Here is a 72,089-nt window from a genome sequence, read left to right as displayed (position 1 = left end):
ATTATTAAAAACATTTTTCCCATGGAGTTTATTGGTACATTTTAGGGATACAGTACAGTTACATTCATCATTGGGATGGTGTACCTTTACATGACAGGTGGTCTTGGTTCTCATTTTTTCCCCTTATCCCTCCCCTCCCTTCAACCCCTCCTCCCTTCCCTATTTACAGATACTTTATTTCCATTTTTTTCACTTCTCATATTTTTTTTCTTTGCCCTTATTTACTTCCCCCACCCTTCCCACTTTCCCTACACCTGTAGCCCTTTTCTCCCTCTCATATTGTCAATTATACCATTAGGATGAATTACATTTAGTGACCATGCTTCTTATTTTGTATCTTGTGGATTCATTTCATCTCTAAATTTTTCTATTCATGAGATTAATTTTAATTTGTATTTCTTTTTTTACTGGTACATTTATAGTGCATAATGATTATATTCGCCATGATAAAGATGTGTTACATATACATTAATATATCTTAATCCTCTATAAATTATGTGCAAAGCTGATTATTCCTTAAAAAGTATATTTATCTTTTTGTGTAAAATATACTGGAAATAGTTTCTTGCAGTGTATAGTTTGCCATTGACATTTGTTCTTGTGTTTTTAATCCTAAGAACATTTTAAGTAATTTGTAATAAAAAAAAACTCTTCATCTTTTTGTGTAAGTTTTTTGCCTTTGGAGCCCTTCCTATTGACATAGGGCGCCAAGTAATCCAAAAATGATATAGGGTAAGTAATTCAAATAAGCAAAAATAATCCAAGCAAAGGAAATATAACTCCCAGTCGTCTAGATTTCTGAAACGCCAGTTCATGTTCTCTAAAATGAAAGATCAAATTCTAGAAACAATGGAAACTAAAGTAGCAAACATTTGAGAGAATGACAGTTTCTGTCTAAGAGAGACAGAAGGGGGATCAGAAAGTGGGACCCACCCAACTTTTTAAAGGTATTTTATAGGGAAAAATCATGAATTGAGGCGGGTACAAAGTGAGACAAAACTCTAAGATCCAATGGAAAATTACAAGGTGGGCATGAGGTGGGACAAATCCATGACCAACCAATAAGATTGTAAGTACAGTCACCCAAATAATATTGATTAAATGGGTATCAAATGAGAAAACAAGTCATGAATAAGGAATTTCTGCAAAGGAAATCTACTAGGGAGATTGATGTCTATTTAGAATATGAATCATTGCTATCCATGTCTAGGGGAAGTAGATAAGTATAGTAACTTTTCTCTTTTTATAATATTAATCAATAATTGTGCCTCAGTTCTTTTTCTATGCTAAGGGCCCAGCTTTGTCTAATGGCTGTATAATAATTTCTGACCAACTTAGCTCTCTGCAATTATTACTAACAGTAATATTTTTATACTAAACTTATTGCAAAGAAATCCCCAAAATTCTCATATTACGCCTAAACATTTGTGTGTGTTGAGAATTTTTTGTTTTGTGTATGTTTTTACAATAAATCAACTTTTTGTACGACAGTTTCCGGTTCTCAGTAAAATTGAGAGAAAGGTGTAGTGATTTCTCAGGTATTGCTTTCCATGTGCATTCTCAGCTTCTCTAATTATCAGCATCCTTTATCAGAGTGGAACATTTGTCAGTAAACCCGCACTGATGCCCCTTCTTCACGCCACGCCCATCGGTTGTATTAGTATTCGTCCTTGGCGGCACACCTTCTGTAGGTTTGGAGAAATACATGAAATGTGCATCAACTATTAAAATAGCATATATAGTTTCATTGCCCTAGAAGCCCTTTGTTCTGTGCTAATTCAAATAGCTTTGCTATTATTTTGGATTAGCTTTATGGTGGCTTAGTTGTAAGTAACTAAAAATAAAAGTACTACCGAGCTGATAGTCTTCCTTTATGTACCTATGAATTACTGATTCATATTATTTTTCTTGTCTCTAAAAGAACTTCTATTATCATTTCTTAGAAGGTAGGTCTGCTGGTAAGAAATTCCTTCCATTTTTGACCAAATTTTTTTTACTTTTGCACTTTAGAAAGATAATTTTATAGGGCACAAAATTTTAGGTTAATGGATGTTTTTCTCTCTGAACACTTTATTTTATGGATTTTTCTTTTTTTTTGGCTTGCTAGGCTCTGGGTAATATGACTTTTGATGGATATATATGGTGAACATTTCAATTTTTAAATTTATTACAGTAAAAAACACATAGCTGTGCATCCTCCTCAAAGTCCCTCTCCTCACTTTGAGCACAATTACCCCCATTCCTGCCACTTTCTAAAGCAGTTCTGAAGTTCTCTTTCGTGAGAGTCTTTACAAGGGATGGTAAAATTGGTGGTAAATTCGGCTGCCTAATGCCATCCAATGGAACAGTAGGCTCCTAAAAGCATTTTGCTGTGTTCTTGTCCACTGTATTCTCCACATCTGGCATCAGGCAACTTGTGGCTCTTTCTCAAAGTCATAATGACCACAAAAGGTGGACATTCTGGAATGGTTCAGGGCATTAAGACAATCATGATAGTGCAGCTAAAGACCCTCACAAATAGGATTTCCAGAACTGCTTCAGAAAGTAGCAAAAATGAGGGAATGAATGAGTGTGTTAGCAAGGGGGAATATTCCAAGGGAGATTAATAGCAAAGTATCTTTTCCTGTAATACATTCTTTAAAAATTAAATATTTGCTGCATTTTTTTTTATCACAGCTCATATGTAATTCTGCCATGTCTGGCTATGATGTCTGCACTGTCTCTGCAAACTGCACATTTGTTTAGTGTGCTGGTAAATTTTCTTAAAAATCAAATTAAACCTTGAGCAGCTTTATATAGTTCTATACTAGATCTCAGTCTTTAGTTGTGACTCTGTATCTCTGGACTCTAACTCTGCAAGTACTTGTCAGCAACTCCTACCTAAACCCCACCTAATCGGTACAACAGGGAGGCTGGATGGGGCCTGAGTTGGGGTTTCTTTTCTCTCTGGTACATTAGACTCCCACCAGCTTATGCTCTGGTAGAACAGCTACTCCTAACAGTGTGCCTCAATATTCTATGTTCTCAGCTTGACCAACTACAGATGAAAGGAAATGTGTAGCCAGGAGTTAAAATAACTAGGGAGGTGACAGTGAGAACTATTATTTTATGTAAAAAACGTACAAAGTTTTTTATTGTAATGATATTGTTATTTTTGAAAAATAAGCTTAGAGTTGCTAGAAGTTCTGTTTGTTCTTTTGAGACAGCATTTTTATCAGAGAAAGAACCCAGGTGATAGTCACTACTTCTTCTTTTTTTTTTGGTACCGGGGATTGAACTCGGGTCCTTGCGCTTGCAAGGCAGGCCACCGAACAGCTGAGCTAAATCCCCGGCCCTGATAGTCACTACTTTCTAAATCCAGGAAAAATTTTAAAACTGCATCTAATATTGTTAGCTTCCGTGGAAAATACAGTGTTTGTCATTTTATCTCATGAACTTTCCCTCCATAATAACTATTTAAATTTAGTAATACATAAAAAGGTAATATATCAAAACAATTTGGAGGGCCAGGGATTTAGCTCAGTGGTGCCACTGGCTGGCTCATAAGTGCAAGGTCCTGAGTTTGATACCCTGTACAAAAAAAGAACAACAAAAAAACCAACAATTTGAGCCTATTCTAAGAAAGAACGTGATTGTTTTAACATCCGAAAAACACTTACAAAAGCATGGGTGAAAATCATATGATAAGTATAAACAATCATTTGTTGAATTTTAATTCCAATTTATGATAATTTACGATTCTTAACAAATTAAGGAAAGAAGTTATCATTTTAATCTGAAAATCATACATACAAAATATCCAACAAAACCACCACTCTTAATACTAAAATTTTTAAAAATTTCCTTTGACAACAATACCAACAGGCCTCCTATTGTGAGTTATATTTAGCATTGTACTGTTGATTATTGCTAGTGAGAAATGAGAAAATACTTTAAAAGTATCAAGTTTGCGAAGTAAAAAATAAAAGCCCCATTATTCACCTTAATGTAATTGTGTAACTATAACATCCAAAAGAAACTTTATACCACTTATTAAATACAAAAGCTAATTTATCAGGTCCATATACAAAAATTATACATATATATATATATGCATAAAATTATATAATAATTTCATACATTTTCCAGCTCTAAATAGGTTGAAAATAGTTTTGAAATTATGTCATGATAATATTAATCATAACCAATAAAATACAGTACAAATTCACAAGAACTGTGTAAGACACAATGGGAAGTCAATATTACACAAATAAATAGAATAAAATGCCATTTTTATGAAATTTCAATGTTGACATGATAGCTGTACTCTCTATACTGACATTTAGGTCAAACAGACAACTTCTAGGAAGCCTTCTTTCTGAAGTTAATGCAGGGTTCTTAAAATTTATATAGAAATGAAAAATACAAACAAAATCATGAAGAGGAAAGAGCAAGGTAGAGACCTGCATTTCCACTTATCACACTTTTCTAAGACTACCATGATGACGAGAGAGTTTAGACAAACCAGGAGACCAGAAGTAGACCCAGGCTATAGTGTCCTGAGAATGGGTGTTTAACAAAGGTGCTATGAAAACGGAATAGAGCTATGACCAAAGAATTCTAATCTTTTTGTCATACCACAAATAAAAAATTTTATATGCACTGCAATGTAAAATTGAAAAGTAAAATACTAAAGATTTTAGAAGAAATCATAAGAAAGAGCTGAAATTTGAATATGGAAAGAGTTTTGAAATTATAAACAAAAAGCATTAAACATAAAGAAAAAATGACACACTGGACTAAAATTGATAAATTATTAAAAATTTGATAATGGGACTAGATCTTAGTACAGCCTTAAATAGTAAAATCATATTCCACAGTGTGAGAAAAATATTTGCAATACTGTTGAAAAATGAATATTCAAAAAGAGGTTATTCTTTAGATTGTTACCTGTCTAAATGCAAAAGACCAGAACTGGAATTTCATAAAGGAGGATACCTAAAGGAACAGTAAACATGAAACAGTGATCTAATTAATTTAGCATGAGAAATGAATATTAAAAATGTACATACATGTACATTCATCTAAAAAATAAAAGATTTTTAAACATTTTATTGTTAATGATACAACAGTCAGAACTGTAGTTTATAGAATTAACAGCATTACTTTGGAAGGCAATTTAAATATTTCTCATATTCAAAGCAATACCTCCATTATAAAACGTTGTCAACAAAGATCTAATTTGGAATCATGAGTGATCAGGGCCTAAGCTAATTCTGGTTTTATTGACTGTTATCCTCGTTTGAATGGTAAATCATATAATAACCCTATATAATAACCCTGTAACTTTTTGAATTTTAGTATGTAATTTTCAATGCATGGTTTTTGTAAGGCATAAAACCTTTGACTTAATATTCTGCCTTCTGTCCTGAATAAATAAAACATAATGCAACACAAAATAAACAAACAAAACTCACCACCACCACAATTAGATATAACTATAATTGTACTAGAATGGATGAAACTAAAAAGCCATGGAAATGATAATTGTTAGTTAATGTATAGAGCAATCAAAGCTCTCATATATTGCTAAATGCAGTCTAAATTGTTGCAGCCATTACGAAAAATGTTTGATAAAATCAAGCATCCCCAAACTGTAACTACGGCAACTTGATCCCCACTGAGAAGCATTATTTGCTGTATGAAAAAGCTGAAAACAATTCACATGTTTATGAACAATGGAAAGAATAAATTGTGCTATATGTTTCTGATATAATGGTAGTCAATAAATTAATCTCACATGGGTAATTCCGAGTGAAAAAAGCCACCAAAAAAAGCAGTGCATAGTACACAAATCTACTTGTATAAAGTGAAAAAAGCATAGGCAAATTGCATTAAAAGTCAAAATTATAATTACTACCTCTGAGGGTGGTCAGGACTGGGAAGGGACAGGGGAGGTCTTCCTGGGTACTAATAACATTATATCTCTTTATTGAAATTCTAGGGTTTTCAGTCATATTTATACGGTGAATATGCATTGAGATACGTGAAATTTCGGTACCTCTCCTTATGTCTTTTAGTCTTCAATAAAAAGTTTTATGTTTTAGAAATATCAGATCTAAGGTAAATTAGTACAAAAAAATCATATCATCATACATGCCTCAAGTCTTAATGTTTACACAGGTATAATAAAAGAAACTTTGAATATTAATTAGCCCCAAATTCTAAATCTCCCAAGATTATAATAAGGAGCAGGAGTATGCAGTGTATGTTTGTGTGCATGGTATGTAGCACGATGGTCCACACACTGGGATGTTCACATGCTGTGGGTGTCAAACACCCAATAACTTAACTATGACATCTCAGAGCCTCCTAGAATAACTGGGTGAGATTCGGGGGTAAAAGAAAGTTCAAAGCCATGCATTGAGGAGCATGCTTAGTAAAATATGTGGTCTGGAAAGGAGGAGAAAAACCCTGAGCCACATTAGATTACGAACTAATCAAGAAGAAATTTTATTTGAAACTACTGGTCAAGTTTAAAGATACTTGAACATACCACCCGTGTTTTGCACTTATTCATAAAGTGATAGAGAGTAAAAGGCAACGGGGTACGTAGGAGGGCACTGGATTACGAGAAATCTCCTTCAGTGGCATGTTTGCTAAAAATAGGTATAAATTACCTATTTGTCAAATGAGCAATTGCCACTTAGATGATGTGAACGCTCCTTCCATGGCTAATGTACTGTGACTGAGAGGCACAGAGACTCCCTCTTCAGCGAGAGACATATGGTTAACAGAAGCTTCTATTTAAGTGCTTACTCTGTGGGAGATAATGCCAAAATAATCTCATTTAACTGATTATAATGTGATAATTACATAAGGAAAAATTCTTTAGCTCACATAAGGTATTACTTTAAAATAAATAAATGAACTTAGAGTAATTTGAATGATAGTTTTAAAGCTAAGAATAATATAATAGCACTGTGATCTATTTTTAGATATAATCTGTTCCTGGTTGCATAGACTTAAAATAGAATACCGTAAGGTAAAATTCCAACTGTGCTTGCACCGTTACTTCATAAACCTACAAAAGGAGCAAAACCTTAGCAGGAATAGGATCAAATCAGGAAATTAAGCATTGCCCAGGCTATTTGTTCTTGCTTTGTTCCAAAAATTACTTAAGGCCTCTATTAGGTGAGGCAAGTATCTTGGACCAAATGTGGATTAGACAAAGTTACTCCTATTGTATCCCAATAGGAGTTTCTTTTCTACCTTCATCTGAAAAAACATCTGATCTATTATAACAACTTTTTCTTCTCTACATTATTAATTTATTCCCTAATGTTTATTGAATATATATTGTATAAAAGTCACTCTTGAATTCTTGGAATAATGAATCAACCAGATAGGAAAAGTTAATGCCTTGGCATTTTTAATATCGAGGGGTATATGAGCATTGAACAATAAGCTTATTGAATAAATAAACCATGTACAATTTAGTGTTATAAGTAGGTGGAAAAATGAGAGGCTGATGAAGGTAGAACGGGAAAACTGGATGACAGCAGAGGGTAGTAAATCTTCAGGTTACAGTTTTGTAGGGTAGTCACTGTAATTATTTGCTCTATTTTGAAGATTTACTTAAAATTTTCAAAGTCAGGTTCAATTATCTGTAATTTACATATAATAAGCTCATTCACTTTAATGTACAAGTTTACAAGCATAAGGTTGTATAAGTACCACAGAAGTCAATACATACCGAACATAAACATCACTCCAAGACTACTTTGCAGTCTACCTGCACCCCATAAAGTGATGGGAACTTCTAGAGTCTATTTTTTTCCACTTTTTTTTTTACTTCAGTAAAATATACACAACATAGAATTTACTAGTGTTTAAGTGTACAGCTTAGAGTTTGTAAGCACATGCACGATGGCGAACTGTCAACTCCACCTCATTCCATAATACATTTTATCTCGAAGAACTACAACTCTGTACCCACAGTAACTCCTTCTTCCTCACTTTTCCATCTCTGAGTGGCCACCGTTCTTTCGGTCTCTATAATTTTAACTATGTCATGTCAGTGGAATCTTACAGCATTTGTCTTTGTATGATAAACTTATTTTAGTATCCGTGCTCTAGAAAGTCGAAATGTCTTTCCTTCTTCAGGCTCACATTCCAGGTGTGTGTGTGTGTGTGTGTGTGTGTGTGTGTGTGTGTGTGTGCGCGCGCGTGCGCATTTGTGGGATATTTTCTTATCCCATAGGCATTTTCAGATTCTAGTAAAAGTGAGAAATACTATGACTAGGAGGATAAGTCTATTTCTTGAAGACCCGGCTATCAATTTCGTTGGTTTTACCTTGCAGTGCAGTTACTGGATCATATGCTATTTTATTGGTAAGTTTTTGGGGAACTGCATATTGTTTTCCACAGCACCTGAACCATTTTACATTGGTATTAAAATGCACAAGTGCTATGATCTCTACATATCTTTGCCAACACTTGTTATTTTTTTTTAATATTAGCCATCCTAACCTGTGTGAGGTTGTATCTAACTGAAGTTTTGATCTACAGTTTCCTAGTGATTAATGATGCTGAGCGACTTGTTATGTGCTTGTTGACCATTTATTTACCTTTGTTTTTATGGAGGGTGAATATCTATTCTAGATCCTTGCCCCTTTGGGAGTAGGTTATTTGGTTTTACGCTTCTGAGTTCAAGGATGTATCTCTGTGCATTTGGGATATCGATCTCTTATTGGATATGTGATTTGCTAATGTTTTCTCCCCATGTGCATTCATTGAATTTTTATTCTGATGATATTTTTTGACGGATACCTTGGATACATTTCCTTTTGTTTATGTCTTCTTTAATTCCTTTCAGTAATATGTTGTACTCTTCATTTTATAAGCATTTACGTATCAGCTAATCCTTACATATTTTTAAAATTTTGATAATGTGGTGCTGTGATTTCCACAGAGAATATCCTTCCTTATACACTCCAAGGCAGGGCTTTTGGAAGGTGATCCAGCAAATGTGTAATGTAGCTGGCATGTTAGATGATTGGCCCTAGGCATAAGAAACAGCCACCACTGGGTGTTTCCCCCTGCCCATGTTCTGATTTCTCTCTCTGCTACCTGACCAGAGTAACAAGAACAGTGTTCCTCCAGGGCAAATCCTTTCACCACACCATTTTTTATTTTGTAGTCTGTTGACCATGGACTGTAAGCATGAACCAAAATAAGTCTTTCTTCCTTTACATTATGTGAATAGAGTACAGACAATCCTCATTTAGCGACTGAGCTCCGTTCCTGGGACAAGGCCGTTAAATGAATGGGTTGCTAACTGATAGAGTTGCAGCTGCTTGCTCTGAGAAGGAACTGCACATTTTGTACTCCCTTCCTTCCATTTCAAAGGGGAAAGACGCTCAGGAAAAATGTTGCCAGCAAAACTGCTGTTCAAACCGCAGAAGGACTCTGCAAAGTGTGTCTGCTTTCTAACATCAACTCGTACTTATCAAAAAGTTTACAGATCTCCAGCCCCTTTCTGGGAGCCCTGGCATCTTAGCAGCTTCCACAAATTCCTCAAGGTTACACTGATCACAGTTGGTATTGCTGGGAGCTGTGTTTTGAATGAGCAAGTCTGGCTTCTTATTGAAGAAGCTTCTGTAGGTCATTGCAAGGGACCAACTAAATTAAAATACTAAGATGTCACAGAACCACAAACCTCCTTGACTCTGTAAAAATCATTGGAAACGCCAAATATCCTTGACAGGGAAACTGATATTAAGGGAGCCACTGCTCTGTCCGCCTCTGCAATAAACACCTTGGAGGACAGAAAGACATACAAAGTGTGCAGTGAAGGATCTTACTAGCCAGGAGTGTAAGACAAAACTTACATACATAATACAAGCAAAGAGCCAAGAATAGCAGTGATAATTAATCGTTCGATTGTTTCCTGTGGTTCAAAAGTATACATATAACCCTTGAGAAAATAGGAGCACCCATATGATATAGGACATTTCTACATGTCAAAAAGTTTCAAAGGTAGCATCACTACTAAAGCGTTTGTTTATATCTGGGAATTTATTTACCTCCAACTATTCAGTTTTATTGTCACCTGAGCAACTGTCAGAAGCACATAGTCCTCAGCAGTGAGCCCAATAGAAAGAGGGCACTGATGCATTCTCCAGGCCCTGTGTCACAGCTGTTCTTCCTGTGTTAGAGGCGATCAACAGATCTCAGAAGACCGTGCTCTGAATCATCCTTTCTGCAGCAAATTAGGCAAACCAGATATTTGAAGGTGGTTGTTTTGCCTCAATATCTGAAAAATATCAGGTAGCTTTTTTTCCCTTTGATCAGACATTATAGAAATAATACATGTTTTGAAGACATTTGTCTTTGCATCAGGGCTGTATTTATTTGCACACCACACTTAGTGAATGTGCCTGAAATACAGTAGGTTGTAGTACGCATTGTTTAACAACCCAGTTCTGTTTCTGAGTCTAAGTCATTAAATTATTTGGTCATGAAATGAGGAATAGTATATAGTACATACGTTACACAATTCAGGACAAAGAAATGACTAAAGGAAACTCCAACTTGATGACTCTGCTTTTATTTCCATAACTCTTAAATGTAGTACTGTAACTATAACAGAATGCAAAACTACATTCTGTACTATACTGTACAGTAAAATCACCAAAATTAAGGTACTGCATAAATAAGGTATACTATATAAAAAAGACCAAAGCTCAATCAACAAGATGTGCAGGATTACACCAGAAAAACACTGCTCATAAGTCTAAGAGACAAGCTCCACACAGTGCACCTCGATCCTAAATTCAAATGGCGGTCTAACAGGTAGGTCGTTACATAGTATCTGTATTACTTCCGAGTCACCAGAAAGTGACTAAGACAGGTATGGAATGGAATTATTTTTAAAATTTCATTTTCAGATTGCTAATTGTTATAGAAATGCAACAGAATTTTGTGTGTTTATTTTGTATCCTCATATTTTGATGAATTCATTTAGTTATAATATTTTTAATAATAGAATCTTGAGGTCTTTGAACAAGTAATATAACCTCCTTTGAAGTCAGAGATCATTTTACTACTCCCTTTCCAATTTGAAGGTCTCTTATTCTATTTATTTTTTTTACACATTGCTATATCTAGAATTTCCAGAACTATGTTGAAAAGGGGCACATTTGTCTTATTCCTGTTCTTAGAGGAAAAACATTGAATCTTTTAATAATAAATTTAATATTCACTATGGAGCTCATATATACCTCTTATTATGTTGAGATAGCTTCTAGTCCTAGATTGTTGGCTGATTTTTATGAAAGTCTGTTAAATTTTGTCAAACGCTTTCTTTTTGTTAATAATCATGATTCTCTTCTTCAATCTGTTAATGTGTGTGTTACACTAATTTTTATATCTTAGATCACCCTTTAACATAAGGGCTCCGTCAAGAGACAATGCAATTTTATCATAGTTTATGATTTTTAATTTGCTGTTGAATTTGATTTGCTAGTATTTTCTTGAAGATTTTTTGCTTCAGTATTTAAAAGGGATATTGGTTTCTAGCTTGCTTGTTCTTCTTTATATGTTTTCTAAAATTCACCAGTGGACCCAACAGGTCCAGCACTTTTCATTATTGGGATATTGATTAAAAATTCAATAGTTTCCCTGGTGTGAATATTCTGCAACAATGCATAAGATTCTGATAAGATTACTGACATTTAGAAATGGGAGGAAAGGAGCTAAAGGTGTAGGGAAGGTGTGATACGTAGGGGAAGAACAAAAAGGGAAAAGAAAAAAATGTGAGAGAATGAAAAGATGAAAATAAACTCTTTACTAGTCATAGCTCTATTTATGTTTTTTAGTTGCTCATAATTTAGTCTTGGTAGGTGCTTTGATTTTAGGAATTTGTTAATTTTAATCTAAGTTATTCAATCTGTTCATGTAAATTGCTAACATAATATTAACTTTTATATAATATTTATTCTTTATTTCTATAGAGTTAGTATTATTGCCTTTATTTTCATAGTAGTCTCTCACTCTCCATGTAAATGAAAGAAAGGCTTGGCAATTTTGTTGCTAATGTTCTCAAAGAAACATGTTTTGACTTCACTGATTTTTTTTCTACTTTTTATGCCCTGTCTTGTTTACCTCTGCTTCAATCCCAATTTTTCTCCTTGATTCTTTACGATTTAGGTTTGGTTTGGCTTGTTGCTGTTGTTTTCCTCCTCTCCCTCCACCTCTACTTTATCTTCCGCCTTTTCCTCTTCTCCTCTTCCTCTACCCCTCCTCTTTGTTCTCCTAAAGTTGTGAAGTTAATATGTTGATTGTTCTTTTCACTTACTTCCTTACCCTCTTTTTCTGATATACTTGTTTAAGACTCTAAATACAAGCTATGATAATTGGTATAATCTCATTTCATATTCCATTAAAATAACCATATCACAATTTTTCAAAAATCATATAATTATCTCCTTTGAAAACTAAAGAATACTGCCATAAATTATTAGAAGTAGTTCTCAGTAACATAGCTAAAGAAAAATTAAGTGCATTGAAAAGAATAAACAGCTAAGTAATTTATGTTAAAAGGTGTTATAAGTACCAAAACATACAAAATGTCTAAAAAGTAAAATAAATGAATAAACAATCAAAACACAGAATATTATGTTAATACTGGAAGTACTTTAAGAATTCATAAATAATATATTTTTATGTTCTTGGAAAAGCAGACAAGTCTTCATGAAGATGTTGATTCTCACCCTGTAGGGATATGTGTGCCTGAAAGGAAATTCACATTCAAATTCTAGTAGCTTTCTTACCCTCTATGACTAGTTAGGGATTCTAAAATTCATATTAAAGAGCAAAATGCTAGTCAAGACCACCTTGAAAAACACAACATGGTAGGGATGTGAACTTTATCATTCAATAATCAAGAGAGTTTATAAAACTGCAATTATTGGGCCTGAGATTTAGCTCAGTGGCTCTGCGCCTGCCTTGCAAGTGCAAGGTCCTGAGTTTGACCCCCGGTACCACAAAAGAAAAGCAGAAAAATTGTAATTATTAAAAGAGAATATTACTGATGAAAGTGAAACAAAACAGAAAATAAGCCAGAAACATGTCCTTGATATAGAATGAAAAATTGTATTATACATCTGTGGAAAATTCTGGTTCTATTTTACAAAAAGCAATAAAGCCATTGCTCACCTTTGGGAAAATATGTTAATGCGTTGATTTTAGATCTTTGTCTTTAACTTTTTAAATATTTTTATTTATTATGTTTTATTTCTAGGATCTTTTTCACATACATCTTCTGAACCCAGTTGGACTGTTCTGGTCATTGTTTTCTGCTCAATTCAATTTAACGCCTTCTAGACAGTTCCCTGGGGTTTAGCTGCCTTGTCTACTTCCGGGAGGTGCTGACCTTTGCTAGAGAAGAACATTGAGATGCAGCACTATCTTCCCCGATCTACAATATTTACCTGCTCAGGCTATTGGGCTTATTGCAGTATTTGTGCCGGGCTCTTCAAGTCATGACCTTGCAGTACCTTGCCTCTAGGCTAGCGTTTCTCTATTGCACCAAACTCCAGGGCCAGGGAGGTTCTTACTGTTAATGTCTTCTGGTCAATTGCCAGGATAGCTCAGGTATGTCTGACTCACATCGGAGAAAATTGCACTAGGGACGTTAGTGGAGACCGCCTGAAGAATTCAGGCACATAATGGGGAGATGTGTAAGAGCTAATGCCTTGTGATAACTTTGACCAGTGAAGGAACAGTATTCGGAAGTCCCCGGAAATACACTCTCCCATTTTCATTCCAAGCAGAACATTATGAAAAAACAGCATTTCCATATTCCCTTACCACAACGCCAGTGTGATGGCACCGCGACCCAGGCTTCCTTTGGAAGCTGCAACCAGCTCTGTAATACTTCATTTTGTATTTGTTCTCCTTTATTGTATTTTTTCTCAATCTTTGTTTCCCTAGGGTTATATGTTCTCAATCATAGCAAGTGTATTTTGCCTCTGGATTTGGGCGACCGGCCCTAAAACACTAATGCATATATTATGAGCATAAGAAGTCACATTTCAAATGCATCTTGAATTTCTATAATTCATATGTTGCAGTTTGAAGCAATTTTACATCTATGAATGAGAACTCTAGGTGATATGGTTTCCTTAAGTAGAAACTATCTTTCTGAAGTGTCACACTTCTGAAAGAAAGTAAGGCGATTTAGACCTAATTTTAACACCATTAATTTTATTCTATTTCTGGACAGGACTTCAACCTTACAGAAGTACGAGTAGTTATTGGGATTAGGTTAAATTTGCAAATATTGATACTAATATAGAAAAGTGATGGTTTTTTATAAACTGTAGTTAATTCCACATTTAATAAAAGAGGTGGTCAAAGTGACTTTCCAGTAGGTTCCATAGAGTATAGAAATACATAGGGAGGAGTATCTCTTATAAGAATTAATGAGCAGAGATAAAAACAATCAGCTAACGTTAGAAAATGAGGTATAAGAGGAATAAAGTTCTTAAAGGAAAGGAAAAAATTAACAAAGAATGTAAAAGAACTTTTATGTCCTGGGATTTAAGATTTTTTAAAGATGTATGGGGAGAGTCATTAGAGCTAGAAATTAGGAATATGCTATGGGCAAATATAGAAAACTGGGTTTGTTGCCTTTGTGTGTTAGATTAGATCCTTCAGAGATGAGTTACATGTATAACCAAGAAGTAGTCTTCCTTACCATTTACATATGTTATCATCAATTTTCAGTTTTCCCCCGTATAAAACATAGCTTCAATTTGCAGTTCTGTTTTCCTCTTATAAATATGTATAGTCAAGATCTTTTTTAATCTCAGACTTATTTTCAGCTTTCCCTCATTTCTCTTTTAAGTTTCTCCTGCCCACTCTGCCTTCATTTCCTGAAGTTACACTGTAGATGTTGGTCTGCAGATTTCCTGTATGAGGTGTAAGAGGAAGGTGTGGTGTGGTTCTGAGAGCACACACCGGCTCCTCAGATTCAGTCTAATGTTATGAATGAGTTATGATGTCATCTGCGAAACAATTTTCGGTCTGCATGTTTCGGGCTTAACTTTACTCATAAGATGTTATGAGACTACAAAAAGCCTCCTTGGGCTTTGAACAAAATATTTTGGCCTTTGTATGAGCCTCCATCAAGCTGACATAGATTATTACCCAGGGATTAAAAGTCACTCTGTAGTCACCATGAAATGCTTTCTTCTTATCATATAAAGTTGGCAACTACCATAGCTAGATGCCCGTAGGGGCCTTCCCCAAAGGCAGAATGTTAGAAATGGATGCTCCAATTGGTTTTATTAGATGAAGAAATTATTGAGCACTTGTGGTTTAATATTTCAAAATGAACTTGAGCCTTTTGGGTCTTTTGTTACTTTAGGCTCAGAATAATGACTTCCTCTTTTTTTCAAGAACAATATTTTAATAGCTTATTAAAAACCTATTTCCAAATCCTATTTCAAAAGCTGTTTGAGTTAGAATCTCAAGCAGCTCCTTTAAAATGTAGTATAATGAATAGAATATAATGCTCAACTAGACTAAATTTTCCTCATAATATTAACAGATTAAAATTTTAGAGTATAAAAAAAGCACAACAACTATTTCAACTCCATCTTTAGAATTGGTATTAAGATTCAGATTATATCCAGAGCATTGTTGGTTTCTGTCTGTAAAATATACATATATATACATATATACATATATATATATATATATGTATATATATATCAAATAAATTCATAGAATATGCTATTCAAATGAGAAATCTACAAGCAGTTGAGACTTGGTAAATAGGGATTTTCTAAATAAAGTACAATGATATTTATTTATTCATTCATTCATTCATTCATTTTTACCAAGTGGCCTGTCAGCTATTCAAATGAACTTAATTTTCTAAGTAAAAGTCTGGTTTTGAAAAAAATTTCTGGGACACAAAAGTGATTTCTGGATTTGGAAAATATGAAGGTAAGTAAGAAGAATTGTTGACAGGGAAATTGCAATGATTATAAAATGCAGAAAAAATAAAATGAAACTGGTTTCTTTCTTTACATTTCTTCTCTCTATATCCTTCAAGCCACATTGCTATTTGGGGTGACATTAGAATCAAGGATGCAATATTTATAGAACGATGTTACTCTACTGATAACATATTACAAAAAGCCTTGGCAACAATCTAAAACACAGCAGGGGAGCTGTAAGTGAGCTATTTTTGTAGTGTTTAAAATTACACTAAATTTTAAAAAAACCCTGCTGGGCCTCAAGCTTTAAATAGCATGTGGTACAACTGATCAATGCAAAGATTCTCATAAAGATTGGAGGATATGTTGACAAATAATATGTATGAAAAGCATTACATTTATTTGTTTATATTTCAACATCAAAAGTAATTTTTCAGTGGATTCTAGTCCAAAATTAGACCACTGTAAAATTTTGAATTCTATATTAAAATGGCAAATTAAAGTACTACACTTTTGGAAAACAATCACTAATCAGAACTAAAATGCACACATACACAAACACACACACACACACACACACACACACACACACACACACAAAATCTCTAGTGCTCTATTCATCCAATCATCTGAAACATTCCTATAACTAGACTGGGATTAGTTTGTTGTTATGTAACTTTCTCATTCATTTTTGAAAGTTGTAACAGCTTAGTGAGATGTATTTCACATGCTATCTAATTTATTTACTTAGAAAGTGCAGCATGATAATTTTCAGAATGTTTGGAGATAGATACAATCATCACAACATTTTATTTTCATTACCTTGGAACTGCCACACCTTATAGTTTTTCTTTTCTATTTCCCATTTCATCTAACACCTTTAAGTAGGTAATAACGTACTTTTCTGTCAGGATATATTTCCTATTCTAAACTCACATTATCAGTGGAATCATATGTGGACTTTTATGCCTGTCTTCTTCCACTTAGAGTAATGCAGTCAAAATAGCCTGTACCATTACTTCATTCCTATTTTTGACCAAATAGTATTCTATTGTATGGATATACCACATTTTGCTTATTCACTCGTCATTAACAAATGTTTAAATTGACTCTAGCATTCGGCTATGATACATAATGATTGCTGTGAATATCAACATACAATTGGTTGGATCTCATTCTTTTTAAAAAAAATTTATTAGTTTTATGAGGAAAGGAGAGTCTTTTATTCTATTTGAAATTTTTGCAGATGAAAATAAAAAAAACAACACTTTTTTATATCAGTGTCCTACTAAGAAACATATCACCATGTAGATATTTAAATTTCATTTGCAAGTTTAAAGACATTTTTTATTTTCATTGCCACCAAAATAGGTATTGTTGGGAATGGGGATTTAGCTCAGTGATTCTGCCACCTGCCTTGCAAGTGTAAGGTACCAAGTTTGATTCCCGATATCCCCCCTAAAAAAAAAATTCCCTTCCAAAATAGGTTTTGCCCAGATTCCCAGTGAAGAGATAAACTTCACTTGGTGCAATCTTTCTCTTTTCTGCTAATGAAATTATCTCTCACTCTAAAGAAATTCTAACAGAATCTCAACACATTGCCAAAAAGAGAAAGTTTTACCAAAATAAAAATTTGCACACTCAGATAGTTTAACTTGGCATAGTAAATCCCTCTTACCATTGAATTTTAGTGTTGAGAAGCTCAATGTAAATATAAAAAGATGTCTATAGAATTTTTTGTTACACTTCATGTTTCTTTCAAATCATACTTAAATATATGCATTTTCCCCTTAATAATCATAATGTTTTATGTATGGAACCTTTCTCATTAAAATTTTTTTAATAAATCTGGGAGATATTCAGGTTTAATTGAAGTAATTATAAATTCTTTGTTCAAATTCAAGGGCAGAATTTAAACCATAGTGTGTAATTACTATTTACTTAACACAGTGGAAGTTATAATTAAAGTGCTTGTTAAAGTGAGTTAATCTGAATTATGATGAGTGACTGGCTACAGTAGCAGAGAAAATTTAAAATAGAGCAAAAAAGAGAGAGAGAGAGAGAGAGAGAAACTTCAAAGAAAGCTTGAACCAGTAGTAAGGTTATATTCTAATTGAGTATAATAAAAGAGGGGGATGTGTGTTTGAAATATTCAGTACTTTCACTAGAATCTTTCACATTTTTCAGAACTGATATTTATATTAATTATTGAAAGCAAGGAATTGGTTTTGTTATAGTTTTCTTATGAACAAAGCAATAATGGTATAAAAATAAAACCACAATTCATAAAATAATAATTTTTAATCTTGGAAAGCAGTAAAAGGAAGATTTTGTAAATTGTAAGTTCAGAATATGAACTTTTTCACTTTCATTTGGTCAATTTTCTAAACAATGATTCTATGTTATATATGATAATTTATAGAATAAAAGGAATAACAGCAGCACATAATTATAGGTAATAATGTATATATGAATATGCTAAACAATATGTCAATTTCCCTCTTTATTTTACGCCCACTTCTCAGCATTGCTTATATTTTTCACTATCAATGGAGAAATGCACAAAGGTGAGCTGGAGAAGTAATGAACATTTTTAGGCTCTTTTACATTGAAAACACTGTAAAACCTGGTGTCTCTTTTGTGAAAAATATTGATTTATTTTGGCAAGACATTGATTGCTGTTATCACATGCATGAAGGCAAATCCATACATACATACAAAATTTTGAACATATCTCAGTGAATACTAAACAGTATTTATAATTTATATGATAGAATGATAGAAAAAGACTAACTCCTAAAAAACAAACTAGTGATTATTTTATAAACTTTTTTTTTTTTTTTGGTACCAGGGATTGAACTCGGGTCCTTGTGCATCAGAGGCAGATGGCAGCACCACTAAGCTAAATTCCTGGCCCGATTATTTTATAAATTCAATGCAGATATGGAAAGGGAAGATTAAACTTTAACTAAGTCTTTCTATATATTGAGTAATATTTATTTACCTACATATATATTTTTATTCATATTTTTCTCCACGCTATTTTCCATTTTACTTGTTTTCATGTGAATTAAAAACTTTCACAGAAAAGTATAAAAATTGAATGTATTATGTTGATTATTCTACCCACTCATTAAAGTATTAAAAATCATTGAATCACTGGAAATGGTGAAAATTATGTTTAAAGTAGACCTCGATTAAGTGTTTTGAAATATTGAAATGGTAGTGATTTTAGTAGTAGCTCACATGAATATCCTGTTTACCATTTTGTATGAACTGGGATAAACACTCTTCATGACTGCATTATTAATTCCTCATATTAATCTGTAAAATAGGAGAAGATCAGACTAGGAAAAGCAATAAGAAAGTTTATGCAAATTTCCCAGTATCACAAAATACTCAGTGCTATAGTAAAGAATGTACATCATCATTAAATGTATGATTGCATACAGTGCATAGAAATTATACCAACTAAGTTATAACATTTTAATTCAGTTTAAAAGACTTTTCCAGTTTGTCTTAATGATATCTTTGAGTAGTAGCTAGTTATACAATGCCTATAGCCATTTTCAACCATCTTTTGGGCATTCTGACATATGACAGAATATTTTCCTTCTTTTAAAAAAGGCACTATGAGCTGGGCATGGTGGTGCATGCCTGTAATCCCAGCACTCGGGAGGCTGAGGTAGGAGGATCGCTGCGAGTTTGAGACCAGCCTGGGCTACACAGTGAGTTCCAGAGCAGTCTGAACTACATAGTGAGACCCTGTCTCAAAAACAAACAAACAAACAAAATCAGGCACTATGAGAAGAGCCAGATGTGATAGTTCACATCTGTAATTCCAGGACTCAGGAGATTAAGGCAAGAGAATGGCTAATTTGAAGTCAATCTGAGCTGCATAGAGAGATTCTGTCTAAAAAAGTATGAATTGATGATGCTGTGAATTGCTGCTGAAAGCATCTTACCTATTATTGTATAATTTGTGTTACTGGTAGAGATGTTTCTACTATTTTTACTGAGTACAAAAGTTATATTATTTCTGTTAAATTATATGTTGAGTGCTCAGGTAATTAAAAAATTTGGGCATTGTTACTTACAGAAAGGTTTAAATAATTTTATTATGTAACAAATCATTTCCTGAAAAACTCTTTGTGGAGTGTGGGCTTTGTCATTCCACCCTTCTGGAAGCAAAAACCAAAAAGGACAAAAGAAAAGAGAAGAAGAAGATAGAGGAAAAAAAATCCAAACACATTACAAAGAACAAAACTTTCATCTTCTCCTCTATAGCCACTGATATATTTTTATGCTATGAAAATATAAAACTGTATTGAAATTACTAATTTACCAGCCAATGAGACACAGGATCCTTATCTGTAAAGCAGGACCTCAAATATTTCTGGAGGATATACTCCTAAGTGAAATAAATAAGTCACACATGTGTAAATATCGAATAGTTTCTCTGGTGTGAACAAACTATAATAGTATATAAGACCCTAATGATATAATTGATCATGCAAAATAGGAAGAAAAGGGCTAAAGGTGTAGGAAAAGTTGGAAGGGTAGGGGAAAGGAATAAGGGAAAGAAAAAAATAGGAGAAAATGAAAAAATTGAAATAAAGTGTTTATAAATGGGGAGGGGAGGAGGGGGTGTAGGGAGGGCAGGGACAAGGGGAAAAAATGAGAACCAAGACCTGTCATTAAAGGTACAAGATCCCAATAATGAATGTAACTGTACTGTATCCCTAAAATGTACCAATAAACTCAATGAGGAAAAAAAATATTTCTGGAGAGTTTGTCATAAGATCGAATGCATAATCCATTGGAAGTGAGGCAGAGAACATGTGTTCATGCTCTTTTTCCTCATCGTGAGGTGGGGGCTCATCTGCCAGTCCCCATTTGCTCACTTATTAAGTAATACACAGTGCCTGAAGGCAAAAGTCTCAGACATTCTTCCTGCTTTCTCTGATATCATATGATCTGAAGTGCCATGAAATTGTGAACTGATGCAAGAAAGGAAGAATCTGAAACAATGTCAACCTTCTGCAGGACAGGTACCCATTTTTCCACCTATAAAGAAGAGGAAATTGTGAGAAAAACACAGTTGAAGAGATGAAACTGGTCTCTGCTCTTGAATAAACATCATGGAACCTTTGGCACGTTATTTGTGTATTTTGACGTCACCTATGTTTACAACTTGGAAGTGTCTGTTTTACTGAGAGAATTGTGAGAGCTCTTTCACTCATTTATTCAACAGACACTTACTGATGATCCAAGGACTAGACTGTGTGTAAAACTTAGGGAATCATTTCACTAATAACAAAGAAACAAATTTTGTGCCTTTAGAAGTTTCTATTACACAGAGAGAAGCTTACAGTATTGCAGCAAATAAATTAATATAGAAGATGCATATGGAATGTGGTAAGTTTCAGGAAGGATGTACCTCTAAAAAAAAAAAAGAGTAGATCAACTTTACATAAACTTGTCAATGTTGGCCTTCAAGTAAAGGTAACATATGGCCCAATCCTGGAAAGATAGCAGTCATACATGATAACTTTTGGAAAAAGTTCTCTAGGCACAAAGACCTGAAAAATTTAGACCCTCGTGGCTGATAAAAGCTGCTTTTTTTTTTTCTTCTTGGTACCAGGGATCAAATTCAGGACCTTGTGCTTGCAAGGCAGGCGGCAGGACCACTGAGCCAAATCCCCAGCCCAAAAGCTGCTTTGGTTGGAGGAAAGAAAAGGTATTTTTGAAGTAGGGAAACCTGAAAACATGTGCTGGCCTGAGGCTCAGAGTTGGCATGAATCGCTGACTACTGCGGGCCTTTTATTCTTCCTTTTCGGTATGCAGTGCAGCTGAGATTATAGTCTTTTTCTGTGGCGCATTGTGGTTGGGTTTGTAGGAGGTAGATGATCTGCTTTTAACTCCACAGATCTGTAGATCAGGAAGAGCCAAGGAGGAAAAAGTATCTAAGGATTCTCATCCACAATCATATCTAACTCAGAAAAAAAAAAAAAAAAACGCTAAATGTTGAGGTTAATGCAACAATTAGGATAAAAGGGACTGGAAACAAATAATTAAAGAATTGAAGGGACAAAGAATTGAGTGTATTTTGCAAGAGAGAAGAATTCAGGTTTCTGGGTCCAAAAGGCAGGTTATTTTTTTAAAGTACTATCACAATTCATTCTCTCTTTATTGGCAATATGAGTTCACCATTCTCATCAAGAGCTAGAGCCTATTTCCTCTCCTCTTGCATTTAAGGTGGTTTGTGACTTGTAAGGAATAAAATGTTAGAAATGACTGAACCTGCTTTTAGTCGATTAAGGACCCAAGGAAAAGAGGATCTGGATGGTGAAAGAAAAGAGACGAAAGAGGACAGAGAAAACCTGCCAAGATCCAGGAATTTCAGAAATCCTACTTGCAGCACAAGTTATAAGTGAAGCCATCTTGCGTATGCTCACAACATTTGAGCTGTCAGGTGATGTTAACTTAGTTACTGATTTCAGAAAAGATGAGTAGAGAAGATTGGCAGTCCATATGAACATGAGAAACAGTGACTTATTTTGGGGAGTCACTAGTTTTACAGTTTGTTACATAGCAAGAGATAACTAAAATAATGAATAGTTACCCACATAAGTGGGGAGCAATACTGACGTACAAATCCAGGTGACAACTGGATTCAGAGAAAAGTCCAAGAAATCATACTTCTACGAAGTTCAGTCAGAGCCATCATTCTTAATTCACAAAGAATTCGTCAGAATTCAAAAATGTCTCAAAACACATTAAAATAATGATTAGGTAAACACTAACTTAGAAGGCTAAAGGGGTCGATTCATTTCTGAGTCATTCAAACAATGAGTTTTCCAACCATTTTATAGAAACTAAGGTGAGAAAAATATTAATGGTTGGAAGGAAAAATGTATTATTTTGCTAAATATTTAGTTACGTAGAACTTGCTTCATGATTGGTCCTGTTCTAAATGTTTTCTATGAATTGATTTATGAAATGTAATCAAACTCTGTAAGGTACATAATTCAGTCCTACTGAAGTCACTGAATAACTGAGAGGCTAAGTGTTTTTCCTAAATTTACCAAGGAATTCATGAGGGAGCCATGCCCTTGAAGCCCACCAAGCTTAATGCCAGAGTCTGGCTCTTACTCTCAGGGCCCCTGGATTTTCTCATTAGCTTTTAGCAAGCACAAAAAATGCTCAGAATAAGAACGAGGTCACTTGGTGTCACTACTCTCACAACAGTCTATCGGTCTGAACTTTGCCTTAAGAGAGGAGAGTAATGTGACATGCACTCTTTTCATACCTTATTTGAAGCTTGTGACAATGACACAGACAATTGCCTTGGCGGGTTGAAAAGAAAGGTTTACTTTGCTGATAGCTTACTTAAATATTTAAAATATAAGATTATTCTGGCCTGGATTAGAATATGAAGAAGAGATTTTGAGGAAGGCATGCTTTGGGATTTCTAGAAGAGAAACAAATAGGAATCGACAACAGAGGCAGTTATAGTTAAGGAGGTCTTCATTTGTTTATGTTGCCTGGGACATTGGGGGAAATTGTGCCCAAGAAGTCCACTAATATTATCAACATTTTTCACTGCTAAAACTTTATTAGACTAGCAGTAGGTCATTGCCAGAATCTAGGTTCTTAAAAAGGAGTGTGCCTTTTGATCAACTCTACCAATTTTACTCTCTTTGGGAATCAGAAAGATTTGTATGATTCAAAACAATGGTTAATTTCTTGATTTTATGATAAAGTGACAACACAGTGCCCATAAAATGCAATTAAGGTGTGTCGATTACTATGCTTCACAAAATATTCGTTTAATAAAATTCATCACGATCAAATTTGCATATGTAATTGGTTGGAGCAATCAAACCTTGGTTGATTCAGTATCAGTCCACTAAGGGGAAAAAGAGCTGAAACCAACCTTAATGTGAATCTATTTGGAGATAGGATTATGGCTCCTAATTTACTACACCTGGAAATTTTTTATTATTAAACATAGAATTTCAACTTTCACTGAGTAAAGCCTTAGAAAATACAAACTATTATGGTGTCAAAGATGACCAGTGAAGGGCCGGGGATTTAGCTCAGTGGTTCAGTGGCCTGCCTTGCAAGTGCAAGGACCTGAGTTCAATCCCGGGTACAAAAAAAAAAGGTGACCGATGAAATGGCCCATTTATTAAATACTTCACCAAATGTGAATGTATGAAAAAATACAGTATTTTTTCTTTTAACTTTAGCATTATATAAAAGATAAAGTCGGGGCACTGAAAAAAATTCGTCTCATTTCATTTGTTTGGTAGATACATGTATTAATACTTTCTGGAGATTTAAAAAAATTAAATTAATCTTATTTTTTAAATGATACTTAAATATTATATTTATGGGGTGCTGCGTGATGCTTTCAAACATGCAAATATGTAATATTTAAGCCAGGTTAAACATTAACTGTTTCTTTGAATGTTTATAGTTAAAAACAATTCAAAATTCTTGCTTTCTCTCAGTAGTGGAATTGCTGTTTTATAGTTGGTTTTATTGTTTGAGGAGCCTCCATAATGTTGCCCATTATGGCTGTGCTGGTTTATTTTCCCATTGACAGTGTACAAGGTTTTCTCCCACACTTTTTGCCAACACTTTTCAGCAGGTTGATGGATAACAAGATCTGGGTGTATAACCAAAGAAAATAAAGTCAATATGGTAAAAAACCATTTGCTCTCTTATTATTTATTGCAGCACTGTTCATAATAAACTAGAAATGCAAACAATGGAAAGCTCTACCAACTAATTGATGAGGAATAAAAAAAAATTGAGATTTTGTAAAGTAAGATATTCAGTGTTGTTTGACTAGTTCATCCACCAGTTATATTTTCCAACTTCTCTCTGCATCTAAAAATCTTTGATCTACCCTAAACAATACTACTTTAGTGTCTATATAGATTTTTCACTAGTATTAATATTTAATCTACAGGTTGTAATTCTTCTCCAGAAGGGAAATAAGTAAATATGTTAATTTTTATCTTTTTGTCCAACATCTAGAATCACCTTCTTAATCTTTTTATACTAAAAAAGAAGCAAAGCAATTATAGGACCTATGGATAGTAAATGTACCATTTCACAACATTATCAATATATAATTTATTTTTATGCTTTTATTCACACATAATAATTGTACATTTTTATGGGGTATATTTTGATGTTTTGCAACATGTATACATTATATACTTATCAAACCAGGGTAATTTACATAGCCATAACCTGAAACATTTATCATGTCTTTGTGGTGAGAATATTTCCAATCTTTTCTAGCTATTTTGAAATATACTGTACATTAGTGTTGACTATAGTTACTCTGTGGTACAAAAAATATCCCCCAGAATTTATTTCTCCTATCTAAATGTAACACTGCACCCATCTCCAACTCTGTCTGTTCACACTCTCCTCTCCCCAGCCATTGGTAACCACTATTCTACACTGAACTTCACATCAATAGAAATTATTGATATTTGTTGAGTGCACAGTCGCTGCTTTTTAAAATACAACAATTATTTCTCGAACACAGAACAGACAACAATTTTGCCAGACAGTGAGATTCACAGAAGCAGAACTCCAACAATTAAGAGGTTCATGATTTACTACCTTTACTTGTATATTGGTATTTTTATGTAAACTTCATTGTAGAAAGAGAAAATCAGTTCTGTAAGTGGATAATTTGTATCTCTGTTATCCCAACTAAATTAGGCAGTTTTATCCTACAAGGGGATAGCTCAATTCTAGGACAGAAATATTATAACTTATTTTCAGATGTCTTATTTCTTTTTGGTAGAATAGGTGTAAAGGCATATTAGATTTGAGATTATTTGCAAAGTAATATTGTTTAAGAGTTTTTGTAATGTGTAGCCAAAGCTAATGATTATCAAGTCAAAACACAGAAAATAGTAAATCCTGTACAATTTAAAATTTTTATTTTATTAGCTAAGAAATTGATTAATTCTTCAGTTTTTAATATACTTAATATATGAAGACCATAAACTAAATGTTTCTTTATATAGCTACAATTTTAGAGGTACTAGTATCAGAACCATTTATTTTTATTATACTGCTAATTATTTCTTTATGCACTTTCTGTTAAGATCAGAAAGTGATACTTAGAAAACTTGTAGTACATATATTCATGAATGGCATTCATAAGGGAACTTGCAGCAGTTAATGCTGTTACACATACTAAAGTGCCAGGTAATTGTTCCCTTGTTAGTCCTTTAAAAATGTAATTTTGAAAATGTGAATTATGATCTTTTAAATAAACCTCATTTTTGTGCTATCAAGCTACAAACTTTTTAAAAGATGTATTTTTCTTTTTACTTCCCCTGGTAGTAAGTTATGCCTAAGAATAAAGTAGACAACTACGTTGGACAACAAACAATCTAACTGCCTCTCAACTTTTCTTTGCAAACTGTTTCTTGGCACTTATTTCTTGTTGCTTTCATGGCCCAATTTCCTCCTGCTATAGCTAACCAATCAGTTCTGGGGGACTGTAGAACCTGAGTAGGGGTTAAGAAGCACCCTTCTCTAGATGGTCCTTGGGATGGACAAAGATCAGATTCTCTTTAGAAAGCAGAGATGATCACAAATGCACCAAAGCACTCATAACAGACATGCTTCTTACTTACCACCTGGGTCAGATAGTAGAGAAAGTGTACCTGCAGAGAGAAAGAATGAAAGGGTTCAATCAGACAGGAGCAGGGTTAGGAGACTGAGAATCTCGATGATCAAGTCTCTGGTTCCAAAGTTGTCTTGCATTCCTGTCCCTGTGTTTCATGAAGCATTATTTTATTCTAACAATGAATCCCTCTTCAGCTCCTTACTTGAGATTTTGATATCACCAAAACAATTCTTCCCCTACCACATTCTGTAAATATTTATGGTGTCATTTTTCTTGTTTGTTTTGATTTCCAATCTGGAGAAGGATGTTTATATCTATTTAATCAAAATATGGCAATGTTTTAATAATTGTTATAGTCTACAAATCTTTGAAGATAGACCTAATGTAGGATGTCACCCAAGAAAGCAATATATTTATTCTGATGTTGCAAGTTAATTGCTCAAAATATTTATGGAATTACCTTTTTTTTTACCTTTTAAAAGTTTACTTTTGAGACAAAGGAACTATTTCCTTTCTGAGCTTTTTTTTTTTTTAACAAAAATAGTGTTTTTCTGCTTCTTTGTTAACATTTGTTCCCAATGATTTGGTTGCAGCCTGTCTCTAGTTGAGTGAATAAGATAACCTGCTGTGTTAGTAACAATGTCTCTCACTGCTGACACCTAAAGATGAAGGGGGAGGTTTGTATTTGGCTCACAGTTTCTAGAGGTTTCAGTTCATAATTGGCTGGATCCAAGGTAGGATGACTGGCAGACAGGCCTTGCAAAGGAAAAACAATGCATGGTGGCCAGAAGGTAGCAAAAGCAACAAGACAGCAAGGGAGGGGCCCTCAAAGTCTTTCTGACTCTTTTATCCCATCCAGAGTACTGGGATTGGGGCAGTGCCCAAACAATCACTCAGGTGTAATGGTTTAGCAATCACATGCCCTTATACCCAGCGTCACACACTCCAGACCCAGCCACCTCTGAAAAAGAAAGCCCCACTTTATCTGCATAAGGATTTTGGGGTACATCCAAACAAAAGCCACAACACCTCCCTTGGAATGTTTTGTTTTGTTGTTTAGTTTTTAGTTTTTTGTTAGAACGTGTTTGCAGTAGTTAATGGTTACGTTCCTTGTGGAGAGTTGGTACGTGTATATAACATCTCAAGTCTTTTCTCAACTCCTTCCCCTTTCTTCCCTCTCCTCTCCTATCTCTTGGTCCCCTTCCCTTTTGCAAAAGATCTATCTCCTTATTTCCTATTACCTCCTTTTTATTTTGCTCTTTATTTATGTTGTGAATTTCTCATACAAGAGTACCTATGTGATATTTAAGGTATGCCTGATTTGTTTTGCTTAATATTATGGTCTCAAGGTGGATCCATTTTCCAACAAAAGACTCAATTTTGTACTTCTTTATGGAAGAATACTGCTCCACTGTGCAATACTGAATTTTTAAAATCTGTCTATGTATTGTTTGACATATAGGCCACTTCCAAGATTTAGCTCTCATGAATTGTTCTGCTGTAAACATGAGTATGCATATGTCATTGTAATGTGAAAGCTTCAGCTCTTTTTGGGAAGATACCTAAAAGGGAAGTAGCTTAATCAAATGGAATTTCTATGTTTAGTTTTTTGAGGAAACTTTTTACTGATTTCCGTAACGGTTGTATTAGCTTAGATTCCCATCAACAATACAGAATGATTCCTTTCCTCCTTAAGTCTCATCAGCATTTGTCATTATCTGATCTCTTGATGACTGCCATTCTTTCTGGAGTAAGATGGAATCTCATTTTTTAAAAATATATTTGCAATTCTATAATTGCCAGAGATGTTGAAATTTTTTCCATTTGTATTTATTGACCATTTGTATTTCTTCTGAGAAGTATCTATTCAATTCACTGGCCTATTTTTTACTAGAATTTTTACTTTTGGGGCATATATCTTTTTGAGTTCTTTCTATGTTATAGATATTAGCCCTCTGCCCAAAGAATAGGGGCCAAATTTTCATAAGAGACCTACAAATAAAAGCAACCCTTGGCCACAAAAAGAAAGCAGAAGACTTCCCAATCCTGGACTTCAAGTTATATTACAAAGCTACAGTGATAAAAACAGCATGGTACAGCACAAAAACAAACATATGGATCATTGGAATAGAATAGAGGATGCAGAAACAACTCCAGCATAGTCAGCTGTCCAATCTTGAGCAATGGGCCCAAACTCTATGCTGGTGGAAAGATAGTCTGTCCAATAAGTGATGCTGGGAAAACTGGTTGTCCACATGCAGAAGATTAAAGCTGGACCCATATGTCTCACCGTGTATTAAACTAAAGTCAGAATGGATCAAGAATCTAATGTCAAAACAGAAACACTCAATTTGCTAAAAGATAAAATGGACATAACTCTTGAAGACATAGGTAAGGACTTTCTGAGCAGAACTCCAATCGCACAAAAATGATATCAGGAATCAACAAGTGGGATCATAGTAAATTAAAATGCTTCTATACAGCACAAGAAAAATAACCAACAAAGTGAGGAATGTACTTTCAGGTAGATTTTCTCTCACTTTTTTGACCATATGATTAACAATAATTTTTAAATTTCTGCTTTTAATGATTCCCTAAGAAGCTTTTGATTTCTTATGTAAGGGAAGCCTCTTTACATAGAATTTGGTTAGGCATGGGGGTAAAGAACAGTGATTTATATTCTAAATAAGTATCAATCACTGGGGGGAGGCCAAGGTCTTAGCCCAGCCTTTCTAGGAAATATCCCTGAACTCCACCCTTATGGAAAATCTTTGTATGCTTGCTACATGACTTGCTCCCCCATTTGACCCCTACTTAATCTTGTAATTTTCCATTGTGTCTTATAGTTTTGTCCCACTTTGTACCTGCTTCCCCACATGGCTTTACTTTCTCCAAGATGAAACATCTTGGAGAAGTACAGCGAGTGGGCAACCCTCTTTCCAGTCCCCCTTCTGTCTCTCTTAGACAGAAGCTTTCCTTCCCTCAATAAATTTTTCATAGTCTTAAAAATAAAAGAATTTTGCTAGGCAAACAGCTCTTATACCCCATTAGCTGAATTGCACTAGAACTCTGTATTGTTCCTAGGGGCAGAGACGACTTTCATTGCTTTGACATTCAAACCAAGTTGTACGAAATGTAGATTTTCACCATGGTTTAATTTCTAATGTGAATTGCCACTATTGCTAGAGAAAAACCTGGAAAAGGGATTCTAAAAATATATTTATATTATACCTTTGTTCTATTGCCAACAATTTTGCAAAAAAATTATATTTCAAAGTAGTTATGCTTATTTAAAATCTGAACTCTCATAATAAAACTAAATGAGAGCGAAATAATGTAAATTATCTAATTTTGATCATCTTGTTTCTAAGACACATTTATTGTCTTTTTATTGTTTACTTTTAAGTAACATAACTGTATATATTTGTAGGGTACCATGCAGACATGCAGTATGTAATTAGGTCAGTCAGCATTTCCATCTTCATTGTTATTTCATTGTGTTTAGACCCTTTGAATCCTTTTCTTTTAGTTCTGCATGAAATTTATACCAGACTAGTGAGACCAGACTGTAGTCATCCCGCTGTGTCGTGGAACCCAGGAATTTATTTCTGCTGTCTTGGTACCTATTCAACCTTCTCTCATCTCCCTTTCACCACCTCATTTCAGCCTCTACTGATGACTAGATTGACTTTAGGTAACACCTACATAGAAGAGGAGATGAGCAGTAACCAACTTTTTGAGTCTGGGTTATTTCATATAATGTCCTACAGTGCTAACATTGTGCTACTAATTACAAGATTTCACTCTTACTTATAGCAGAATAGCAATTTATTATGCATACTTGTCTATTCTATACTTTCTTTACCAGTCTAGGTTGATTCCGTACATGTGCCACAATAAGCATGGACGTGCAAGCATTTCCTTGCTATACTGATTCCGTTTGGTTATAGAAGAAGTGGAACACCTGGATCATACGGTACCTGCAGTTCCCTGTTGACTCGTGATATTGAGCAGTTTTTTCATATGTTTGCTGGTCATCTGTATTTCTTTTCTTTTAAGAAGTGAAACTTCAGCCTATTTTTAATTAGATTATTTGGGAAGCGACTGTTTCAAACCTTGAGTTCCTTATGTATTCTGAATATTAATCTGTGTCAGAGGAATAGTTTCCAAATATTTTCCCATTTTATAGAGTGTCCCTTCACACTGTTGATTGGTTCCTTTTCTATGCTGAAACTCATTAGCTTGATATACAGTAATCCCATTGACCTATTTTTGCTTTTATTGCCTGTGCTTCTGAGGTCTTATCCAAAAATTCCATACTAGTTCCAATGTGCTGGAACATTTCTGCTGTTTTCTCCCAGTAGTTTCATGTTACAGTAGTTTCCAAATGATTTCCTTCATTTCTTTGACTTAATGTGTTAATTCATTGATTTTTCTCTTACATGCAGAAGAAAACAATAGATGATTTGTGAATAGAAAGAATGAAACAGAAGAAAGGAAAAAAGAAAAGAAGGAAGGAAAGAAGCGAAGAAGGTGAGCAGAGGGGAGGGAGGGGGCAAGGAGAGAACACAGGAAGGAATAGGCAGGCAAGACAGAAAAGGGCAGCCCGGAGCAACTACTCAAAGAACAGTGTGGGATCTGTGGTGTCAGAGTAGAGCAAGGATGTAGAAGACGATAAACATCTTATCCCGTATCTCCTTAAATTCTAAGTGCAAAGTCTAATTGCAAAAGTTGATTTCCATTTTGGTTATGAGGAGAAAAGATAGAAAATAGTTAGGGAAGGATTGTCATAGCTATGGAATTTCCATTCGTGGAGCCTATCGAAGTATGGTTTTCATTTACTAAAATCTACTAGGCGTTTGACAGACTGGATGCTCTGATGCTGTTTGTGTGGAGTGGCGTCCTGTTTTCTCTGGCACGGTGATGATCAGGCAAGTCGGGCTGCAGGGGCAGAGCCACACAGGCTGTGCTGCTGTCTGACGCTTCGTCCATTTTCTCGTCCTCTTGCTGACTGTGAAGTGAATGCCACATTTACAGCTCAGAACTTGAGCTGTGACAAAGGCTACAAAATGTGGCATCAGGTTGGCCATCAGAGTCTCTTTATGTGAACTGTGATAATTTTTTATTGCTATATAATTATACTGAGTATATTAGGAACTGCTTTTCATTTGTTTGTTTTGCTCAATGTGAGTTGCTTTTCTTTTTCCAGAACTTTTAATTGTCCTTTTAAAAAATAACGGTATGGTAGATTATTGTTATAGGAAGGAACTAACTTTGCCTAGTGAAAACTGTAATCATTCAGAAAAAAGTTACCATGTTGTCTAAGATAGTATAGTTCTATGGCCTTAAGAAAAATATAATACAGCTGCACATTGCTAATGGGTGAGGGCATATTGTTAGAAATTCATAGTAAGGTGATTCTGTCTCTCTGGAAGCATAACAGTCCTTACACAAACTAAACCAGCTGTTATAATACTCAGTGAAATAATCATATGAGTCCATCACTGTATAAATAATCTCATTGACTAAAACATTATTATATGGCACATGACTGACTGCATAAAATTTTGAGTTTATTAATTCTAATGACAAAAAACATCAAAGATATTTATATATAAATATTCTGCTCTCTGCTAGGTTTCTGCAAGAAAATTGAATAGATGATGATTTCTTAGCCATGATTTTTGACCAGCTCCTGTTTTACATCACAAATCTTTTAAAAAGTTTCTACCCCCAATATTAAAAACAACTAAATTTTTATGATTTTTTGTAACACTGAATGCAGCATAAGTCTTGTTCTGAAGAGGAAATACCAAATGAGGGATCAGAACCTAAATGTTATCCGCACTTTATTCTATGGAGCAAATCAGATTAATATATAATCCTTTTGTGAGTGTGGGTTTTGATAGAAAGAGAAAGGAAAAATAGAGATACTTCGGAACCCAGGATGTCTATCAAGAGAAAAAGGACACAGGAAGGACTGGGGAAGTTGGCAAGAAGATTGCAAGAAGATAAATAGAAGAAAAGGAATTTCTAAATAAAAATATAGGCATTCATTTTAGTTAGGGATTTCCTAGAAACAGGCTTTGAGACAAAGATTTAGGTGGAAGTAGATAATTTGGCGGCCAATAATTTGAAAGACAATGGAAAAACAGTAGAGTGAGAGGGAATAGAAAGCACTTCTAAGATAGCACAGCATGAGACTGAGGCTTGATCAGCTACTTTAGGAAGTGACCATAGGTCCACAAGAGTGAAGAAAATTTGAAATGAGAGAGAAGGTGGGGGCGGACCTCATAGAAGCTGATTATTAAGGTAGCTACAGTTCCAGTTAGCTGTGACTTTTAGGTACCCATGACTTTGTGAGGGCCATTCTGGAACACATATCAGAACTATTTATTGATTGATTGAGAGAACCTAACATATAACATGGTTTGGTCGAAATCAAAGCTCAACTTTAGAGTCAGGTGGATCTTGTTTTCTATCTTTGTGTTGTCTACTTACCAGAATGAGTCTCACCTCACTTTTGTAAAATAAGAACAACATTATTTTTCTAGTAAAAGTCATGGAAATGTACCTCACAACTTTCTAATGCAGATTTTCATGTAAATCTCAAATTATTTTTTACTTAAAAGAGAAAGAAGAAAAATATTTTACTTTGAGACTCAAACTTTTCTCTTGTGAGATAAAACTTTATTGAACACAGTTATTAACTTTATTTCTGAATAATCTTTTATCTTTCAGATGAGCATAAGAATATTATACAAAACATTGAAACAATGACATCAAATAATTGTATTTCATTAATGGCAATAGTAGGAACTGCATTTATGCAACTTTTAATATTTCCTCTATGCCCATAGTTTGGTAAGTATAAAAAGAAATAGTATTTTATTATTTAAATATATTTGTATGGTTTATAATAAGAGAGACCCAAATATAGATTTCATATGGGTAAATTCATACATTCCATAAGATTTTACAGAGAAAATGTAGCTAAGAGAACAAAACATTTAAAGATGTGCTCTACAATGTGATTTCACCTGTTCTTCATGACTGTTTTGAAGATGAATAAAACCATGTTTTTTATTTTGGCCCTACAGAGCATTGGAGTCCTAGTGAATTACTTTGTGAATGCATTTGTGAAATATTTTTCTTCATTCTACCATCTCTGAGATAGTAGCACAAAATTGTGGTTGAAACTATCACCTATATGTAGATTTTTATGTATCTAAGAAATCAGAAATCAACTCTGATCTTTAAACAAAAAGGCTTGAAATCACTAAATCCTAATATTATTTTTTATTTATTGTTTTTTATTTTTTTTTTTGGTACCAGGGATGGAACTCGGGTCCTTGCGCTTGCAAGGCAGGCCACCGAATGGCTGAGCTAAATCCCCGGCCCCAAAAATCTTAATTTTGAAAAGCTTGACAAAGAGTTCTTTCCATTGCGTGTTTTCCTTGTCTCTTTTTAATATAAATTATTTCAGCCATGTGCAAATGCAGTTTTATCCATTTCATCAGAACCTGGTCAAAGGAGGGAGCACTGAGTCTACATTGTCTCACATGGTAATCACTGTCTCGTTCTCATCTGAAAAGGAAAAGTCCACTCCCAAAGGGCACACCACCTCCACTCCCCTGTCTCACATATTGGGGGAATTTTGTGCTATCACAAAGACCTTTGCCCCAGGGTAAAACAGCTGTTCTGGGCGCTTGCCAGCTGAAGTGAGGGCCTGACAAAATCTGTCAGAAGGAGAAATGCACCCCATCTTCATATTCCTATCATGACTGCTTTCTCTGTTCCCTTCCGCATGCCCCTTGGGACACTGCCGCATATAGAAGGCCAAGAAGGGTGACAAACGTGTGAACATATGGCTCTGCCCTCCTGGGGTAATGTACATGCAAGCATATGGTGCTGCCCTCTTCCTCCTCAGCAAACACAGGAAGGACTCTGTCGTGCTTACATTGTTTACTTTCCATATGCTTCTCAATTGTTCCTGAACGTGGATAATCTGCATGCATTCTCCTCCAAAATTCTTTCTACATGTGAATAAATATTTCAGCTGCATTGAATTCAGTAGCCACCTGCTTTTGAAGATATAGAGTATATATTTTATCTGTCTATACAATTCTGTATACTTAGACGTAAAATCTAAAGAAATATCTATTTCCAAAGAAGCAGATGATGATAGGCATTTGTGCCTATCTGTCTGTGTAATGGCATATACACTAGGAAAAGAATTACCATTTAATTTTCCTTGTAATTTCTTTGTTTTTAAGGGATTACCCACTTCCATGAGAGAATTTTCAGTATGTCATTCTTTTCAAAAGCTGTTCTTCTCCCTCTCTCCCTCTGTCTCTTCCCCACCTCTGTCTCTCGCTTTCCCTCTCTTTCTCTTTCCTGTGTCCCTGTGCGTCTGTTTGTGGTTCTGGGGACTGAACCCAGGGCCTTCACACTGAACTATATCCCTAGTCCTTTTATTTTTTTGTCTTGAGATAGAACCTTGCTAAGTTTCCCAGGCTACACGTGGACTTATAATCCTCCTGCTTTAGCTTCTCTAAGTGCTAAGATTACAAGCATGTATTCCTACACCCAGTTTCTGTTTCACATTTTTATATTCAGGAGTTTTCATTAGCTCTAACTAGCTTATTCCTTTTGTTATATTCCGATATTACTGTAGAACAAATTATCCCAGGAAGCCTACTATCATAAGAATAGATGAATCTTCTAGGGCTTTCTACAAAACTTGATTCTTCATCTCCATTATTGTTATTTTTTAGACAATTGGCATAATTAACCACAACAGGCAGAGATCATGGGTCAGAGACCATTTCTATCTTTTCCATCATGATATCTCTTTTATGACTCACATAGGTTCATCAAGACTCGCAATCAATAAAATAATGTGTTCTTATAGCTAAGAGGTTATAAACACCTGGAAAGCAGGTCTATGAAAAGTAATTTGGGGGAAGGGATCTATATATAGACCTTTCTGAATAAGTGAAGATATGGAAATACTTGTGTTCCTAGTGCATGCTCACTAAAGAATGAGCTCATCAGAAGGGAGGAGGACTGTAATAACCCAGCCACTAGACTGACCTATTTTTTGTGTAATAATAAGCCTTCTTCCTCTGCCAACCATGGCATCACAGTGGACTCATGAACAAGGTGGCTTTGCGGACAGACACGGAAGTGATACGTGAACGGAGCTACGTGGATGTTAACTCATGAAGATAGACCTGGTTATGTTTACCACTCGGTTACAAATCTACAAGCAGCAAAGACCAGTACTGGCCCTTATATGGCATGATTCCCAAAACTGATCAGATACAGCACAGCTACTTGTAGCAGATGAATTATATTGGACTACTTCCATCATGGAAAAACAAAACAAAACAGTTCTTTGTACTTATAGGAATAGACTCTAACTCTGTGTCTGAATTTGCCTTCGCTGCACCTAATAATCCTGGTAAAACTACCACCTGAGAAGTTATAGAAAGCCTTATTTATTGTCGTGTATTCTACAAGTATCAATTCTGACCAAGGGCTTCACTTCACAGGCAAAACAGTATAGCAACAGGTTCTCGTGCATAAAACTAATCAACATGTTCCGATATACCCTCTACTGAAGCAATGGCCTTATAGTGAAATGGGCTTCTGAAGATAGAGTTGTGGCACCAGTCAAGTTCTGTCTTCTTGGCCTGTGGCAAGGTTCTCTAGCAGGTTGTATATCTATGTATTGTCACGTGTATTTTAAGAACACATGTATAATATATTAAGCAAATGTCTACTTCCTGCTCTTATTCCTTTATCATGTAAGATGTCTTGGGCTAGGAATTTAGCTCAGTGGTTCCGCTGCCTGATTCTCTCAATGACTTTATCTCCTCTTCTTGGGAAGGGATTAGTACATGTTTGGTTGTATACAGGACAGGCACTATGCCTTGTTATTGTCTTTACTTATAGATTAAGTATGGGTTAATGAAATCCATACAGGTGCCAAATTGACAAGGGAAAGACTTGAGATGGTTAATTACAGGTGCCATCTTGACTGTATTAAGAGATATCCAGAAAGTTAAGACATGATTTCTAGGTATATGTGTGAGGGTGCTTTTGGAAGAGACGGCCATTTGAGTAAGAATGCTGAGTAAGTGATACCTGCCCTTCTCCAGAGCGGGTGGGCACTAACTGATCAGCTGAGGACCTGCAGAAAGCAAAAAGGCAGAGGAAAGATGCATTCCCTCTTTCTCCCTCTCCCTCTCTTGCTCCCTCCCTCCTCTCTCTCTTTCTCTCTCATCCTATCATTGGACATGAGTACTCAAGTCTAGTTTTGGACTTCAGGACTTGCACCAGCAGCTCCCTAATTTCTCAGGAATTCAGACTAAATGAGTCAAAATAATATAATTCACAATTGATCTAGGAACTTTGACAATGGCCAAGAGTTACATCATTAGCTATCTTGATTCTTAGGACTTTGGACCTAAGCTATGATATTGGCTTCCATGGTTGCCAGTTTACAAATGGCCTAAAAGTGGGGCTTCTCAGACTCCCATTATCATGTGAGTTAAACTCTCCAAAAAATTTAGGTCTCTGTCTCAATCTGTCTGTCTCCCCCACTTCATCTTCCTCCTCCTCCGCTTTCTCTCCACCCATCCTATTGTCTCTATCTGTCTTGATATTTCTGACTAATAAGAGAGTTTCTCAGACTTCAACCATATGATTTCAAGAATCAGAAATTATCCCCTAGAATATATTTTCTGAAACCTTCTTAAAATGTTAATAGTACTTAAAATTTTCTCATAAAGAAAATTTTAGTAACTATTTTGTTTTTTATTTTCTTCTTTCAACTTTTTCTGTCATTGTCATTTTTTATTACTTATTTTTATTACATTTTTGTATTACTTATTCATATTTCTGAATTCTCAATTTTTACCACTGCAAGTGTGAAAACTTTCTTGTTAGTAAGATTGCTACTTTACTTGGGCACAGTAACATATACCTGTAGTCCCAGCTACTCAGGAGCCTGAGGCAAGAAGGTTGCATGTCTGAGGGAAGTCTGATAAACTTTGCAAAATTCTATCTCAAAATAAAATAAAACAGGCTGATGATAAAGGCCAGTGGTGCCTAGCATGTGTGAGAATCTGGGCTCAATCCCCAGTACCATAATTGGACCCCCCAAAAATTATTGCTTTGGCTTTTTAATTTTATTTTCCATTTTCCTTTGTGTTGAGCAGTTAGAGTTCATAGATTTTCTTTGACCCTAAAGTGCTGTCTTTCATTTTCAAGTCTCAGGCAACTTACCTACTACTTAGACATCTGTCTCTGACAGGGATTTGACAGCTCACTACTTCCTCATTGACCTTTCACATGACTCAGAAAATATTCCATCTACCAGAATATTGTCTCACATTTGTATTCATTATTCTTGCCCCTAGAGCTGCTTTAGTTGACTCAAATGGATTGGTGTCTCTTTAACATACAACTGTATTTTTTATAGAAGTCATTTCATTTCTAAACAACATGTAAGTGGTCTTTATCCTTGGCCCACTAATTGGTATATAACTGCAAAGCCAGACAGAGACTATCACAATATTCTCCAGCAAGCTCTTTGGAAATAAAACACAAGTAGCTGCATATCCAAAGCTCACACAGTGTGTTTTTGTTGCTTGTATCTGCATAACCATCTAGCACATTTATTCCTAAGGTCTTTATAATCACAGTTCCAAAATCTCTCATATAGTTCTTAGCGACTTTACCTTTGTTTTTTATTCTCATAATGGACTTGTTCTTTCTTGAATTGGCCCTAAGCTCAATTACAAAGCACATTTAGTTTATCTTGGGCATACCTGGTTTCCTCTTTTCTCTTACTAGTTTCCCACTGAGGAGTAGGGTCCCCTCTCTCTGAATTAACTCCTTCCTCCTCATTATTCATCAAAATGGCCTCTGTGGAAGGCAGCTCTCCTCCCATTCATTTTTTTAAAAAATATATTTAATTCAGTGTGTTAGACATGTTGGGGATTCTTGTACTTAAGGCAATGTTTCTAGGAGTACAGTGAAAAGCTTTGTTCCATGCCTGTCAGTGGTAGAAAAAAGTGGACAAAAGGTGAAACTATCCTAATAAATACTACATATTTGCATAAGTTCTGCCTGTGTTCAACCTCAGATATTTAGATGATCCATTTACCTAACAAGCTTAAGATAATATTTTCTTCCATCCCATAGCCTTCTGTTCACTGTCACAGTAATAATAAGTAATAAAATTTTAGTAAGAGCTCTTTCTTAGGAGCCAAATAAGCTATTGTTAAAAGCACAGATTTTGAAATTTATGTATGTGGATTTGCATTTCAACTATGATTTCACTCTTTACTAAATACATATTTATTAGCAAGAATACTAACTTTCCCAAGCCACAGTTTCATTATTACAAGCTGAACAAATATTTCAAAACCCCAGGGGATTCTCTTAGGATTAACTAAAATAATTCATGTAAATTGTAGTTAATATCACTATTCTCTCAATATATTTATTAGTGATAATAAAATCTTCTATTTTATTTTGAAAAATAAACACCGGGTCTTCAATTAACATTGGATAGGCTTTGATTAACACACCTCACTGGAAGAAAGAAGAGATAAATTGTTGCACTCTATGTTTTCTTTTCTTTTTTTTGTTTTCATTGTGATTCATTTTTGTTGCTGACTCCATGATTGGTAGCAATATCTAAATTTGATCTCAGCCTTGCTAGAAAAGCAAGTAGTTACAATACTGATGTGACTTCAAGGGCAAAGGATATTTCATAGAAAATTGTGGTTGGAAATCACACACAAAATAATTGCCTTCTAAACAGAGAGTTAGAGGTCTGGAAAAAGCAGCCCAATAGACACCTAAATTTATTAAAGTTTCTATTTAAAGTAAGTTTCCAAGTCTTTCTTGAGGAATGTCAGTCTTAGAGGGGAAAGGAATTTGGCCAAGTGATATAACTAGTTAATATCTGATACATGACTAGAATACAAATATTATGAATCTAGTCAATGTTGTCATGGTATAGATATAAAATATTCCCCAAAGTCTTGTGTTTGGAAGGATATTGGATCACTGTATTCATCTGTAGATTCATGCATGGGTGAGTTCAGTAACTGAATATGCTGTTAGGTGTTGGGACCCGTTGGAGGTTAACACTGTGGTGTGTGATCGGAAGAGTGGACCCTTGTTTCCATCTTTTCTATTCTCTTTGCTTTCTGGTTGTCACATTTTCTCAGATTTCCTCTGCTATGGGCTACCACCATGCTATGATGCCTTGGATCTAACCAGACATTGATTGAATCTTCTGAAATGTGTGAGCCAAGTAAATGTCCCTCCTTTAATTTGCAAACATTGGGTATTTTTTTCCAGATTTAGGAAAATACCAATAAGATTTTTTTTAAAATCCCTAACCTTTTAAATCCTTTTACTCAAGTCTTTCAATTTTTTACAATCACAAGTTTTGGGGAAGAGAATATATTATTTTTATAGGACTCACAGAATAAATGGTCATTTAGGAGTTACTCTTTGTATTTATCTTCAAATATTAAATTCACTTAGTGAACTATTTGTGAGAGAAAAGATAGATAGTGGATACCACTCTATCCCATTTTGTCATTAGTTGTCAGATTTTGCGATTTCTGTTGTTTTGTTTGAAGTTTTATGAGTTCATTCTCCCATTCCACGACTTAACCTCTCGCACCGAGCTTTTTAAAATATTGGTTATTGTAGTTTTCGATTCTAAAATTTCTGTTTCTCTTTTATCTTTTCAAAATATCAAGAAATAATAAAAGGTTTCTCAGTGACACCTGCATCACACATAAAAACTCAAGAATATTTCTAGAAATGCAAAATTAGCAAACACCTCATGAAAAGTTGACTGTTATCAAATTTTTAAAATTAAAAACAATGTAATCAAGATGGGAAATGAAGCTTGTAGTAAGGGCAAAATATCAACAAATAAAAACATCCGGAAACTACAGTGAAGATGTAATTAGTAGAGAAAAACACAGAACAACAAACTTCTATCCACTTACAGAAATCCAGAAAAAAATCAATAACTTACAAACCATTTCATGGTCGTGAAGCCATATACTAAGCACATTATGGAAGACATTTTTAAAGTTTGAAATAAAGTGAATAGAGACAAAAACAAAAATGGCACTGGATAGGATTAAAAGCTAATTAGATGCAGAAGGCAAGATTAGTGATTTTGAAGACATTACAATGGCAACTACTTCGAATAAAACATAAAGAGAAAAATGAGAAAATTTATACAAAGTATTTAATGAAGGAATAATTCTAAATGCAGCAATACCTCAGTTCCCCAGCGCTTCTTTTCATAAACAATTTAGTTTCCAGTTCTGGAACAGAAGTATTCTGAAAAAGTTTGCTTCTATTTGCGAACTCTGCATCTGGTTACATTGAAATTTTTGAGGAAACTGATTCATTTTTCAACTAACTTGGTTCATGACCAGAATCACAGAAAGAACTGAATTCATGAACCAAAGTACTGCTACATATGAGAGCTTCCAGAAAATCTAAATTAGTCTAGGCTTAGATTATGGGACTGACCATATTCTACCAAGATCAAAGACAAGACTAGAAAAAAATAAAGAACAATATCTATCTTGAACAAATATACAGAATTTATTTTAAAAAGCTTAGTAAATTAAGTTTAATAATATATAAAAAAATTAAAACATGATTTAATGAGATTTAACCCAGTAATGCAAGGCTGGATCAACATTCAAAAATCAATGCCATTTTCCATATTAACAGGATAAATAAGAAAAACCAGGTCATTTCAATAGACGTATATTGTGGTTTAGATCTCAAAAGTCCCCCAAAAGTCTCAGAACTGGGGCTTTTGGAGCATGATGAGGTCACAAGGGCACTATTCTCCTCTGTGAGTTGATCCAGGATGAGGTCATAGCTGAATGTGTTAGAAGGTGAAGTTCAGTTGGGGGAAATGGGTCACTAAGAACATGATCTAGAAAGGTCTCCCCCGCCTTTCTCTCTGCACCCTAACTTCCACGGTTGAGCAGCATTTCCCAGCTATAGTCATTTCTGTATTTGATCCTGACAACCACAGGCTAAAACTTCAGAAACCACGTGGTAAAATAAATCTCTCCCACTTTACATTGTGTACGTCAGGTATTTGGTCTGAGTGACAGGAAAGCTGATCAATACAGTGCAGAAAAAGTGTATCTCAAAATCCCACAGCAATTCTGAGAAAACTCATCTGCAGACTATGAATACAGGGTCTTTCTTCAACACGATCTATATGTATCTACAACAAAGCTACCAATCACATTATATTTACTGCCAAAAGGTTTATTTTCCATCCTATAGTATGAAGAAGAAGCCAAGGATATATGTTATCATATGTCTATCCAATATTTTTCCTAGAGACCATAGTCAATGCAGGACAGCATTAAAAAGATAAAAGTACTTGGGTCTAAAGGAAATAAAACTATCAATAAAATACAAAAAAAATCTTGTTTTCACCATAATGTGTAGAAAATATGACTAAGTCTACAAAATCAAATTTGACCATACATGTATTTCAGTAAAATTGTAACATTTAACATCAATATGTAAAAACCAAAATGTTTTATACTTAGCAATAAAAATTGGAGATTAAAATTGAAAAGAAATACCAAGAAAATCTAAAATATTTTGGAATATATATGACAAAAGATAGTGGAAACTGTACACTGAAAAATAAAAGTGCTGCCAATTATCGTATGTGTTTCACTTTTTTTGCCTGTCTAGTTGTTAATCTGTATGTATGATAAGTAACTCTATAAAAACATATAAAATAAACAAATGAATTCGTGAAAAATAGAGAAGGGGGAAAAAGCAATTGAGATGTGTTAAGTGCATGTATCAATTCCCCTCAGTAAATATAATTATGTACTGCAAACATGTACTAGTAAAAATTTTCAAAAGTCAAATGTTAAAAGAATAAAATCAATGCTGAGTATAAAAAAACCTAAATAAAAGGAGAGATATACATACTATATTTATGCATGTAGTGGGTCAGTATTGTTAATGTGTTAATTTTTCCCAAATTAATATATAGCTCTTATTTTCAATGGGACTCTCAAGAAGTTGTTTGTTCATTTGTTGGCAGATATTGATAAAGTCATTCTAAAGTAAATATGGAAATACGGAGGCCCTAAAATAGCCAAAACAATCTTCAAAAAATAGCTTTTGAAAATTTAAAATAAACAGGGGGCTAATTTCAAGTTTCCAATACTCAAGGCAATGTGGTATTAGCATAGAGACAGTTGATCAAGAGTACAGAATACATGGTAGAAAAATAAATATTTATATATGATCAGTTGTATTTTTTGCAAAGATTCAAAGGTAATTCAGTGAAATGAGTTTTTCGGGAAAAATTTATTGTGGAATAGTTGGATTTTTCAGAAGCTAAAAATAAAAGTTTGATCATACTTTAACAATGTCCACAATTAATTGAATAGTCATAGACCTAAATATACAATCTATAACTGAGAAAGAAAAAATAGAAAAAAAAATTTTTAATTTTAGTGCAACCACAATCCAGCAATCCATAAAAAGTAATTTGCTTGCAGATGTGAGCTGCCGCACCCCAGCATTCTGGAGGAGGAGAAGGAGGAAGCCTGCGTAACCTAGGAACTCAGTAGGCCCTATCTCAAAACAAAACCAAAACAAAACAAAATATTAAGAAGAAATGGCAATGTGAGGGATGTAAGACAGCTCAGTTGGAAGACTTCTGTGTTCAATCTGCACTATTGGAAAAAGTAATATTAATAATTTGGTGAAGAGGACTACATCAAATTTTTTTTTCCTTTTTCAAAAACAATTAATAGAACAAATGAAGCCCCAGACTGCGAGAAGAAATTGCAAATCAAAAATGTCACATTGTAATGGTATTCAAAGCTCAATAACAAAACACACAACTAGCCAGTCAAGCATTTATCCACTTCCCCAGGAGAGAGATGTGGAGGGCAAATAAGCTCAAGAAGGACTGCACATCATTATTCCCCAGGAAAATGCTAGTTGAAATTGCAACAAGGTCCCTCTTTACAAGTATTTTCATGTCTAAAATTGAAAATGACCAAAACCACTACTAACAAAGACGTCAAACAGCTGCAGCACCCCAACACCCCAACACTGCAGGAAGAAATGCAAAGCACTGTGTTACCAGCCCTTTGGGAGGTTGTCTGACCCTATTTCCAAGGGTTAGAGATCTCTAGCACATGAAACAGGAATTTCACTCCAACGTCCCTTCTCAGATAAACGAAAATGTAAATCTGTAGGCATAAAGAATTATTCCAGGATATTCATAGGTGTCTTATATGTAATGGTAAAAATAAAACACTTGATAACAATCCAAATGCCTGTGAACACATGAATATAGAAGAAATTGGGTTTTTCAATACAATGAAATAATGGTACTAAGTGATGCAGTTTATAAAAACAATGTGGAGTGGTCATGCTGAGCCTCCTAACGTATGCATCTCACCATTTATCTTTTTGTGTGGCAACACCACTTCAAACTTAGTAATTTTGAAATGCACGATACACTATCATTTTTAAATTTTTAAAATTGGTACAAAAATGTATATAGTTATGAGGTACCATACAATATCTCCTCAGATAATTAGTATTTTGCAGTGAAAAGATTCAAAATTCTCTTGTCTAGCTTTTTTGAAATAAATGGCACCTCATCGTTTTCTATAATCACTGTATTATACAAAGATACAATAGAACTTCTTGTAACTGTAACTTAGTACCTGCAGACCAAACTGTCCCCTTTCCGTTCCCCTACTTTCCCAAGCCTTAGATAACCACTATTTGAATCTCAATTCTATGAGTTCAAATTTTTCAAATTCTATGTATGAGACCATTTAGCGTGCTCTCCCTCCCTCCCTCCTTCTCTCTCTCTCTCTCTCTCTCTCTCACTCGCTCTCCATCCATGTTGTGGAAACTCAGGGAATTCCCTTCTTTGGAAACCCAAACACCCGATCTATTGCATAGATGTCCTGCATCTTCTTTATCCATTTCTTAAGGGACACTTAGGTTGATTCTATAACTTGACTCCTGTGAATAGAGATTCCAAGAACAAGAGACTCCAAGCATTTCTTAGACATACAGATTTCAAATCATTTCAGTAAATATCAAAAAATGGGATGACTACATCACATAGTAATTCTAATTTTAGTCTTTGGGGAACATTTTTACTGTTTTACATAATAGCTCTACCAATTTATGTTCCTAGGAACAGTGTAGCAAGTGCTTTTTGCCATATCATTGCCAACACTTTAAGGTTTCATCATTTTGTTAATACTTGTTCTGACAAGTGTGCGATGATACTTCATTGTGATTTTAACGTGAATTTGCCTTAATGATTGAGGTCAAGATTTTCACAGATAGGCATTGTCTGCTGGCCATTCGTACGTCTTCTTGTGAGGAAAGCCTACCGAGTTCTTCCTTTTTAAGGCTGGGTTGTTTTTCTTTTTTGCTATTGAGTTGTCTGATTTCCTTATACCTTTTGAATATTAGTCCTCTATTAGATGTATGGCTGGCAAATATTTTCTCTCAATCTGTGGGTTGATTCTTTGCATTATTAATTGTTTCCTTTGCTGTGCAGAAGCTTTTAGTTTGATGATACAATCCTTTTAAAAATCTTTATAAAAAAATAGTGTTTACAAGAACTTAACCGTAAACGTTGCAAACCCACTCAAATTCTAATTCCTATATTTACTGCCTGTATGATGCTGAAAAACTTTAACTTGTGGCTCCCAATCCTAAAGGTATATCGTAGGTCATAAAACATTATATGCTTTTGTTGGGATTAACACTGATAATATAGAAGTATTTAGACACTGTGTGACCCACAACAAACTATGACTGTAAAATAATTAATTCATTGTCATACCAACCCAAAGTGATATTTATCACATTGGACCATATTTGATAGACATTCAGCAGGATCTTTAACAGGCATTGTTCCCATTCACTATCTTCTTACTCATTAATTCTACCTGCAAATTAACAGACTTTATCCTTGTGCAACAATATAGGCATACAAGGTGCCTGAAGCATTGAAGTGCAGAAAAATACCATAAACCACAAGGAAATAGACATTTTTCTTAAAGAGTGAAAATTAAATAAATATTACCTCATAATTGTTGCTCTGTCTTCAGTGTAAAACTTTCTACATAACTTACATTCAGTATTATAAAAATCTCTATTAAAAAGATATATATTTGGCATTAGTTTTTTCTCTCATAAGCCCACTAGAACTTTATTTTTTGCAGATATTTTTAGTAAATACACTGATGATCTGAGTAGAAACAGAAAACTAAAAATAATTCCTAAATTATGACTTTGTACTTTGTTCACTATCCTTGTCTATTTGAAACAACAAGATACACAAACATAGCAAGTGATTGTAGCCTCTATAAGGGATATAAGTGGGTAAATGTTTAAGTTTTCAGAATGTCAAGTGGAATGTGGAATTCCCACAAGTACGTAACAAATGTCATCATGGAATACCAACTATGATAACAAACTTAAAAACAATGTTTGGCTTTAACAAAGCACTGTAGGTTAAAAAAAAAAAGAGGCTCCGATTTCATGATGAAATAATTATGTTCACCTCCTTTTGGACTTGTCACGTTTTCATTGTTATTTGCCTCCATGGCAACATCAAGTGTTCACAGAGCTATTTATAGTTGAAAAGATATAGTCACCTGAACTCCATGACCATTACTTGTTGAAGCTTTGACATATGCAGTCACTTCCAGTTGGCACTGGTAATTGCTACTGAGCCTGCATTTTACTGGGTTGCAGCAGTGAACATTTTTAGCCATATTTAAAATATTTTAATGTAGTGTTCGCTTCAGCAGCTCATATACTAAAATATTTTAATGTGAATGTTATCAACCCAAAATATTAAACTCAGTTATACCACATTAGAGGAGAAATCAACTTGGTAGCTCATTGGTGTCATAGATTATAGGTCAGCCTCATATACAAAGCACATTTGTAAAAATTTTAGTAGAAAGAAAAAAAATCAAGAAATGTGAGAATTTAATATCTCTCTATCTGGTTATGGTTAAATCTGCAGACATTGTGGAGGTGAATTATTGGGAACCCTATGAATAGCTTCTAAAATTCTAAATTTTTAAAAATTTAGTTTGTAAAATACATTTTTACAATATATAGCAAAATTATACATAATAATAAGCAAATTAGCATAACAACTCAGTATTTTTTACTTGGCTGAATTTAAATGGGAAATATTACATATTAAAATTTCAGTTTTATGAATATGTATTTCATATACATCCTTGAAAAGTGAATAAAGCTATTGGCAGACTAAACAATGGATAGTGCATTAGTTGAAATGAATCCCAACTTCAAGTGTATTTCCCTTTTTTTTGGTACCGGGTATTGAACTCGGGTCCTTGCGCTTGCAAGGCAGGCCACCGAACCGCTGAGCGAAATCCCCGGCCCTCCTATTATCTTTATTAACAATTTAGAAACAATATGCCTGATGTGAGAAACTGAAAGTGTCAATAACAAGCAAAATGTATAACAGATAATGTGAAATGGGAAGAAAGGGTGCCCAGGGGAAGGGGAAGTGGGAGGGGTGGGGAAAGGAGAGAAGGGAACGGATGGACGTGAGAAAATGGAACAATGGAAACAAAGCCTTTGTAAGTAGAGAGAGGTGCAGGGGGTGAAGGGAGGGCAGGGAATGGGGAAAAAATAAGAACCAAGATAGATTATGCAAAGGTACAAATCTCCACTGATAAATGTCATTATATTGGATACCTAAAATGCACCCATAGAATTAACTTTTAAAAATATCTGTCTATCTCTGTATGTGGACGTGTATGAATATTGAAATGTAAGCAATATAAAATCACACATACAATATCAACTATATAATACGTAAATGTATGATACATATTAAAGGATATTTTGAACATATATACTATGAAATATAAATTAATGTGCTTCTGAGCCCAAAAAGCCTTTTGACATGACAACATATTTAACTGAAGACAGCGACAAAAGGGACTAAATAACAACATCACTGTTACCAGTTCCAATATCATCAGCCATATCATTTTTTTATCAATTCTGATGGAAAAAAAACCTTTTGAAATTTAAATGACCTTAGCTATATGTGATAAATATACGTGTTTCATTACACTTTACAACAAAGTAAATTTACTGTGAACTTCAAGGGAAGAAAACTAAATGAATAAGTATGTGTATTTAAGAAAAGCTCCCACCGAAGGGAAGATAACATATAATAAGGCAAGTAAGAATTCACGTTCATCATAAAATCTTTCTAGATAAATCACCTCACTACCAGATGTTTTGTTAAATGAGCAAAAATGGAAATGTACATAAGGAATACCGATCACAGTGGACTGGTAGTCTGAGGAAAGAGCATTTCCTAAAGCATGATTATTACAAATGCACAAGATCCCAGGGGTGCCATCACATGAAATGTCAGATGTTATACTACTTGGACAAAAGATATCTTGCCTGGGAAAATTATGGTGGAGCAATAAGTTTATATGCTTAGTTATATTATAGACTAATTATGTCTTTAGCAGTAGTATATTTTAAGCATTAAAAAATCACTAGGAAAACAAGGAAGTAAAAATCCTTTGCTTTTCAGGTAGCTAGCATTTTATCACAGGAAAGAATGATAGGACATTGTAAACATCTTCTTCTGCCTACCTTTGTATTTTAGTAGCTCAGTATAATCACATTTCTCCAAAGACTCATTCTGTTATTGAAAGGTAATGGTGGGAACCAACTTAAGAACATGTAAAATGCAAGATTTTTTAATCAATGCAAAGCAATTAATTTAACCAACCCTTCCTGTAATAATATTGAGACAGACTGTCTGCCTGTTTTTACATTATAGCTAGCTTTGCAATCTGTGTAGAATTTAATGAGGTGTGTAGTTTTTCCGAACTTATTGATTCTTGGAGATTCAAATATTTTAGTGCTACTGAACTGGAGTATTTTTATCTCTCATTTTTCTTGTACATAGAAAATAACATTTTGTTTCCAGCTGCTAATATTTTTATAATACTTTTATTATACATGAGCTGTTCTTCTCTAAAAGTACATGGAAATACTTTAGGGAGATTACACGAGGTACTTTATCCCTTCTACGTTAAGACTCTTCCCTAACTGCACCTTCAGTTATTCCATTGTTTCAATTAATTTCTTCTGTTGAGTTGAATCAGGGAGAATTCCTAGATTTGTGCTTAGACCAATTATATCTTATTTTTGATGTATGAGAACCACCTGTCTTGTTTTCTCACATTTGACTGCAGAATGTCAAGACGACATCTGAATCAGTCGAGAGGCACTGAATTCACTAGAATGAATCATTATTCTTCCTACTACATGCAACAGTGTAAGGGTTCCAGCCGAGTTGAAGGTTGTAGTGAATTATGTGGGAAAAAAATCTTGTGACTTGAAAACCAACTACAGAGCTTGCATACTGTAGTCAACTAAAGCACATTTAATAATGCTATAACCAACACCAATGACGGTTGGCTCTATTTTATAATATTTCAATTACATAAGAATGAAAGCTATAGTTGCAAGTTAATAAAATCCACGTATTCATATATTACTTAAAATTATTCGACTAACAATTGCTTGAAGTCTAGCCCAAAGACTGCCCAGAATTAAACTTGGTAGCTGCTCAGCATTCTTATTCTGAAAAACTTAGAAATCTCTAATGAGATAAGATCTTGCTCAAAGTTAGAGGCAGAACACAATTCTGCTTTTATTTATTTAATGTTTAAATAGAGGTAGTTTGAGTAAATATTTATTTTAAGGGAAAAAAACAAGGTAGAGCAAAGGTTCTTTCATTACTTAGAAATTTGTTTCATTAACAAATGAGAATACCCACTTCGATCCTTTAAGGATGTACCAGTTAATGTTACAATGAGTAATCCAGAATTGATACTTTCATAGAGGATCAGCAAACTACAAAGTTTACATGAGCCTAATGGAGAGTGGATGGTCTTTATGTTTGTTTCCTATCTATAACCAAATATCATCCTCAATTCCATATGATCAATAACCTTTATTGTAGAACTTTGTCTAAGGCATTTTAAAAGTCATAAAAAGTTGCATCACCTCTTCATGCTTTCTGAGTTCAATAATACACTTTGTAGTATCATTTAGGTATACTTTTCCTTATAGAATTAGATTTTCTTTTTGTGATGGAGTCTTACTGAGTTGCTTGTGCTAATCTCATACTCAGTCCTCCTGCCTCAGCTTCCTGTGTAGCTGGGATAACAGGCATGTGCCACTGCACCTGATTGTGACTGCTTTTTTTCTTAACAGGAGTCAAGTGATCTTACCCATTATGGTACACACTGCAAGGCAACCATTATGAAGTATATCTTTGATTATCCATTTTGGGAAAGTGATTGTAGAACACACAGGGATACTCAAATGTATCATGTGTCAAATTGATTCAAACATTGTCTTTGCTTTAATAATCTAAAAATTTAACATGTGGAAAGCTCTGGGAATTCACAAGTAGGGAAAGTTGTTTCCACTCTGGAAATCAGGGCATTCTTCATGGAAAAAATGACCTACTTTTGTTTAATTTCATTACCCTTACCTTAAATGAAACAGAACATGATATAAATGATGGGCTGTCAATATTTAGAATGTATCATGTGGTTTTGTTGTTAGCATATATCAGAATCCCTACAAGAGCCTGCTAAAACACAAACTACTGGGCTCTACTACCCAGAATTTACTAAATAGGCCCAGACTGGGGGTCTGAAAATTTGATTTTGAATCAGTTTCCCACATGATGCCACTGCCACCACATTTTGAGTATCATCAGTTCAGACTAGACACTGAAGGTAGTTGTATTTCACTCTCTACCTTTAATATTTGGGGACAATTTAATCTCAATATTCCCAAGTGGCCTCCCAATTCATTTCTAGCTTAATCTTTTATGATATTCAAACAAAAGAGTCTTTGCTTTCAATTGCCTTAAAAGATGACATTAATTCTTTTGATTAAATATTTTTGCTTATATTTCAACTATCAATATTTTAATTTTGCTTAATTACAGTTTACATTATTTGTATCATGTCAATGCATTCATCAATTTCTGTTCTTAACTGGAGGTTCCCAAATATAACTTTTTTCACAAACGGAACTCCCTCTTGTTTTGTGGCATTGGATCAAATTAAATATTTACACATTTAGCTTATAACACTAATTGATGCTTGTCTTAGCCTGGTTTCCCCAGAAATCATTCTCAAGCAAAGGATTAAGTGCTACTCTTTCCTTGTTGAATACATCAAAGAAAAAGTCAATATGGTAGAGCAGAAGCAATAAGAAGATGTTCTGGCCATCATGTGAGAATTAAGCATGACTTACTCAATCTCCAGTCACTCTCTCCTGAGAAGGCTCAGGCATGATGCTCTGTCAAAAAGAAAAAGAGAAAATAATACAACCACTATCTCCCTCCCTGACTGGGCAAAGGTGAGTCCAAGAGGCGTTAAATTCCTAGTACTTAACTGTGTGCACACAGAAGTAGAGGTTTGGTGTCTCCTGTTTCCTTGCAAACAAGAAATCCCCAAGCCTTGGTGTCACACAGTGGTCATGGAGAAGCAGGCTATTCCTATGGGCTGGGACAGGTACCAGTGGTTAAATGCATGACAGAGTTGAGGACCAAAAAAACTGAAGTGGCTCATAAATGGAGACACAATGCTCCTCCAGAACATCATTTTCCTTGTCTCTTCTGCTGTCTTATGATAGTGCAAAACATTTTCTCATTTGAAATTCAACATTGCCCTAATTTTTAGAAAACTGATCTTTCTTAATTCTGCCCTTTTCTCTTGATGACATCTTATTTTTTACATACAACTTTTCTTATGAATAACACTTGCCTAGTGTCTAGACTTTTATTCTGATCCATATTTTCTTCTCAAGTCTACTTTCCCTTGATGATCTCATCTACTCTGTTCAATGGATCTATGTGCTCATGCCCTGAAAATGTATCTCCTGCCTGGATATCCTTACTGAGCAGCAGTCCAGTGTGTCTAATCACCCACCCTTCCTTCTTTCTTAGATGTTTGATAGGAACTCAAAATGTCCTATGTTTAGATGAATTATCTCACTTCCGTGAAGAAGTTCTGCTTCTTTTGTTTTCTGAACACTGCATCAGTCTCCATCACCCTTATCCAATTTCCATGTAGTGAAGAGGATGGCATTTATTAAATGCTTCTTTAATTTCATTAGTTCTTTCTATTCTCATGACCACTACACTTTTATGAGTCACTCCCACCTCTGGCTGAGATAACTCAGATACACGTAGTTGCACAATTCCTTGTAGCATCCTCCCATCTCCAACACAGCATTTTCAATTGTTCCCTAGTGCTTTCAGGAAGAAGAGGAAATCTTTTAGCATATTTTACATGATTTTCTTTGTTTACTTCTTCGTTTCATTCATTCCCTACTCCCAGAGAATTGTTCTGATCTCAAGTCAAACTAAGTGAAGTTGAGTTTGATCTACTGCACTTAAACTCACCTTCATGTCTTCCTGATTCCTTGACACGAATCAAGATCAACTTCACTCTTTATGAGACCTATGCCTATTGAATTTTCAAGATCCACATTTTCTAGCACATCACACCTTAACAGATCGGCAAACAAGCCAGATGTGTCACTCTTCCGGCATTTTGTTTGCTCATGTGACAATGTGCCTGTTCAAATCTAAGAGTACAGTTAATCTGTATTCTAATCTGCTATCATGGTGCCTTGGCTCACAAACACTTTTGTTTGCATGCAACACAGTTTAAAAACAGAAGCTTTGACAAAATTTGGTATTTGTTTGTAAACTCTGCATGATGTGACAATGATGACCATGGCTATCTTCCCCACCATACCACGAAGATGGTCATCTTTTCCAGAATCATGGAATGAACTAAATTAGTGAAACGAGGTTGAAATTGACCAATTTACTTATGCATTGTCCTCATTTAAGTTGTGAATTTCTCAAGGCTAGACCTACCTTGAACATGTATCCTGGCTTATAATACCAGTCTAATGTACATATCAGTAAATTATTTATAATTAATTTATGCTAATTAATAATAATGCATTTATTGACCAACTAATTTTCCACATACATTATTTGAGTCAGCCTTTTTAGCTGAAAAGATAAACTCACAGAGGATAAATAAATTGCTCAAATCCAAACTACTATAAATGATAGAGCCAGATTCAACATCGGGTATCTCCAATTTCAGAGTATTTGTCTTTGCCACAGAGTTACACTGAAAATGCAAGGATTCAAGTTCCTGCTCTACCTGTTACCAGTTTAAAGATTTTACTTGACCACTCTTAAAAGTTGTGACTCACTGTACCAAAACCAAGTGATAATGCATGTGATTGGGGTATTTTTTAAAGATAAAATCAACAAATATATAATACTAACATAGTTTATGATAACAATTTGCTATTGTTCTTTTACTTTATGAGTATTTACTTAAATTTTAGGAAAGCAAACATGGAAGTCATGAAATAAAAACCACTTGGGATGACATGAATAAAGATAAAATACATAGTCCCTCAGAATTTACTAGAACAAAGATCCTACTTTCCTAATACTAGGGTACATAAACTTGTACCATGGGAAACTATGTACATTAGGCTATGTTATTTGAAATTCAAATGAAATTACTATGTAGAAGTAATACTGATCTGACGTACAGAATCCTCAAAGGCAATGAATCCTTTTAGTGTAACTGTACACCTACAGATAAACTGACAAAAACAAAATTATGTTATACTTACCTGGGTTGAACACCAAGGGAGGCCATTAGAATAACATTTAACATTAAGTCCTGAGGAAAACCACCTAAGGCAGCCTTGAACTCTCTGGCATGCCCACTAGTCTTACTGTGTTTTCCTTAAGAGGGCCGAAGAATAATATATCATATCATACTGCTAGTGGTTGTTAACAGTAGCCTCTTCTGGGAATATTATGAATATGGATATATATGTGTGCATAAGGAAATATATATGCATATATATGAAACATCTACCAACACATGATAAGTTAAATATATTTAACACACCTAATTTTCTTTCTGATTTAATAGGGTTCAATGAATGGAAACTGTGTAGTCAGAATAATGAAAAGAAGACATAATTTATCTCATTCTGTTGGTGTCCTTTCTATGTTCTTTTGTCCTTTGATTGCACTGGTGGATAATATTATTTTGTTCCCAAGGAAATATGTCCCTTTGATTAGGTTGTAGATAGTCTCTCATTTGTCACTGTTCTATCAAGCTATGCCATGTAACAGCAGGAACTCTTGATTATTTAATTGCTTGTAAGAACTCATTAAATCCAACTATCAATCATGGGACATATGGTAAACATCACCCAATGGCGTGAGAGGTTGTAGCAATGATCCGTCACTAGGGCAAACCCTTTTTTCAGCAACACAGACTTTGGTTTAGTAGTCCAATCATGATTATTTTTAATTGATATTGATTTACAAGTGAGGTTTCATCTAGTAGTCTTAATCCACACTTTAAAGTTAATAATATAAGCCTTTATAATTTTATTAGAAACATGCTCAAATGAATCTTTTCTGCTTTGTACCTGATTTTCTTCTGTAATAATTGAATTTACTCTTTTGTAAACAGTGCATAACAAATTTTGAAATCTATACTTTACTCTTGATAGAATCAAAATAAAGGTTCTTAATAAATAGAATTTACAAAGCCAATATCAATAACTGTCTATCATCAGTTATGGGAAAACAGCATCTTTAGAGATTATTTCTGAAATGTTCCTTTTCAAAATGTCTGTTTTAAGAGTTAAATTGTAAAGCTTAAACTATTACATCTTCCATTAAGTGACATAATTTTTATAACTCTGTATGACAGTAAAGGTTTAGAATCATCTAGGCCTCCATTGTATTCAAATTTGAGATGTTTGCTATCTTTAGAAATTCAATATAATTTAAAACAAACTTTCATCTCATTAGACTACTTTTAAAAGAAAATTACGCATACAGTGGTAATCAGGTGCATAGAGAAGTGAAAAAAATAGAGGCCTATTCTCTCTTCAGATAGAAATAATAAGCATTGAAGCCATTAAAACACTTTAGTTCTAGCATTCTGCAGAATAATGTACCCAGAAAGGGGGAATATATACGTGTAAAAGAAATAGTTTGGATTCTGGAAATTTTATGTGACATCCTTCCTTTGTAATTGCCACTGAAATTACAGAAACAATTTAGTATCCTTTCTCAAGATTCCCTCTAGGATTACGGATATTAGAAGTTTCACTGTCTATCCCAGCCAAGAACAAGTAGTTGATTACTACAGAGATGAATTTCAAAAGATGGAAGTCATTTATTGCTACTTCAAAAATAACTTCAGTGCAACAGGACTGATAGAGCATCATAAGGGTAAACATTTAGCTACATGATTTTACTCACGGTGTTTAGGATGAAAATATAGTAGGTACTCAATAAATATTTGTAGCACAAATGAATGAGTAAAATTATTGCATCAGTGCACTTATCTCAAAGTATTTTCTTGAAAGGAGAAAATTTTCTTTTAATTTCTGTACTTTGCACTAAGCTTGTTGATCATTTTGCTCTTTAATATGCTAACAGCATCTCCCATAATGATTAACCAATGTTAACCATTCATGTGCTAGGTACTGTGATAAACATGTTACCTATGCCATCTCATATAATTATAACTAAAAGCATATATGATCTAGGTGCAACGATTACTCCCATTTTACAGAAAAGAAAGCTATGGTTTAGTGCGTTTAAGAAAAATATTTAAAGAGACAAAAGTAGTCCAGTCTGAAATCCAAGTCGTGCTCTTAAACCTTCATTCATATTTTCTTCTCTACAGCTGGTAAATATGGGATTTCTTTTATGGCTACTGCCCTTTCTACTCATTGTGTTCTGATTATACCACATGTCCTCCGAGTGCACACCAACCGAGGGCTCCAGGTAGCCACTGTCCCTTCAGTATGAGTAAAACATGTCCCCTAATGCCACCTAATAGTATAAGCATACTGTGTTTATCAGTTAGACTAGCTGCATAGAAACACAGTGATTACAAAATGGATACAAGGAAAATGATAGTTATTCAAGATAATATGTGCAAAATAAGAGTGGTTAGCCTTTCACTTTCCCTGAAATACTGGAATCCTGAATATACGTAACAAGTGTAGACCATTTCTTAGCTCACACCACCCAAGGGCTGAGTCCTGAGAATCATTCTCAACCCCGGAGGCCATTCTATCTTAACCAACTTTCATCAGTGAGATGTGACCAACTAAACTTCTCCTTATGTCTGAAGAGCCCATTTTCTTCCCTTTCTCTGATAACTAGAGAAAATATTAGGCTTTCTCTTTTGGAGGCTTAATTCTTGAGTTTTATTTGTTCCCCCCTTTATAATAACCCCCAGGAGAATGCTCAGTGTCACCTCTTGAGGCTTGGACTGGCATAGAGAAAGTTTCCCGATTTTGTGTTTCCACAGCCTTTGATCTCATCACAATGACATTATGTAGTTTTGATTCTGACTCATACCTTATCTCTGTTGCCCCCAATAGACTGAGAGAGAAAAAATTTAAAAAGCATGATTTACCTATATTTACCTGAGTTTTCTCTTATTAATTCTAAGGTCCCTTCATTGAATAAATGGCATAGTGACACAATCTGATGTATATTTCTATCCTAGGATACTCCTTACCTTTTCTTTGATTTCCAAAATTATGCCCTTACACATTTTACTACTGCTCCCAGCTCTGTTTCTACATTGCACACAGTATATATATATATACATATATATATATACGTATATATATACTTTTAGAGTAAGATTTTTAAAAATAACCTATTTTCTTATCATTGATCTAAATATTGAATCTGTCAAACTTCTGGATGAGTTACCTAAATTAATTATGCACATTGACCTTTACTTCCAGATACCCAACTTTTTCTTAATAGATCAGAATTATTCTGTAGATGAAACTAAGAACATTGCATTTCTGGGGTAAGTAGTATGTGAAATAAATCTAAAGAATGGATCCCAGTAAATCTATATGAGTTTTTCGCTACTTAAAACAAATGTATATTTTACAGCATCGAGAAACCAACTCTGCCATATGGAATCACAGAAAATGACAGAAAGAATATGAGGTCCTGTATTCACAGCACAGTTACTCTGTGATGCACTTGTCTTTTTATGATTAATTTAGACATTTTCCCTAATAGATTCAAAGATAATTGCCAGATAAACAGCTGTGCTATCCCTATAACAGGAGAGGAAATGAGTAAGGGATATTAAATAAGGAAAAATGCTTCTCAGGTGCATTAATCTGGAAAATGGAGCTCATTGTAAGACAGTCTGTCTTCCTTGGTATTTGGATTTGAAAATTGCAGTATTAAGGCATAAGGACATGATAAGGCACCATGAGAAGGAATAATTGCTTTATGAAACCAAGTGATTATAATAATATGATTATTTATGACTAAAAAACATAGGCCTTTTAATTATTCAGTCTCTTACTAAAATTTACAGTATACTTAAGAAGAAAAGTTTAAAATAAATTGTCCAAAATTATATATAAATCCAGAGTGAAAACAACACATTTCAAAAAATTTTAGGACTGTAGTGCAACAAAAATAGAAAACTCATAGGTAGCATGAGTTTTAAAATGTGGCTCATTTTAAAATTTCAGATAGAAATATTTGTGACTGTCTAAATGTAAAGTGCTGAAACCATCAATAACTTCAAAGTAGTTTATTTTTAATGTAATTTTGAAAATTAAACTAGTAAAATACATATCCTATTTGTAATTCTGGAAGAGGCAATCAGTCAGTATCATCAAATTTACTAAATTTGATTTGATGCCAAATGTAGATAGACAATTGAATTCACTAGTTGCCTTAATAGGTTAAGTAATAACATAGATCCTTTCCTAACTTCTGGATAAAACAGTTTTCCTGTTGTATCAGCTTGCTTCACTTTTCATGTGTATGGAAGTGACTATACTTTAAAAAGTCTTTGCTCATATAAACTATTAACTCAGACCTGCTTTATAGACTAAGTATATTGACAGTAACTGCATTGTATTAATTTTATGATGCTCAGAAAGGTTAGTTCCAGTGAGGTCAGCTCAACAGTAAAGAATGCCATTTTAAAATACCAAGAATCATGATTATTTTCACACTGATATTGCTATGCAAAAATATCAAAGAGACTGTGAGATTGTACCACAAAGCACAAATACTGTTCCAGGAAGTAAGTACATAAAGACAACTGTGCAAACATACAGAAAACCCCATTAAAAGGGCCCAAATTGTAGACAGAAGATAAAACAGGATTGATCAGCTACATCTGTGAAGGCAATACATTGTCCATTTATTAATTAAAAGTACATTTTATGTATTGTGATGTGATAAATAGTTTGGCTGCATAGGTTAATCCCCTCAGATCTGTGCTGAGGGCTATTAACATTGATAAATTATGCACTGTGACATTTAACATTTTTGATAGACAGTCTTTAGGAGTGCTGTACCTGCAACTCTGCTTCTGGTATTTGTGCAGCAATTTAGTCCAACTACAGATAACTGAAGTATTCCTGTACAAGTGGGACTATGCCTCAAGCAAGCCTGTGCTCTTGTGGTTGTGTGATTATGCTTCTAGAACCAGAACTGAGTCTCGAGAACCATAAGACAACACAGAACACTTATGAGACACCTTTACAGTTTTGAGTCTCACTGGCATAGTGAATTTAGATATCCCAACTTATCGTCAATCCACGTACACAACATGGAAAATTTTTATATCTTATGTTAGTCATGTAACACTATCAATTTAGTTTTATAAATTACCATAAGGGTATTATGAAAAAAATCTTTGTTCCCATGTTTTTTTGCTTTCTACTGGATTGTTTTTAAAAATAAGCTTCCCTGTTATCTTTTTTAAATGTTTGAAAAATTTTTTTACAAATTTTGTCAAGTAATGTTTTCTAATAGGTAAAGATTAAAATTCCAGTATTTCTTTTTAAGGATTTACTTCAAAACCTTGTGTGGATGAATAACCATTTGAAAAATGTGAAACACATGGCAAAGTAGATATAAAAAGAAAACTAGCAGGCAAAGATTGAGATTACTAGCACATATATGTAAGACTTTTTCTCAATTTACAGAAAAACCTTTAACTTTGGTATCATCATCTTGCCTTTAATCTATAAGACCAAGGAACAAGCTTTTGCCTTTTCTGAATTGATCAGAAGAGTAAGACTTCAAAAGTTTAAATGGTTTGCTGATAGTTGTAGCTAGGAAGTCACTAACTGTAATCCAGGTGATTTGAGTCCTACTTATGGCTCTATCTATTATAAACAGGGTCTTTTTTATTCAAAGAAACACTAAAGTATATGAAAGGTAAGTAATAGTTACTGAATTTTAAGTATATATCAGGAACTTTTTATGTCTACATTTATTTTATCTCATAAAACTCTATGTCTATTTCATTATTTAAATTAAGTATTACAGTCTGAGGAAAAACCAATGCATTTTAAATTGTGGCTGAACCCTAGCTAACTAAGAAGCCTCCCATGAAACATACACTGTCAAGATGGGAGGGTGGATGTTTATGGCCGAGGTCCATTAAGAGGGACTGGATTTGCCTTCCTATCCGAAACAACTATAACACAGGAAAAAATACATTTTAGAAAAGGGTACATGTGACATAGGACATCAGTCAATTTAAAGTGATCCCCGAAATAAAATGTACCAATCTGCTGAGTCCTACAGTAGACAAGCTTAATGTCTTCAGAGTTTTCCAGTGAAGACGAGGAATCTGACAGATTCTCAGGGACTTCCAGAGCGGAGCTGAGAATGCCCAGTGTTCAGCGTGTAGGACTGAAGTTCACAGAACAGAGGACCAGAGAATGGAGGACCTCAGAGATTTGTAGAAGACCTCTTGATTATTCAACAGATTATTGATCAAGATATGTATATGAGAAAAGTACCGAAAGCTGGGGAAAGAATCACTCAGAGGATTACAAAGAACAATAGTGTGAGTTTATTTATCACTGAGACTAGATCACCACACTACACAGTATCATAATTCATGAATGTTAGGGTACAAAAAGGTTCCTCAGCAGTGAGAAAATTAGCCATTAATTAATGTTATCTTTTAAAAATCCTTAAAAACAAAGCATTAGAGAATCAAACTGTTTTAGAATAGCTTAGCTCTGTGCTAGAAAATGGATGAAGAATTTTTATAGAGATTCAAAATGACCCTGCAATCAGCAAGACAAAATTCACCATGACCAACATAATAAAAGTTCAATAGTTATTTAAAGTAAGAAAATATAATGGGAAGATATTGTGATGGAAACTAACCAGAATGGAACACACCAAGAGAACCATAGGGAGCTATGGGACAGTTTTGAGTGACCTTAAATTTCTGCATTTGGCTTTCTTAGAAGAGATGAGAGGAAAATATTTGAAATGATAATGGCTAAGAATTCCTGAATTTGATAAAACCTGCAAAAATACAGATCCAATCAACTCTAAGAGCCACATGAAGTAAGCATGTAAAAATCACTCAGACTAAAGTTTCAAAACAAATACTAAAGAGGAAACAATAAAAGCATCCAATTAGACATGGTACAAACAGAGAATGAATTTCTTAGCAAAACAATGCAAATAAAAAGATAATGGATCAACATTTTTAATGCATTTAAAGAATATTTTAAAATGTATGGCTAATTTTGTTGCTCGGGTGGTTGGCTAGATTAGGGGGAGTAGGGATGGCAGAGATGGTAGTGGGTAGTATTCTGATTTAGGATAACAAAAATGACCTAAGTTTTATTATGGTTATAATTGTCCAGCTCTGTTAATGTGCTGGAATTCATTAAATCTTATATTTTAAATTAGTGGATTATGAGGTATGCAAATTTTTAGTTCAATAAAGTTTCTTTATTAATTAAATGAATAAAAACTTTATTATTACCTAGCAATAATATGTTTAAGAATAAAGATATTAAGAATAAATATAACTGAATGTGGTGGAACACATTTATAATCCCAGCACCTTGGGAGGGGACAGCTGAGGCAGGTGGATTGCAAGATCAAGCCCACCTTGGGAAACTTTATTTTCTCAAAATAAATAAAAAATAACAAAAGAAGAGCAAGGGAAATAGTTCAGAGAGACTGTACCAGGTTCAATTTCCAGTACAACAAATAAGAAGAATAAAGTAAGAATTTTTCAGACATGCTGAAGGTGAAAAAATTCACTGCCAGAAGAAAGACATTATATGAGGAATATTGAAGGAAATCTTTAAGCAGGAGAAAAATGAGGATATAGATCAACAATAGAAATGAAAAGTATAAACATGATAATTACATGGAAAACATGTTTTTAAATATTAAAATTTCAATTAAAATTGTATGTGTCAACAATAACAATGACAATATGGCACGGGATCTATAACACATGTAGATGTGAAGTGCATGATAAATTCAAGCACAGGCTGGAAGATGAGAAAAGGAGGCATCATTTTTTCAGATGTGTATTCCATACATGAAGTAGCTATAAAACATCACGTGAAAGTAGATCATAAAAAGGTGAAGATAGGTACCACAATTTCTAAAATAAGAAAATAAAGTGTCCCAGCAAGTAAACACATGTAGACAAGAAATGAGTTATTAAATTCCAAACAAATGAAAAAGAGAAAAAAAGGCAAGATTCAAATAGAAAACCCCTAGCAAGATATTATACTTGATAGTAAACATGGGTAGATTTCAATTCTTTCATATTTATTTAAGCAGGCTTTGTAGACTAGTATATGCTGTATTTTGTAATAAGTTCTGTGTGCTACTCAGAAAAATATGTATATTGTTGAAGCAGGGTAAAATGCTCTGTAGATATATACTAAATCAATTTGTTTGAAAATGTGGTTCAAGTCTAATATTTCTTTGTTGGTTTTTTTGTTTAGTTCATCTATCTTTGTAAAACTGGGGTACTGAGGTACCCACCATATTATGTTGGTTTTTATTTCATCTTTTATGTCTAGCAGTATTTTCTAATGAAATTAGGTGCTTCAGTGTTTGGTGCATATATATTTAAAATTGTTATCTCATCTTGTTGTGTTGTTCTCTTAATTCATATGTAGGTATAAGTAGTTATAAGTAGTTCTATGTAGTTCTATGTAGTTAATATAGCAGTTAATAAGTTAGCTAATAAATTAATATAGTAGTCAATATGTAGTTATATGTAGTTAATATGTCAGAGACAGATATATTTAATCTGATTTAAGGATTAATCTCTATATATCTCAAAATATATTATAGTTTGTATATTATCAAAATCTAATATGTATCCAATGAATATATGCATTTTTATGCTTTCATGAGTTAGTAAATTTTTTATTTAAAAAATTCAATATAATTCACAATATTAACAAAGAATAAGAAAAGCTTCCTTCAATAAATACAAGTTTCTATAACAAATGAATAAATATTCATCCTGTTTAATATCAGTACAAAAGAATACCACTGGGAATTTAAAAGGAATACATCTTGATTTCTAAATGAATATTAAAATGAACATGCTGACTTAGAGAAAACTTTCCAAAAGAGAATACATACTGTGTGGCTTCTTTTACAGAATCCATAGTAAATGTGAACTTATCTATAGTGAAGGAATATATATATATTCTATATATAGTGAATATATATATATCACTAATATCAGGAGGAATAGTTGGGGAAGTGGGAGAACAAGAGTTTGGGAAGTGGAAGGGAACTGGATTGTAAACAGGTATAGGGAAATTTTTGACTGAAAGATATGTTCATTTTCTTGATTTGGGTGATTTTTTCATGGGTATATTCACAAAAAATTTGTCCTATGTGCAGTTTATTGCATGTCGATTGTATTTCAATAATGCTGTTTTAAAATAGAATAAACACTAGAAAATCCCAAATTCCATCTGATATATAGTATCAAAATTTCTAGATTCAGGACCTAAGCCTTGGATGGCAGAATGTAATATCTCCTCACCAGCACTTACAGTTGCCAAATTTCTCAGAGGAACAATTCATATTTTCTCAGCCTATTTAAATTGTAATGAGAGCCAAGCTTCAATCTTTTATGCTACTAATTATTCAACTCTCACATGCAGGAATCACTTATGGACATTCAAGAATCAAATATACACTCCAAAAATATATTAGAAATTCTGTTTTGTTGACACTGTTGATAAACAGTATCAAGACATACTATTAAAAGAAATATTTGAGAATCTTCACAGACAAATTATCATAGTAGCCCTAAAAAGTGAATAATGCTTCTGCGATGTAACATAGGTGAGTAAATAGTGCTATATTCATTTTGTGTAGTAATAAAATATTATACAGCCACTTGCAACAACATAGATAAATTCTACCAACATAATTTTGAGGGAAATGAGCTAGTCTAAGCCAGATAACCTATAACATCAGATCCTAGTGTACATATGTAAAATTTATCAAGATTATATACTAATGTAAGATCGTGACAATATATTTGTTATGATTTGGGTAAGAATGAAAGAGTGTGATCAAGAGGGACCCTGCAGTAGCCTGTTGGTTCTTATGCTCTATGTCCTTTGTGAACTGGTGGTGCTCAGATTATGACCATTAATTTAATGCTATGCTCAATGATATGTAAGAGTTCAGTAAAACATAAACACAGAATTAAAAATAGACACACAAAATTCATCAAGTAATGAACAAGAATTACTTAGCCATGGGTCAAAGTATGTCAGGATCTTTATAATTTTTAAATCAAAATTTACTTTGAATGAAACCAGAGACTAACAATAAATTCAGATGTTATGTTATAATTCGGGTAATATCTAGATATTTACCTATATTTAAATAGCTCTATTTGTGATAAAATATTAGATAATTGGGCTAATTCTATGGTCTAGTTAAGCAGGTCTATGAGTTTATTGCTTTATTTTCTAACTTACAGGCCAAGAATGTTGTAAAATAGAAACCTATATTTAGTAGAGATAATAGCAGTTTTATTTTATTATCACTACAATACTTAGATAATAATAGTTTTATTATTGACATTTATTATCTTTAAAAATAACTTTCTCCTTGCCCTTGGCATTTTATTCCAGTCCCACTAACATCATCTGTGAATTTTAAAGGATCAATAAGTTATGTTTAAAAATTAACATAACTAATTATTTTTAAAAATACAGTTCAAAGTTCCTTCAACATTCAGAATGAAACTGATTTGCATACACATTTCTGGCATAACATTTAATTGTTTAAAAAGTAAATATGGAATCACGTTTGGTAAACTTTTAAATAATCATCAATCAATGTTTTTGTTAAAGTAGTGGCTTGAAGCAGAATCCTGGTAATTATATGAATAATACATAGTTGATTCTCACGATTTTGCATTCTTCTGAGGTACGTTTTCTAATGGATATCTGGTCAACCCATGCACTTGTATGCCTCATATATCAGTCATTCATTCTCAGACTTTAGAGATTTATTGTTTTTATTTTTTTAATATTTTGTAGCTTCTTTTCCCATTTTTGGAAACAAATCATGCAAAACTTTCATTAGATATTTGTTGATTAGATTCAGAGACACTGATTCAAATGAGTCATCTTTCAGAAAACTTAAATTCTTAAAAATTGTTTTTGGTCTTTTTTTGGACAAAAATTTCAACTTTGACTACTTTAATCTGAACCACATAGATTAGGAGAAAATTCTAGACTCTAAACATTACCTTCTCACTTAAACTGTCTGGACGTATCAGGCTTTGCATCATGTTTTCACTTGTTCTTTGCATCTTAATGCCTTAAAGAGCGGACAGTGCTATAGCGTAGCCTTGGAGGATGCAACAGTGGAGAATATTCTAGAGAATGCCACAGTCAGGGGTGGGTCTCAATACTGTCACACATCAGGCACTTCATTCCACTTATCTTCATTTTTCGTAATTGCAGAACGTAAATACACAGCCTCTTTTTTAGCTAAAAAATGAACAAAATGCCATCCCTAACACTGTTCCACCACTTTGAGACTCTTTTGGTGATATATTACTCTTGTGCAAAGAACCTCCATTCCAAAACTAAGAGGAGATTGCTACTCCTCTCTCCCTGGCCAATTTATTATGCTTATTCTGATGTTTCCCATGCCTCTCTGGGATTGTAGGACAGCATAATTGTACACAGCATCTTTCCCCACCAGTGCCTCCCTTCAGCCGCAGGCATGTCCAACGTTAATTCACAGTACGCTAGCACAGAAAAATTTTGTTTCCTTTGTCTTTAAGTCTATGACAGTCTTGGACACTGATTATATTGTTTTTATCTTCTTTTCACATTTCCATTTTATTAGTTCTTCATGGGGTAGAGCTTTACACTTATCGCCTTTAAAGTAAAAATTGTAACATCAACTTCAAATCATCATTACATACACTGTCTATGGTAACATAAATTATCTACTAAAATAATTGGCAAAATAGGCACTTCAGTTTCAGTTCCTCCAAGTCAGTTCTGGAAACAAATTTCCAGAGATGATAGAAGGCACAGTGGAGAGAAGAAAATGCTAGAAGAAAATGTTGTGGGAAGGACAGAAAAGGATTATTTCAGGAGCAAAACAATTTGTCTTTTTTATCCAGTTTGGTTTTGAATGGGGATTTCTTTCCGATAACTACCGTGTTTAAATATCCAGAACATGACCTTAAAATAGATGAACTCTTTCTTGCCATAAGTCATAAAATTAGTTTGCAGGATGGTTTTAAGATGTCTATTAAAATATACTTAGGATCTTAGGCTATCTATTAACTCATCAAACGGAAAAATGATATTATGAAATTATTATGTTATTAGAGCAAAATAGGTCAGAAATGAAAGAAACAATGAAACAGTAAACTATGATTGTAAATACTTTTGGCAAAGGCTACAGACATCAAAGAGGGAGAGAACAAGAGGCAGAAGAAGAGGAAGAAGAGGAAAAAAGAAGAAAAAATAGGCAACAGGGTTAAAAGGAACAATCCAGTCTGCATAAGAAAAAAGAATTCTGTGAAAAAAATCTCATTTTTTGCTAATTATCATTTTTATCAATTATCTTTTTTCTCTCGATAAGCTAAGTGCATTATTCTATTTGAATTCCATACAAAACTTGATGAAAAATAATTTCATTGACAAGTTTGAAAGATTTGTCCAAATATCTGCAAATTCTGTTAAGACTTTTCACCTAAATTATTACATATATGTCTTGATGTCTCTGAACTTTGTCCTGATTTGCCTTTACAATGAAGTTGTCATGAAACCTTATCATATCTATTGCTGTTCCTCCAGTTCCAGTCTTTATTATAAATGTGACAAATCCACTGAGCTGTATGGGTCCTATTTTATTTTCAGATGAAAGTTTTAGTGAGAAACCGTGAACTTTGCAAATTGACATGCAGTAAGTTGATTTCACTCTATGATTTATAGTATTTGACTTAACTATACTTGTTTATATAAGGGAAGATCAATGTGATATAAGAGCATATAATGTCAAATCGTATGGTCATAAGACTTGTTTGCTAAACCTAATTGATTTGGGTCTTTCCAGTTTTAAAATTGAATTTTTTAAAAGAAAGAGAAGAGAGCTTTTCAGCTACTAAAATTAGATTGAAATCACATCTTCTTCCACAAAGCTAACATGAAGTTACCTATACAGATCAAATCTTTATATAGCAGAATGCTGGCGAGACATAAGAAATCTCCATGTTGTGTAACAAGATACACATTAAATAAAAACATATATTGGGATTGAAGGCAGGAATACACAGATAAAATAACAAATAAGTGAAGCAAAATGGATAAAATGGATAAAAGTTATCTTCCAAAGACTAAAATGCATGTAAGAATGTAAAATATAGGTATCGTCGCATATTGGCAAATTTCTCTTAGGATGTATTCAACCTTAAAAGTTTTCTTCCTATATAGTATGAGTTATCATGTCTATTTCAGAAATTGTTAAACTTAAAATCTTACTGAATACATTTACATATCAGCAATATATGTATATGGTATTTTTATCTTTTATTGCTTACTAAATTATAATGAATTTTTTGAAAGATGTGAGACCATTTAACATTGTGCTAGTCCATCAAATCTTTGTGTTCAACATTTAACACAGGGTTTGGTCAAAATTAAGTATGATTCTTTTATAGTGGTGCTTATGTGTTTCTAACCAAAAAAAGAGACACAATTAGAGAGTGAGCTGCTGATTTTAACCTTATTAAATTATAATAGAAAAAAATGGAAAAACATACAGCCTGGCAAAATATTCCTCTGTCACCTTGAGCTGTGTGAATTTGAGGACCAGATCACTCCAAAATGAATTTAACAATGTCAAATTTTCAGGGTTGCTCTGCACAGTAAAATGGGTATTCTGGAAAATCAACTTAAGTAGATGCTCAAATAATGGAAAAAACTGGTTTCTGAATTACTCCCTTTTTAAAATAAGTTTTCAAAATTGGTTTCTGCCATAAACTCTTGGTAAGGTGCAAAAGTTCTACCACAGCAGATCCCAGCTTCTGAGGAGACTGCTACAGCACTTGATTTCATCAAACTAACTGGCACTACCACATTTGGGAATGTGTGGTAATGGGGTTGGTTAGAGAGGGAAGGGAGGGAGGGAGAGAGAGAGAGAGAGGAGAGAGAGAGTCTTGGAGTGAATGTTAGAACAAAGATCTTCATAAAGAACACACACTAAAAGCTAGCAGTTTTCACATGCAATATAAGCTACTGGAATGAATATCAGAGCTTTATTTGGCACATTTTGGCACCATTTATATGTGCACTATCTCTAATGGGTACAGGGCATGGCCCTGTTAGAAGTTTCCACAGCACTAGGATGGAACTCAAGTAGTTCTGAGTGTGAGTGAGGGTGATGTTGTCAGCCAAGAAATAAATGGAGAATTTACTTTCTACATATTTATCAAGGAATTAAAAATAGATCAACATTTATCTTTAAAAGCCACATGCTTTTTTTTTGTTCCTCTCATGTTTCTTATTTGGTACAATGTCATTTAAAATATCTATGACTTTTGGTCATGATAATACACAATATTAAGCAAACTAGATAAAATTCTAATTTGCTATAACTAATATGTTTCAAATTGTATTATTTTTAATATAGTTACTTATTGTATTATTTTAACACAATTAGTTTTACAGTATTTATTTCTGGTAAATGAGATAAATGAAGAATTTTCACAGCATCATTAACTAAAATTACTTGATTAACATTAATTTTTGTTAGTCTGCATTGGGTAGCACTTACAAATTAATATGTATACAATTTTTATTGCTCATTAAGAATCTGTTTTGTAGTTCCATCAAGATCTAGATGTTTAATACTCTACTAAGGAAACAGTAGTCTATATCAAAGTCCTTAGGGACATTTTAGAATTCTAATTACTATTAAAAATTTAATCAACACTCATTTTCCATAGAATAATGAAGAATAGCAACAAAGTCCCAAACCTTAAATGTGCTTCAGTATAATTGTGTTTTATCTTATTTTCTGAATACTCATGGTTTTATCTTATTTGTTGATTGACAAATAAAAAATTATATTTATTTATTATATAAAACTGACATTTTGATATATTCTACAAAATAATTTGTTAAGGCAGAAATAAAAGGAGGAAAGGCAGATAGATAGATAGATAGAGCAAAATAATTTGTGTCTGGAAAAAGACAAAAAGGTGAAGAAAATGAAAGAATGGTGAGCTTTGGTGCTCCATGTCAGTCTGCAATGAAACAGCCCCTGGGACAGGTATTGGAAGCAAATCCACATTTCCAGCATTGATTTAATCTTATCCCACTTTCCCTTCCATAGGCCTTCAATTTGAGACCAGAAAGTTTGACCTAATGTAACTAGAAAATATCTACTGTAACTGGTTACAAAATGGATCTGGGAATTACAGTCAGGAAGCCTCAACTCAGAAGAAATACGTCTTCATATGTAAATAGAGGGATTAAGATTTGATTGTCAAAATTTTTGATTTGACTAAACACTGGAACGTGTAACTGAACATGCTAGTATTCTCCTCATCGGTGTTGGTAGATGTTCGATTTTGTTTCAAAAATTATCAGCGAGGGGCAGTGGAGCCCATCAGTACCTCAACGCACTGGGAGGCTGTGGAGCGAGGATGGAAAGTTCAACTCCAGCTCAGGCAACTTAGAGAATTAGTGAGGCAAATCTCAAAATTAAAATAAGAATATAAAAAAGGGTCTGGAAGCACAGTTTAGTGTGAAGGCCCTGGGTTCAATTCCCAGTGCCAAAAACAAAACACATAATGGAAATTCTAAATTGCTAGCAAGTAAAAAACTATCCAATGACATAATTTGGTATGTAATTGGTCACTGAATCCTGCAAAGTGAAAATTTTACTGCTATACTACCAAAATTTGACGTTTTTCCACAATTCCTTGTACTCAGAACTAGTTCATAGTATTCCACTAATCTGATCAATATAAACCAATTCTTATGCATTGGCAATGTATAGCCTACTTTTGCACATCTAAGAAAGTGTGTTTCCACCCATTTCAACACAACAGAGCTCTGTTGGGTATGGAATTTATTTTACCTCTATTTTAGGTTACATTTGCTTATAATAGTTATACATGTCCTGGCAGAAGATATAAAACATCTACACTAAAGAAAAAACATTTCATTATTCATGGCACAGAAATCAACATGAATATCAGCATATCTGCCCCTGAGTTTCACGGGGGTCACATGACACGGATCAGATGAGTACTAGATGTGCAAGGACTTTCTGGTACAATTCAGGGATGCGGGCCATAGTAAATCTATCCATTTTATTGCATAGTATGAAGGCCTACTCTTTAACTGTAGGCAGGTGGTGGAAGAAGTTATTGACGTGATTTTGTGTGGACAACTTTCAGGAGGGGTCCAGAGGAGGAGTCATCCTTATTCTCATCGTATACAACTTGTTTCAAATCCATTTCCCGAGGTTACCTCCATAGGTTGAAATGGGACACAATGAGAGTATTTACACCAGGGAAGCCAGCAAACAACAAATATTACAAGTTTCTTTTCTTTCCAAAGAATTGGTAGTTAAATATTTACCAGCATTACACTATACTGTTGTACATGCTATTATTTTTAAAGCATGATTGTTCAAGGGAGCGTGTACTGTGCTAACAGGCACTAATTCTAACCAAATTTTCTAAGGTATTTGTGTGTGTGTGTGTGAGTGTGTCTGCACATGTGCATGTGCACACATTTATGTGCATGGGGGGGGTCAGACTGAGGGTAGGATAAAGGAAAGGACAGTCCATAAGCTAAACAGAAAAATAAAATAGAACTTTGAAATTGGAAATCTAGAAAGCAAAGAATTGCTATGGAAGTTAAGAGAAACAAAAATGTTTTTCAAAACAAACATTAATGAACTGAAACTTAAGATCAAATGTAAAAAGGAAAGTGACAAATATGTAGATTTTATGTTTGCAAACATTACTAAACCTCAGGAATAGAACTTCTGTCTTCATTATCCATAGAGCAGACTTTTAAAAAAGTACTTAATAGTCAATCTGAATTAAGTTCAATGAAAATATTAAGCAAAATGTGAATTTATCCACAGATTGTGTTAAGAATTAGTCATCAACCAATTAGTCTGAAGAACTGAGGTCATTTAGATATCATTCTTTTCACTACTCCAGCAGTCTATCAGTGGGTAACCCTACTTCATTTCAACTCCTTATCAAACCTTTTGGGATCATACTCTACTGATGTCACCCTATCTTAACTTTTTCTTTCTTTCTTTTTTTTCTATCTTAACTGTTTCTAAACCTCTACAGGAGAACCCTATTTGGGCAATCTAAGGAGCCCATCATCTCTCTTTAGATCATAGATCAGAATGCACCAAATAAAGGAAGTGAATTTTATTTTATTTGGTTAAGCCATTTGGTAACATTTTGGACCTCAGTAAAGACTTAGAAATTTTGTTCAAAATTTATGAAGAAAAATGTGGTGTAACTGTGTAGGGTAATAGCAACCCACTGTACTACACTCAACATTCTCAGCACAAAAGCCGGCTCCCTTTTTCAATACATGTCTTTGAAGACCCACCTGAATTTCTGATATCCTGGGTCTATGAGTATGTAGACAACAGCTTGCCAGTTTCTATTTTGAAAATCAATATTATCTCAATTTATGAGTAGTTTAGCAAAATAAATTTTCAAGTGTGACCTGATTCACTATCATGGAAGAATGAATTCTCATAAATTCTACAATAAATTACCAAGAAGAAGAAAACTGACACCTATTAGCTATAGTTTTAGAACAAGGGAGAATCCCTAATCAAATCCCAATTCTTTAGACTGTCTTAATAAATCTAAACAGGATGTTTCAATATAGAAAGCATAAAACTGTCTAATATATGTGAGGCATAGCTCTAATGGTGAGCTAGCTCCTAAAAAGGAGCTAAACATCTCCCTGGGAATTCTTAAAACATTTATCTTTTAGGCAGTTATTTAGCTTCACAAGTCTTTGTTGTTTAACTAGCTGGAGAAAATAGGTCAGCTAATGTTATATTAATAAGTAAATTAATATTTTAATTTGATTTTCTTTCTAGTTAAAATGCTTGCAGCTTTTCCTCTACCCTGCCCGCTTCAGCATTACCACTAAGCAGTATCATTATCATATTGTTCCTTACAGTTGTGAGATAACAGGGTCCAGTGATAACTCTATTCTTAGGAGAGTGGGACAATTACCATGCCACTTACACATTTAAATGACACTCTGTGGCTTCTGTGTAACACAGTGTGGTAGAGCTTAGTCAGGATTCTCCAAGTTGTGGTTTTCAATTCACATTTTAAAATCATCACTTTCAAATCTGAGTAGAAAATAAGACTCTCTTAGTAAAAATTCTGTCTGCAAGGGAAAAGTCTTATTCAAATTATCAGCACAATGTAGCAAGGGGTTGTAGTTTCAGTTTTCTAGTTTTTTATATCAAATGACAAAACAGAGAAGAGGTTTGGTGCTCTATTCTGCACAGGCAAATAGAGTTACCAAATTTTACAGTAGAAATTGAATGTAGGGTTAGTACTTTTATTTTAATTTCTCAGATGAAAACCTCAAAACTCTATCTTTCCCTTTCCCTTTATTTTTGTTTAGTACATATGAAGACTTAAAACAGGCTAGGAGCTGAGTAATTTTGGATGATACTTCTATGGTGGCATTTTCTCTTCATGACAATTACTATGAACTTTTGTGATTTTTCTAGGTGGCAGAGAGGGATG

The sequence above is a fragment of the Fukomys damarensis genome, unplaced genomic scaffold, assembly GCF_012274545.1.
Source record: "Fukomys damarensis isolate Sample0158 unplaced genomic scaffold, DMR_v1.0_HiC HiC_scaffold_4, whole genome shotgun sequence".
Classification (NCBI taxonomy): domain Eukaryota; kingdom Metazoa; phylum Chordata; class Mammalia; order Rodentia; family Bathyergidae; genus Fukomys; species Fukomys damarensis.
Note: the sequence above shows the minus strand (reverse complement) of the source record.